This window comes from Cryptomeria japonica, chromosome 10, assembly GCF_030272615.1.
Source record: "Cryptomeria japonica chromosome 10, Sugi_1.0, whole genome shotgun sequence".
NCBI lineage: Eukaryota > Viridiplantae > Streptophyta > Pinopsida > Cupressales > Cupressaceae > Cryptomeria > Cryptomeria japonica.
The window spans coordinates 691203547-691275635 of NC_081414.1; positions in this window are offsets into that span (position 1 = coordinate 691203547).

A 72089-nucleotide genomic window follows, 5' to 3' on the forward strand; every position below is an offset into this window, starting at 1 on the left:
TGAAGATCCTAACAAATCTAAGGGAAATCCCTTAACCGGGTCACATCTAGCAATGTGTTTGTAATCTTTAATAGGATTTGCTTTTAACCGAGCATACTCTAGAAGAGTATATTTCTTAGTGGGTCTGAAATCCCACTGTGGTTTTTCCCTATTTGGGTTTCCACGTTAAATCTGGTTTTATGAGGTTTATGATGTTTATATGCTTTTGAGTTTGTATGTTTAGCAGTTTTGGTTATATTACTGAAGTATATGTTACCGAGGTTGAATCTGATGTTTTTATGGAAGATTAAGTTTGTATGATTCACCCCCCCCTCTCATCTTGTTGGCTATTGGATCTATACTTATCTTAAGTATCAAAACTATCAATTGGTATCAGAGCTTTGGACTCTGGAAGAAAAGTTTAAAGGCACTTGAGTTAAAGTTCCAAAGATGTATAAGAGGGATGCACCGAAGCTGAACAAGTCAAGTTTCTCTACATGGCAAAAAAGGATGAAGCTGCATCTATCAAGAGTTGGAGAATATGTTGTATACTATCTGGAGAATGATTTTGTTACACCGAGCACCTATCTATTGACAATGGAAGAGATAAAGGCAAAGCAAGAACATATCCAAGCAATGATTGAAATAACATCTGCATTAACCGACTCAGAGTTTAATGACCTAGAAGGCTGCAATGATGCAAAGGCAATGTGGAATAAGCTCATATCAGTATATGGAGGAGATGAACATGTTCAAAGAGAAAAAGTAGATAGTCTAAGAGGACAACTTGAATCCATGAGGTTGAGTGAAGGTGAGAACATAACTCAATATAGTACAAGACTAAAGGAGATTGTCAATCAAATCAAAGGAGCAGGTGGAACCATTGAAGAAAAGGATATAACAAGTAAGTTGTTAAGAACCCTTCTACCAGCTTATGCAATCTGAGTCTCTACAATCAATGAATTGAGGTCTGTACCTAATATGACAGTTTCTTTAGATGCTACTATTGGTAAACTACATGCATTTGAGTTAAGTAACTTTGATAACAGTGGATCTTTGGTAAATAAAGTTGAATCTGTATTTAATTCTTTTCATCTTGACGAATTTAATGATTACAATGAAAAAACGTATAAGTACTTTGAAGGAGATCACAGTGGAGCAAGTGAAAGATTTTGTAAGAACATGGAAGAAGTACACAAACTGTATGAGGAAATCAAAAAGCAAGAAGAGTTTGAAGCACTATTAGCCAAAAGGTTACTGAGAGGCAAAGGTAAGTATAAAGGAAAACTACCTTTGAAATATTTCAATTGTGATAAGATAGGACATATGGCTTCTAACTATCCTGACAAAGATTCTACTAAAAAGAGAGATTACCGAGATGACAGACAGAAAGACAATCATTGCAGAGGACACCGAGACTTTAGAAGAAGAGATAGAAAGACATGCTTAATAGCTGATGAGGAATCCAATGATGATAAATCAAATGAAACTGATATAGAGGAAGTAGTTTATGTGCCTATCAAAGATGGATCAGATGAAGAAAAGTATGAAGAAAAATCCCTAATATCTCACATAAATACTAATGATTCTTGGATCATAGATAGTGGATGCTCACATCATATGACAGGAGATAAACACAAGTTTGTTATATTACAAGTTTATGATGGAGGCTATGTAAGATTTGGTAATGATGCACCATGTCTGATGAAAGGTAAAGGATCTATGACACTTCCTGAGAATGCAAGATGCAATGATGTTTATTGGGTTGAAGGTTTGAAATACAATTTGTTGAGTGTAGCACAGCTAAACAATATAGGTTATCGAATAGAATTTCAGAAAGGAATTATCAAAGTTCATGACAAGAATGGAAAGTTAGCTGCTACTGGGACACAAACAAAAGGTAACACATTTCACCTTGACTCAACTCGGAACAAGTTTTTGTATGCAAAGATAGATGATACCTGGTTATGGAATAAAAGGTTTTGTCATGTAAATTTTGATAATCTGATCAAAATAAGCAAGAAGCACCGAGTAAGAGGTTTACCGAGTCTTGAAAAACCTGAGAATGCAATGTGCCAAGGATGCCAGATGGGTAAGATGACAAGATCAAGGTTTACAAGTAAGTGTTACACTTCTAAGGGAATTTTAGATCTTGTGCACACTGATCTTTGTGGTCCTATGAAAGTTCAAAGTTATTATGGTGATAAATATTTCATATTATTTGTGGATGACTATTCAAGGATGATGTCAGTAATGTTTTTAAAAGATATATCAGAAGCTTTTCAAATGTTTAAATGGTACAAGGCAAGAGTTGAAAAATAAAATAGGAAGACAACTGAAATGTCTTAGATCAGATAGAGGAGGAGAGTTCACATCTGATGAATTCAACTTATTCTACAATGATCATGGTATTAAAAGACAAGTCTCTGCACTGAGAACTCCACAATAGAATGGAATAGCTGAGAGAAGAAACAGATCTATTGTGGATTGTGCTAGAACACTGATGATTGAAAAGAAAGTGCCACAAACATTTTGGAGAGAAGCAATAAGCACAACAGTTTACACCCTGAACTGAGTACAATTGAAGAAAGGTACTTTGAAGACACCATATGAAATCTGGTATAATAAGAAACGTAATGTAAGTTATTTTAAAATCTTTGGAAGTAGATGCTATGTTCACAAAGATGATAGAAATGGCAAGTTTGATCAGAAGAGTGAAGAAGGAACATTTCTAGGTTATTCTTCTAGAAGGAAAGCATTTAAATGTCTGATCAAATCATCTAACAAAATAGTAGAAAGTGCAAATGTGAAAATTGATGAATTTGCAGAAAGAAATGATGAAGGAAATTCCAAGGAACCAGAAGACTATGATAAATTTGTCTATGTTCAACTGACAAGTCTTATCGAGAAGACTGTTGAAGAAAATGAAGAGAATATCCAGTTATCGAGTGATGAAGAAGATCATACAGAGCCTACCGAGCCTATATTAGCCAAGTATGTTAGAAGACATCATGCACCAAGTCAAATTATAGGAGATAAGGATGATCTAGTGATGACAAGGAACAAACTGAGACACAACACATGTCTAATATCTGAATTTGAACGGAGAATAGTGAAAGAGGCATTTAACAGTGAAGATTGGATAAATTCTATGATAGAAGAGATTGATCAAATCAAGAAGAATGACACATGGACACTAATCCCAAGACCGAAGGAAAAAAATGTAATCGGTACAAAGTGGATTTTCAAAAACAAGCTAAATGAAAAAGGAGAGGTCATTCGAAATAAAGCAAGACTAGTCTACAAAGGTTATGCTTAAGAAGAAGGAATTGATTATGGTGAAACTTTTGCACCTGTTGCTAGACTTGAAGGAGTAAGAACATTTTTGGCATATGTTGCTTTCAAAAACTTCAAGGTATATCAAATGCATGTCAAATCTGCATTTCTGAATGGAATATTAGAAGAAGAAGTTTTTATTGAACAACCTGAAGGATTTGTTGAAGACAATAATAAAGATCAGGTATGTAAATTGAACAAAGGTTTATATAGTTTGAAACAAGCACCTAGAGCATGGTATGAAAGATTGCACTCTTATTTGATTAAGATTGGTTTTATAAGGACAAGTGAGAACAACAATATGTACATGAAGAATGATGAAAATGAAATACTGATCTCAACCATATTTGTTGATGATATTATATTTTTTGGAAATGACTCTCTATGCAAGAACTTTAGAAATGAAATGAGAAAAGAATTGGAGATGTCATTAATCGGTGAGATAAAGTACTTTATAGGTTTACATATACTGCAAATAAAAAATGAGATTTTCATTACTGGATCCAAGTACATAAAGGAAATCTTGAAGAAATTTGGAATGGAGGATTCAAAACCAGTAAGTACTCCTATGACTACCAACTGTAAATTATCAAAGAATGATGAATCTGCATCTGTTGATGAGACACTTTACCGATCCATGATTGGAAAGCTACAATATTTTGTTCACAGCAGACTAGACATAGCACATGCAGTAGGTATAGTTGCAAGATTCTCTATAGATACTAAGGAAACACACATGACAGCAATCAAAAGAATTTTTAGATACTTGAAAGGCACTGAATATTATGGCTTAGTATATTAGAAAGGAAAAGATTTTGATTTAACAGTTTATACTGATGCTGATTGGGCAGGCAACATTGATGATAGAAAAAGCACAAGTGGAGGAGCTTTCTTTTTAGGAGAAAGACTAGTGAGTTGTCTTAGCAAGAAACAAGGATGTGTTTCACAATCAATAGCAGAAGTTGAATACGTTGCTGCAACATTGAATTGTACCAACATTGCATGGATCAAACAACTGTTGGAACGTATAAATGAGAAAGTTACCGAGCCAGTAACTATATTTTGTGACAATACTAGTGCCATTAACATTTCAAAGAATCTTGTTATGCACTCTAAGACAAAGCACATCTCTATCAAATATCATTATCTTAGAGAAGAAGCTGAAGAGAAGAAAGTGGTGTTGGAGTATGTTTGCACAAAGAAACAAATAGCAGATATCTTCACCAAACCACTACCAAGGGACACTTTTGAATATCTCAGAAGTAAGTTAGGGGTCCTACCCCTATCTTCTACTCACTGACCGAGTTCGATGAAAGCATCAATCCGATGACTCTATCGAACATCTTTTAGGAGTTGATGCTAATTTACACACTTTAGGAGGTTTTTCTAAAGGTGTGCAGGAAACAATACAGGATACTATATAGGGAATAGGAAATTAAGACAAAATGCTCTAACTGAGACTCAGTTTATACACAACAACAGGAAATCAGTTCATACAGGAAGAAATTATGTTTTAGTTCTTTACTTTTTGGCATTGTTGTCAAAGGGGAAGAAGACTAATATAAGGGAGAGAAGACTGATTGAAAAGATTGAAGAAATAGGAGAAGTCAAATGTATGGGGGAGAGCATTTCAGTATTTTAGAATCACAACAATCCAAATCTTTTAAGGTCAAATCAATTGGTTTTGCCATCAATGCCAAAGGGGGAGATTGTTAGCATTTGGCATTATAATAGACAATGGAAGATTGTTGGCATCTCAACAAGGATATTGAGAAGGTTGTTGATGATTATGGATATAACTGACTAAGGATGTTTACTATCTTAATATTATTATTTTGTCATTAATGTCAAGAAATTGATTTTCTAATTCAGTATGATGTTGCCATATCTTCAGAAGTATGATTTGAAGAGTATAAAGATGTCGGTAAAAGACACAGAAAGATTATGATGAATAAAAGGATGAATAAGGTATTCAATGGGCAACTATTACCAAGTCAGACAATGATGAGATCATGATGTTTAAATTGTTTTGACATCATACATATGTTGTAAATTGTACGGTCAATACTATACTATGTTACCAAGCAAAGAACCTAGTCGATAAACCCTAAGGAACCTATTCAGTAAACCCTAAGGTTATCGCTATCGGTTAATGAAGGCGGAATGTCTACCGAGTGAATTTTAGTATTTACCGAGTTGTAACCAAGTTGTAATAGAATGCATTAAATGTTTACATGCATTATTTAATGAAGGAATCTGATGAGCTGGAACTGATTAAATGATTGGTATGCCATAAATATAGTTTGTTAAGAATCTATGGCAATGGTAGATCGACAGAAAGATCTATAGCTCAGATTGAACCGTAATACCCTAGCACAAGTTCCAAGAAATATATGCAAGTTCCAAGGTGAGGTAAAACATTTTTCAGATCGAAAGATGCATTGAACCTAGTCAAGCATTAAGATTTGATGGCTATGATTGATCATGGGAAATGTGATCAAGGAGATTAAGCGGTTAGCTAATTATTTATAAATAGGGAACTGTTGATAACCAATGTATGTGGGCAAATGTATGCAAAGGGATGCTACATAGTGATTACCGAGCACAGAAGCTTGAAGATCTGTTTGAATAACAGAGTATAGAAGCCCAGCAAATGGACAAGATTAGTTCTATGTCTAGATTGTATTGAGCAAATAAGAATCTGCTTTAGCATTTTAGATGTGAAGTTGCAGATAGATTTTTATTACCGTTATTTTGTGAAAGTGACAAAAAATCTCTTAACTAAGTGGACTTAACAGTCTTATTTGTAAAACCCTCTAGCAAGGCGACATTCTAATTGAGTGTTTGAAATCCTTTAACAAGGTCACTTCTAACAAGGTGAAGATCCTAACAGATCTAAGGGAAATCCCTTAACCGGGTCACATCTAGCAATGTGTTTGTAATCTTTAATAGGATTTTCTTTTAACCGAGCATACTCTAGAAGAGTATATTTCTTAGTGGGTCTGAAATCCCATAGTGGTTTTTCCCTATTTGGGTTTCCATGTTAAATCTAGTGTTATGAGGTTTATGATGTTTATATGCTTTTGAGTTTGTATGTTTAGCAGTTTTGGTTATATTACTGAAGTATATGTTACCGAGGTTGAATCTGATGTTTTTATTGAAGATCAAGTTTGTATGATTCACCCCCCCCCATCTCATCTTGTTGGATATTGGATCTGTACTGATATTAAGTATCAGAACTATCAACAGTGTTAGTTATGATGCTTTGTTAATGGCTCGAATAAATGTTTATCCTGATAACAAATAGCATTACATATGCTATCGGGTTAATACCCCGATAGCATATTAATGTCGATTCATAAATGAATCGACTTTAATATGCTATCGGGTTACTAGCCCGATAGCATTTAGATCAACTCTTAACTATGTTAAGCAAGGCGTCGATCTAATCCATATTTATCCAATGTCAATATCATAATTATGATCAATGTTACAATCTGATAAACATATTCAGTTCGAAAAGCATAAATCAGATAATCTAATAGCATAGATGACTAAACCAAAACAAAAATAGAGGAGATTAAAGGATTAGGAAAGTCTTATCTTGCAGAAGCTACTAATGCATTAACACTAGAGATCTGGATATTCGACCAAATTACATGTACTAGACCCGCTGGAGTACCCATTGATTTAGTTCTAGAGCAGCTTAGGGTGTTCGCATATCCTCTCACCCATGAGTGGCGGTTTGGAGATTTTTTGCATTGGAGAGTGATATTTGATAGATTAACAACAGATGTTATCAGATGGAGACCCTATCTCAAGATGCACATCTAGACGGGCATACATAGGTAGTTTTTTTGCATGCAAAGGAACCGTCTAATAGGGGGATGGTACAACCACATTATAGTCCCATTCTACTTTGACCGAGTCTGGTGATAGTTTGGGTTTGAGCAATGTGTCCTTATAGATGTGCCTATCTATATTTGACACTCAGTGTGACTCCTAGGTCAAGAGCCATTCTGAGGCCTTCTAGCGATGAGATTGATATCATATATTCAAATGGCTTAGATCAAGATATTGTGACCAACTATAGAGATGATGTGGGTGCACACCGATGGTACATCACATGGTGGGGTAGGACATACCCTGGAACCATCTTTCTGGTAGACTTCCCTAGAGGGAACCCTAGACCATGGAGACAAGCGGGTGATGAGGAAGATCCTGATACATCCAAGGATCTTGGTGAGGAGGACACAGATGATCAGGATGATGATGTAGGAGAGTAGGATTTTGGTGGTGATGAAGATGATCGTGATATAGGAGAGGGAGATCAGGATGGTGATGATGAGGAGGATGGAGAGGACAAGGATGAGGATGAGGATGAGGAAGATGAGGAGGATGAGGAAGAGGAGAAGGATGAGGAGGATGAGTCAAATGTAGTCAAATGCAGTTCCTCATCACTCTAAGGATGACACCATAGCCCTAGATCCACCGAGCATTCTATTATGAGTGGAGAAGGACCCTATAAGGGGTCCTGATCCTAGTCCCCACCATTTCATGCCCACTGTGCAGAGACTTTATGAGTTTGGAGAGCCTAGTGGGTCCCAGACACATGAGGTCCCTTTCCACGACCCTTATTGGTGAGAGGAAGATCTAGGTAAAGTATTTTTATGATTATTTAATTTATGCATCTTAATTAATAGATTTCATGATATAGAATGTTACTGATGAAAAACCTCTTTCTATCTCTATAGTTGGAATCGAGGAGTGGAACTCCCTTATCTAGAACACAGTGACAGGTCTCATCACAACCACACATATTCCTAGCTCCTCACATATAGTGCATAGACCATAGGGGAGTGTCGGGCAGCATGAGGACCTATTCACCCCCATTCAGGTCAAGATGGAGGTCTGGAGTGAGAGAAAGAGAAAGAGAGAGAGAGAGAGAGAGAGAGAGAGAGAGAGTAATTTGTTAGAGAGGCTACAATAGATAGAGTGAGATCTAGCAATGGCTTAGGAAGAGGCAGCCACATATCACGGGATCATGTTGGAGAGGGATCATAGGAGCTCCTCGTAGAGTCACTCGTGCTCCACATCATGATACACACCCATGGGTCCACCCCCATAGCCAGATCAGGAGGCTCCATCTAGTCACCATCCTCTAGCTACTAGTCCTAGTGATAGGAGATGATTGTATTGTTATATTTTTTATGTACTCGGATATACATGTTATGACATATATGCTTATGTTTTATCTCAAACATGTTATTTTAATTATTGAAACAATGTATGCATTTCCTTGATTAAAAGTAACATATTTGGTAATGAACATGTATGTCTAATTTAATTTCCATGTGATTGATTTCTCAATCCTTCGTGATCAAATTGATACATGTGTGATTTAATTAAATATCTAAGTATTTCATTAAATGATACCTTGATGATGTAGAAGAAAAATGTGTTAAGCTTAAGAATTATATGACTAATGTGATCTAATTAAACCCAATTAAACACAACATGATATAATCCTACTCAACACATGTCAAATTGTATAACATGCTAGCACATATTAAAAAAATGTAAATCTATTACAATTTACATAAATGAATCCTTGACTAACTATCAAGTGAAGAAACATGCTTGTCAAGAATGAAGTAATGTAGACTAAACAATATAATATCATTTAATACCACATACTTTAATGAATATATGATAACATATTATCCAATTTGAAGAAATAAAAGACACAAGGAGAGAGAGAATAAACTATAAAGAGAGAGAAAAAGACAGAGAGAAGAATACTAGGTATAGTATCTATGAATATGCATAGCATTTATGGGTTCCTTGAGAGGTGTACCCTCCACATATGCTATCTTGTAAGCACCTAATCCATAGACTTCGATGAAAATATATGGCCCAAGCCAATTAGGGCTAAATTTTCCTTTTTCCTCAGGTAAGGCATTCACGTTACACTGATTTTCATAGAGGACTAAATCACCTACTAAGAAGGAATGTTGAATGACCTTATCATTATAGCTTCATTGTAAAGTTTTATGATATGCTTGAATATTCTCAAGAGAATTTATACATCTTTCATCAAGTATCTCAAGTTGTTGGACCCTCTATTCTCTATAAGAACCATCAACCACTATACCTTTAAGAGAAACCCTTAAAGATGGAATTTCTAATTCCTAAGGAATAATAGCATCAACACCACAAACAAGATTATAAGGAGTACAACAAATAGCAATGTGCACACTCGTCTAGCAAGCCCAAAGAGCATAGATCAATTGAATATTCCAATCCTTACCATGCTTGTTCATGGTCTTACAAAGGATTTGTTTGATTATTCTATTTGAAGACTCGACTTAACCATTTGATTGAGGATAGTATGGTGTAGAAAATTTATGTTGAATATGATATTTCTTGAGAAACTTCTTCACATCTTTGTTTTTAAATAATGTTCCATTATCCAAAAACAAAGTGGAAGGTATTTCGAATCAAAAAATAATGTATCTAAAATGAATTGATAGATTACTTCAGCGGTAGTGGACCAAAGAGGAACTGCTTCTACCCACTTCGTAAAGTAATTAGTGAAAAAGGGGAAAAAGTGAGACTAAGCAAATAAGGCCTAATCCCACTATCATGTACACATTGTAGAATATGAAAGAGCCTAGAGAGGTAACGCACTTTGGCTACTTCTTATGAGAAAGAGAGAGCCAAGGATTGCCTCTTAGAGTTTCTATTCCTTTGCTGCAAATGAGAGGAAGAAGTGATGCAAAGGGCAAATTTGAATGATTTAACCTAGAGTACAAGTATGCATAAACAATCCTAATCTAGAAATGCAGAACTGAGAATAATTGATATACTGCTAAAAAGTACAAATTAAGAGACAAATTCATAGGTGCACCCGTGCCAGAATTCTAAGCCAAAATGTTCGAGATCAGAGTTCTACGCCCCTGTCCTCATTCTGCAAACTAGAAGTTGTACCTAACAGATTGGGATCTATGGATTTTGAAATGCTGGTCTGCCAAATTTTGTTGAAAATAGGGAGGACCAGGCACCACGCTCCTATCCTAAGCATGACCAAGGTACCACACCCCTATCCTAGGGGTTTTTATTGAGATCTGAGCCCTAGAACTATCTCTGTGCGCTTTGTTGGTCTTGAAACTTGCAACGACACTCGGATCCCGAATCTACACCTATAGCTGAAAATAGGGTTTTGGGTGGCTATATGGGGCTTTGCCTTAGTCAAACCTCTATTTTGTGATTTCCAGCTCAACAAATAGCTGATTTGTATAGTAAAATAGTGTGTGCAAGAACCTTGTTTTTGTGCAAGATCTTAGGATGAGAGTAAACAATCTAGAGCAACCCCAAAGAATAAACCCTAAATTCTTGTAATTGACAAAGTAAATGCTCTAAATCAATGATCCAAAGTGATCTAAAGCATAAATGTAAATCAAATTAATGTAATGAAGCTCATACAAATATATGAAAACATTATGAAATCATACCCAACCCTAGGGGAGGGGTGCAAGCCAATCTTCAGTCGGTGATCTCTTGTCACTTTCCTACATATTCAAAAACCCTAATTGATGAAAGAATGATTGATGAATGCTTGATAGGTGTTGTTGAATGTTGTTGAAGACTCCAAAGATCTGCTCTTTCACTAAATAGAAGACTCCTTGTAATCACTCCAAAAGCTTTTTCCTAGATTCGATCCCTATTTTTTTACCTTCAAATGAAGAAAGACGGATCTTATGTATGAAACCCTAGATATTATTTCTCCTTTAGGCTAACCTAGGATTTGAATTTCCTACCAATATTTTGGGGTTAAGCATTATAATATCATAGAATTGTGCTCCCAAAATTTCGAGAAAAATGTCAGGGACTGTGTTGCACTTGCACACAGTCTGACCAACTTTTTACCAAATTTGCAGGGCTATTAGATATGATGATATTAGAGTGGATCCCAAAGTTACAACTGATTCTAAGATGTTTTGATATGTAAAATCGAGCCTTAAAGATCAAATTAGGACATAATTAGGGTTTATGATTTAATGATTAAATATATATTTAAATTTAATTAAACTGATTAATTAAATACTTAAAAGAGATTAAAAATGTAAGATTCAAAACACACTTAGGTAGGTGCTAAACCTAGCATGGAATTGTACTCCATTAGCAAGCGTGTATAATTAAAAAGGCTACACTTGGGCTTCTAGGCTTGAATATTCAATGAGGGTTTGAACCAATATTATAAAGATAATGTAAACATCATGGCTACTCGCCATAGCTTGTGGAATCAGGATTAACTCCAAAGTGTTGGCTCTCATCAATTCCATAGTTCCCAAAGTTGATGATCGCTTGGCTTTCACAATTAGGATTGATAAGCATTGATGGCCAAAGTCAAAATCAATGAATCTATACACAAAACCCTCTTAACCTAATTTGGAGGACCCTACACAAGACTTATGATTGGTCCTTTAAACTTACAACATCAAAATTTACTAGCCTAGTAGCACAAAAAACTTAGTAAAGCATAGCTGGAGGCCAAGATACCAAGGGTTTATCAGGCACCCTCTAACAACAAAAGGATTTTCCCAGACTCTCTTAACCTTTAACAGTATCACCAGGCCACAACAAACCAAGCCTGGACCTAACCAAAAATAATAGATGGCAAAATTGGGCCCTTGAAAACTATTAGCATCAGTTTGTACTTGGCAAGAACAAGAAACATAGGGTTTTTCCAGGCTCCCTCAACCATGATAGTGGGTTTTACAAGGCTCCCACAACCTGAAGTAAGGTTTTTTCAGGCTCCCTCAACCATGAGCGAGGGTTTTACAAGGCTTCCACAACCTGAGAAAGTGGGTTTTATAAGGCTTCCACAACCAAAAAGAGGGTTTTAATAGGGTCCTTAAACCCACAAAATAGTTTGGGAAACTAAGAAAAGAAAGGGAACTTAGATCCGACTGTGAAGAGAACCATGAGAGTATTGACAGGAAACCTTGACCAGCAACACAAACAAAAATAGCTGAAATGTTCCCTCACCCCTTTTATCCATCTCAATAGGACAAGGAGGAAAGAACACCGACATCCCAAAGAGTCCAATTGCAGCTAGCAGAAGCCAACTCACTCCCTCACACCAAATCTCCACCTCAATAAAAGAAAGGGTCACCTCAATAAGACAAAGAGGAGAGTATATCGAACACCTAAACAAACCTCTCACAACCCAACACACAATGAACCTCTCCACCTCAAAAGGAGGAGAACCCACCTTAGACAAAGACTCAAGGAAACAAGGAGGAGGAGCAAAAAATCCCTAACCAAGAATGAGACAAGGAAAAAACCAAGGATCTATACACACCCTAAGCCTAAGGTTTCCACCAAAACAACCACACTAAAAAGAAGTCGAGCCAAGCCCTGATCCAAGCACCCAAAGATAGAGACGAGGAGAACAAGGGAGAACATGAAGAAAGGGGGAGAGAGGAAAAACTCACAAAATCCCAAAGCCACTCCGTCCAACACGAACTCAACTTCGTCCACCCCTCCAAACCCAACCCAGGCCACGCCCATGTCATAAACCATGCAGTGAAAGGAATCCAGAACCAGACCATTGACTAAACAGATTACCGCACAAAGCACAGTCACCCACAAGTGCCTCCCAGCACACCACAGAAGCAAAAAGAATCTACCTGAAGGGAGAATCACCAACATTCACTACAATTCCTAGAGGAGCACAAAACAAAACTTTTAGGGCATGTCCCCATGTTGCTTCTTATCTTATTTTGGGTAGCAACAACTACTCAACTTTTTAAGGAGCAATTTATGGAGCAAGTTTCCCCATAGATAGTCAAAAGGCTGCTTATTTTTAGGCAATCTTCTTAAATTATTTTTTAAATAAAATTATTGATAATATTTTTTACAAATAAAATTCATATGCAAAATTTTAGGCAAGTAAATAGTAGAGCAAAAAAATATCACGAAGCCATGTGTCTTTTTTTCAATAAGCAGCCATTGCTTATTTCTAGCCCGCCCTTTTTTTCAAAGCTTATTTTTATCTTTTAAGCAGCCGCATGGGGACATGGGGTTAGCCCAGTGAAAAGAGGGAGAATGTGGTCAACCCCCAAAAGCACATAGGCACCAAAACATGAAACACCCAAAAAGCCAGCCCTCCAGCAATCCGAGCCTCGCCATCTTCATCATCTTCCCAATTGGCATCCTCATATTTTATTTTGCTTATATAAAATATAAAGTTAGAATTTTTAGAACTAATACACATTACATATTGTTATATTAATGTACAAGTTAAGAGTAAAAGAGAAAATAAATAAGGATAGTAGATATTAATTTAACGTTTATTATAAAAAATAATAAATAAATATAATAATAATAAAGTGTTAATTAATTTATTTAAAGGAAGAAAGTAAAAGTATGAATAATTGTTGTTAAGTAGTAACTTTTATTGATATAATAAACATAGACATGTGTGTGTTCAAGTTAAAGAGAGTTATTATGTTGGAAATTTCACTTAATTAAGTGTTAAATTAAAAAGTGTATTGCTCTTGATAGTTTTTTAAAATAAATAAAAATTAATTTTTTTGTGATAATTAAAGGTTATAATGTGACATTGCATCACCTTTATTTTGTAAAATAGAGATAAAGAAAAATAAATTGATATCTACTAAGTACTAATATAGTATGGGAGGTCTTAGGTTGAGTCTACTAGACTAGTTCTTTGGCTCTAGGGAAACTTCAGGGAAAAGCTACAAAATACCATTGTGGTTGTGACTCATTAAAAAAATGTAATTCCAAACCTTATATGATTAGCCTTAAGTGAATATTCTAAGGATTTAGATTTTAGTGTATATGACCATAAAAGCATTTTTTTTTTAATATTATGCTAAAAGAAAAAAATTATGTATAAATGCACTGGTAACTATAAATACAAGGAAAATAACATGAGGACTTACCCACTTGAGTAGATTATATTATGAAAAAGTCAACTGGTGATTATTAATATCTAATTTGAGGTGGTATATTGAAATGGATATAGACAAAATTTATAATATCATGTGAAATAAACTTGTTATGTTCTTAATACATCATTTTTCTTAGATTACTTATGAATATCTTAGAAGGCATTTATGCATATGATCCATAATCTTTATCCTTGGAAGGTATTTATACTTAAGTTGGAAACAATAATAAGGGATATAAGAAATAGATAAGAAAATAGTATTTGGACCCTAAAGTTAAGGAATATATGGAGTTATTAAATGTATTCATATTAGTTTAAGGAAAAAAATTATTGGAGTTTTCATGCCATGAAAATTAGGGCATGACACAAGAACACTTAGGGAAACATGCCTATTTTAGGCCTAGAAACTCTTGAAAGTTGTCAGTTTAAATGTTTATGGAGGATGACGCATATTTTTTTCTTTAAACCTACAAGATTAGTAATCACATACCTTGTATAACAGAATAAAGAACATAACATAGAATAATAATATACTACATACACTAGGAAAACACTTCTCTAAAATTTTTATTTTGAACATGAAACATCTTCAAATACCAATTCCTACAATTCTTTCTATCTATTTTTATTCATCAATTAACTCCTAAATTACCTCCTAGCCAGAAAAGTTAAGTCGTAAATTAACGCGTATAAAGCTTGCTAAGCATGAGTAATTTTAAATAGAATAATCAACTCCAAAATGAGCTCCTACAGTCCAAACCAAAAAATCAACTCCTACTTTTATGGCTTTAGTTGGCACTAAATCTCCTAATTCTTAATTCTTAGGACTCCATTGGCATTAGAGGTGGCCATTTGCACTTGAGGGAGAACAATTTGGGCAATTTTCAAAATTCATTTCTATGCTGTTTATCTTGGTGTGAAATTTTGGGAGTTGGAACCATCCATGGTTTTCTAGACTTTAAGGGTTAACCTTCTTCACGTAGTTTAGAGGAGGAGGTGGTAGTTTTGCAAGTGGGAGGATCGAGGAGCAAGTTTATTTTCAGAAATCAGATTTTTAGACTTGAAGAATTTCATGATAGTTCAAGTGCTTGAAAGTTGCTGATTTTCATCATATGTTGTTGAATTTTGTATTTAGCCACTAAGACTGAAATCTATTGTAACTTCTTAAACAACTCTCTAATTCCATTTTAAGGGAAAAAAATTGAAAGAAAGAATCATGTCTTGCATGTTTTCTATAATTTTATTGTTGTTTTTGTGAGTTGTATGAGTTGGTTTATATTAAGTGAGCACATTTGCATCAAAAATATTGTAAGAAACATTAAGGAAGGTAATGGGTCTCAAGTTCTTATTTGAGTTTTGTTACGGTTTTGTCATGTTACATGCCATTTCATGCAACAATTGTGATTACATTCAAGAAGCAAAGCAACCATCATCAACAAATTGCAGATCTACAAGGTATACATTTCCATTATTTACATTTAAGCATTTGCAATTACTTTCTTTCAAGGTTGATTCCTCAACCGATGTTTGACTAAGGAAAAGCTGTATTTGCATCTTTGTAGGTATCTTTCAAAGTTTTCAATACTTCATTTATCACTTGATCACGTGTATCATCAAGAACATTCCCTAGAATACTAAAATTTTGTTGTTCTACTTTACCCATTGATTCTTTAGATAGAGTAAACCCTTGTTTATATTGAAATTCACTATTTAAAACTGTTGTAGGATGATCTTTTTCAATGGTATGTTTTCTTTGTTCTTCCAACACAATAACATTTCTACTAGTCTCACCAATATACAAATTTTTATTTACATTTTTCAAAGGAGCTGATAAGTACTTTACAACCTCCAAAGCAACTTGACTTGCAATATCATAATTTTGTCTAATAACTCATTTGATGTCATTTGAATTTCCACCCATTATTAGATTGAGTATCTCATTTTTTCTAAAGCTTGCATTGAGAGTAAGTTGAATGTTTCATCTAGCATCTTCAAACAAAGGACTACAAACTTTATCAATAGCAACAATCCAAATATCATTTTCTTTTTTAATAGCCTTGCTTCCTTTCTTTGTTAATTCCTCGTATAAACTAATAAGGATTGAATCTTGAATATCACATAAATTTTTATTACAGATAATCAAATATCTTACCACTATGTACTCTCAATTACTTCTCTATCTACAGGTTGAGCTTCATCATAGACATCTATAGCATAATTTATAGACTCATTTTCATACATAGAATTAACAAGACTATCCATATTAAAAGACATGGTTCTACCTTTTGTTCCTTCTACTTTTCATCTTTCTTTTGACTTGACTTCTTTTGATCACTTTTCTTCAGTTCAATGACAAATTGGATTCTAGTCTTCTTGGCAGGATGACAACATCCTTTTCTTCAATGACAGATTGGATTCTAGTCTTTGCATTGATGACCAATTTCTCCTTTTTTCCTCTTCACCGCTGTTAAAATTAACTTCCTCAACTTCCTGAACATTGAGTTTTTTTTTAGCTTTATATTTCTTCCTTTGTGTCTTTCTCTCACTCAATGCGAATAAAGAAAGAGTTATGAAAGAATTCTATATCACCTGGGGTGATGCAAAAGATGATCTAGTCGATCTCTACCCATAGACATCTACAACTCTAGGCAACCCTATGTCATGATTTTTTTTTTTCATTATTTTATCTTTTCCCTTCTTGGACCTCTCCTCTCTCATCCTAGCTTCTAGTTCTTCAATAGTACCAAAGAATAGTTCATTGGGATCCTTATCTAGATTAATAATCTTAGAAATTTTTTATTCAGGCAACCCTACAAAAACTTCGTAAGGAAACTCTAGAATCCAAATTGATCCTTGGTTCAACAACCATAATATAACAATTATCTCTATTGACTGAGAAGGTAAATACCTCTTTATATTTAAGAACCAAATCTGGAGGAAACCTATATATTTCCTATATATTTTCTTTAAAGTCAACAAACCATCCACCAATATAGGACTAATTATCGAAATGCTTTATGTATAACCCTATCTGCACTCTGATAGGTGTGGATTTTTCCATAACATAATTTTCCCTTCCAAGAAGCTCATTCAAGTACATGAATGCAAAACAAATAATCAAAGAACCAAACTTGAGCAAGTACTTACTCTTTCTTTTTTAGATCCAAATTCTCCATTAACTGTCCAAGCATGAATTTGCATAGATCAAATTATTCTCCACACACAATCATCCAAAAAACAGTGTGAATAGAAATCATAGTCACAATGCCTTAATTGTTCTAGAATTAAATTTTATACACAAGAACCTTGGATACATATTTGACTCCAGGGTCAACAATATCTTCAATTGCCATGGCTCTCCCATACCACTTAGCACATGTCATCTCAGTTACTATATCACTTTGCTGGAATGATGCCCATCTTGTAAAAGCCATTTAATTTCCTAACATCCTTCTTTATAATCTTGCAGGGTTTATATAGGTATGTTGTTTCCATGAATTCTACTTAAAATAACCCTTATCCATTTAGAATCACAAGAAAAATTAGGAAAAACCCTCTGAATGACTAACCCTAACTCGGTGATGTTCTTGTACTCACTTTTGAGAGAGATTCCATTGTTTTTTTTATATTTTCTCCTAGAAATCATTAAATCTTGCATGGCTAACCTCTCTAATTTCTACATGAATGTAAGATTGAACATCCTTTGTATATAAATAGTGAATTTACACACTTGAAAATGAACCTTCCTTATCCTTTACTATTGCAACAAATGGTTATGACTTAAACACCGATTGTGGCTTGAGATCGGCATCGACAACAACCAAAATTGACATCATATCTACAACTAGGATTTGCTTCTTTTAAAAAAAAAGTGTACACTAACACTTATTCACACTAAAGCTATCCAAACTATGAAGCTGCAAGTGATCAAATAAGCCCGAAAAACCAATATATTCATTTTGTTGATGTATTGTCAATCATAAATGCACAAAACCCAAAAAGTTAATAAATGACTTATGCCAACTACAAACCTAACAAATCATTCAAAAATCACTAGAAATTCCTTTTTGAGCACTACAATGCTAAAAACACTCTTCAACATCAAACAAAATAGGGGTTCATATGATATTTCTTCAAATCTCCCCCTCAGACCTTTTTGTCTGATTAGTTTCCAAAAGAGGGCTCAACATCTTGAATAGGTGTAGATCCATTTTCAACCTTTTCTTTAGTCTTGTCATCTGATTTCTTCACCCAAGTCATCTTAATTTTCTATCTTTCCTGATTGGTATCAATTTTATTTGTCAGACCATTAGATTTGTGTGCTTTTCTTTTGTAATGTGACCCTTCTTGTTACAATTATAGCATACCAAACCTCTCTAGGACTTTCCACCATCCATTTTATTATATTTGAACCTTTTGTTTGACCTACATTCACAAGATTTGTGTCCATATGTATTCAATCAAAGCATACTCAATTGAAGGAATGAGAATGATTCCAATTGATGTATTCATTCCTCATCATCCTACTTCAACATTCAGTGGCCCTATGCCCAACCTTATTTCAAGAGTAGCATCTTATGTTAATTGATTGATTTCTAATATGACTTCTACATTCACTAGCTCTATGTGCAAATATATTACTTGAAAAATAAATTTCCATTAAAACAATACCTTGATCCAGTCTAAGAGAATATTTTTTCATTCTTCTTGTTGTTTTTCGGACTAGAATGAAACAAGCATCCTCAACCTTCTCCTTTCCTTTGGTATTTTTGCCTTTCTCATAACCAAGTCCATCCTTGTTATTATTATTCTTTTGAGCACCAGGTATAGAATCAATCATTTTGCTTCCTCCTTTCAGCTTTAAACCTTTATCAATTTGTTCCTTCACCTCCTTCAATTCCTTCCTTAGTTTATTCATTTCCTTTTCAAGTCGCGAATATTCCTCCATTTTGTTGTTCATTTTTGTATCAATATCATCCATCACTTTTCTTCCTTCATCAAGAAGCTTTCCTAAATAGGCAATTTTGTCTTTATCCTTTTTGCATGTGAATCCGCTCTCATCCAGATTGATCAAAGTGGATCTCAAATCTCTTTCCATATCAACAACACTTTCAGTCTCTAAGTTATGATAGTTCTTAATATCCATATCAATGATTGAAAAAAAAGGTTTTCAAACCCTGAACCTACCTCAGTAGTTAAAAGTTGTTTCTTCAGGAACTAATGCTTTGATACCTATTGTTCAACACTACAGGATGTTGAGAGGGGGAGTGAATCAACATGAACTAAAATATTATAAATTTAAGATGCTTGAAATACACCATTAATTCATAGTATATGATGGAAAGTAAATAGAAGAAATAGTAAATGCATGTACATAAGAACAACAAATTTTTATGTGGAAAACCCAAACTGGGAAAAACCATGTTGATAATCTAACTCACAATATATATATCAAAAATTTACAATGATTATGGCCATCTGCCAAAGAGATTACTACTCTGAAATTTCTAACCAAGGTGCATAACCTTAGGAAGACTACAAAACAAGACTTGCTCAACTGAAGGTCACTTCTTCGTGGAAAGGTACACAATAATTGTCTAGATACAATATGAAATATAATCTGAATTGTAATGGAAAAAAACACCTAATAAATGCAAATAATAATTCATAGTTTAAGCACTCATCTGAATCATCTAATATATCTCTATATCTTTGATTACCTTCAGGTTCACACCACTCTCACACTATATGTCTTCTTATCACAACACCATTGTACATTCCTATTACACCAATTGTATGTATCATGAGGTTGGCTAAGAAAAGATGTAACGTGTGAATTACCACTAGACTAAAAAAAATCAATTCCACCAATCTGAAATGCAAAAAATGTGTAAACTAAAGACTTCACGAACTACAAGAGATCTATCCATTTTGTATGCTACCAAATATGTGCAAACACCTTTAAGGGACATGTATCTATAAACTAACCCTTAATCAAGACCAAAATATAATCACCATGTATTTTGAAAACACATCAAGCTAATCTTACTCAACATTCTGAATCACACTAGATATAATATGATCATCTAGATAATATCTAACCCATATATACATAAACTGTATACAATAAAACCAAGCTGAGTGATACTAGACTACTTCCAAACTTGAGAGTTGACATTAGTGACAAGGTGAGGGTATATTGCAACAAAGTATTTCATAAGTAATAGGGTTGCATCCTTCCAAAGATTGGGGAGGTCCTCTCTGTTATACCTTCTATTCAACCTCAAAACCCATTTTTTGAGCTTGAAAAATATCTTAAATTCATCCTTATGGGATTCTTTTGGTTTTTAAAAAAAAATTATTCCCTCTTGTGTTAAACCAATGATAGCAATGATCATGTTTGGTGAGATTTTGAAAGTAACTCCCCCAATTTTCACATCACCTTTTTCCCATGACTGAGAATTTTTTTTGAGAGCTCAGGATCAAAACCCTACATGTCTTCCACATAGCTTTCAAAGTTCCCCTTGACCACTTTCTATCATAACTTGACATTATTTTTAAAAGCATCACAACTATCTAGTTCAGTTTCTATGAGGTCACCTCCCATCATTATCATTGAGATATTAGAAGTAAAAACTAGGTGGGGAGAGCAAAAAATAGTAGTATGAAGAAAATAGCACTTCCAAGGGTTGGGGAAAGTGACACTATTGTTTGAAAGAGATGTCATCCACCAATACGGTAAAGGACTAGAAAAAAGGGTGGTGATGGTAATAAAAATTGCAATCCTTGGATTATACTCCATCATGAGTCTTTATGTCCTCAAAGATAGCAACGCAAACCATATTTTGGATATCATATATACCCGTCCATATTTTCAAATGATTAAAAAATAGGCCCAATGAGGTCAGGCTATTTGCAACTTTATTTCCTTCCCTCCTTATATGATAAACATGTATGTGGTTCATCCCACAAATAAGGTCCCAATATTTGGCAACAAGGCTTTCACACTTCTAGTCAGGTTTGGCTTCACTTTTTAGCATTAAGATAGTATTTTTTAAATTACCTTTTGTATCATCCTAAAATGTAGTCTCTTACAATTTAGACCATGTTTAGGGCTCTCACCTTACCGCATGTATCTCCACGCTTGACAAAGACCTATTTATGCCCCCACCATCCAATAATGGCCATATTATATCATTTTATCTTGTTGGTCCCTTAATCTTGGTCCAATTATGGGGTAGGACTAGGGTGTTGGTCCTGACTAGGACCATGGCGCTATGCCATGGTCCTCCCTAATTGGAGCCCATTTTTGAACCATTTTCCCTATCCAAATTTTGGGCCAGAATCCCCCCTATGTCATCCTATGTAAGAAAATTAATATAATTAACAAGGAGGAAGTGCATAGGGAGGTCTTCCCCTCTCATTTGGACACAAGCGGCATAAGTGGATAATTGGGATAATCATTTTAAATTCCCTTTAAGCATATAAAGTCTTCTTTTATCATTCTAGACATCATAAAATTGGGCCCTTTACCCTAAGTGTACCCCTTTTTATTCCTCCAATTAATTAATTCATCAAAAGCCCTAATTATGTCCTATTTTCAACTTTCAAGGCCCGATTTCACATATCTAAACATCGTTAATCATCAATACAATTTGGGGATAACCTTATATTAACAATACCTTGCATCAACCCAATCCATAAGAAAGAAATGAAAGGAGCCTCTTGTGAAGTACAAGTCCAGGTCATGTGAAGTCTTCTCAAGCATTCATCATTCTACATCAACCATTTTCATTCAATCATTGTGGAGAAACTTTACATCATTCATTTGCAAGCATATGTGTGTGTTAGGGTTTTGTTTGTTAGTCCCAACCGGTGCTGAGAAGGGAGGGGTGAATCAACACTTGATCAGTTGTTCATAATTAAAAATTTTAACTCTAATCTACATTTATTGAATATTCATCAATATACTTAATCACTGAAGTATAATATGCATGCATGAAAAGTTGACAGTGACAACAAGAATTATCTTGTGGAAACCCAATTGGGAGAAAACCAAGGTGTGAGTAGAAACTCACAAAATTTGTGCTCTTCTAGAGTACGCCTGGTGAGGAGCCATCCCTGTTAGGAGATTACAAAGACACTTGTTAGGTGCCACCTGGTTAAGGGATTTTGTTTAAGGCTGGTTAGTGCCTTTATCTTGGTAAAGGTAGCTTGATTAAAGGACTTAAGAACATCAATTAAGATGTCACCTAGTTAAGGGATTTTATAAAAGGGACCTATTAAGGTCCACTTGGTTAAGGGATTTAAGTTTCAATGGTTATAAATCAATAAATGGATGATCTGTTGACTTAGCTACTGATAGCTTGATTAGATTACAAAGAGAATCACACTCTATCCACACCAGTTGTGCCTGCTCTGTACAACACTAGTTTTCTTCTTCGACTTTGTACACTGTCGGTCCTTTGACCTTCAGCTCTGTACTATATCGGTCCTCTAACCTTTGACTTTGTACTCTCTCTAATCTCTGTCTCTCATCTCTACACTTAGCCAATCTACCTCAAACACCCTATGCTCTACTAAATCCTTTTAGCACTTCCTCTCACTCTACTATTCACTTTGGATCGCCTTCTGCAAGATCTCCTTTTTGCAAATTTTACGATCAAGTCTTTCTGAATGAACTCAAAAATACTTTATACATTTTTTGCCAACATCTTCAAGTGTTCCCTCTATCAAAGCAATCACATATTTCAAAACATTTCAAATTTAAAAATCTCCCACTCTTTCTCTGTGTACCTTGCAACAATTCCACCAACTATCCAACTAATTCTACCACCACATCCCCTAAAAATAGTAACTTCTGGGTCGACTTCAGTCATTAAGGTGAGAAGCAAAAAAGTTGTAGGTAATCATGGCTTGATTGCATGATAACTGAAGTTGACCTCGCCGACTTATGATTTGGCATAGACACAAGCTCACCAAACTCACCAACTCACCTTTTTCCACTGCAACTGAATAACCAATCACCGCTCTGAGATTTATGGTGATTAGCTATCTTCTTTTTGTCATACCGGTGTATCGGTAAGTCACAACACTTCTATAAGACTAGTTCATCCATTCATTGCTAGTTTGTGGTCCTACCATCAAGTCTCTTTCTATGTTTGCCAGTGAGGTTCCGATTGGTATACAACCTCAGACCTTCTTGCCTAGTTCACCTTTTGTGACTTCATCATCATCAAACTAGCCTCAACACTAATCTTCTTGAGTGATAGACCGGTTAGCTTAATCTGTCTTCCCTTGAGCTGATTGAACTTTGGCCATCTGTCTCTTATGTTGTTTTCATGTGTTTACAAGTGTTCACCTTTTCTTGTTGAAATACACCACTTCACTGGTCAGTGTTAGACATCAATGATAAATCTTAGTTCATATATCGGTTCTCAAGATTGACCAGTTTTGTCAATACCAACAATCTCCCCCTTTGGAATTGATGGCAACACTTTAGAATCTGTCTTATCAGTTTTATTTTAGTACCACTCATTACTTCTTCCCTAAGTAATGGATATCTCCCCTAACACTGATAAAACTTTGTTTCAGCAACTTGCAACTTCAGCTCAACCACTACTTACCAATGCTTAAAACATTATAATCATATCTCCCCCTTTGAAAACAATGCCAAAGATTCATTTCATACACTTACAAGACCACTTCCTCTAATTGGAGTAGTCCATATTTATCAATCTAGTCTTAGAAAAAAATTGAAATCATACCAAATTGATATAGAGCCCTTTTTGCTTACTTTACTGCAAGTAGGGCCATCACCCCCAACTTACCTCTGAGATATTCAAAGGTGTCATTTTGTAGTGGGTTGGTGAAGATATCAACCACCTACTCTTTTGTTGGGATATACTCCAACATTGCTTCCTTTTCCTGAACTTGTTCCCTTAGATAGTGATATTTGATAGCTATATGCTTCATTTTGGAATGCATCACTAGATTTTTGGATATGTCAATGGCACTGGTGTTGTCACAATTAATCACTACTAGCCCAATCACCTTTTCTTAGATACCTTCCAACAATTTCTTGATCCAAACTATCTATGTGTAGTTGATTGCAGCAGCTACATACTCAGCCTTGACTATAGATTGAGATATGCAATTTTGTTTCTTGCTTGTCCAAGATACAATCCTATCTCCAAGAAAGAATGCACCTCCACTAGTGCTCTTTCTATCATCAATGTTCCCTACCAACTAAAGACACTTAATTGAAGTCTCCCTTATGTGGATACCAGAGACCATACTCATCAATTTCCTTGAGGTATATAAATATTCTCTTGTCTTCCACCATGTGAGTCTCTTTTAGATTTGTTGAGAATCTAGAAACCAAGCCAACAACTTGTGCTATGTCTAGTCAACTATGGACTGCACACTGTAACTTACCGATCATGGACCGATAAAGTGTCTCATTAACTTCTTTAGCTTCATCATATTTAGAGAGCTTGCAACCTATACTATTGGAGTTCCAATAGGTTTTCAATCTTCCATTCCAAAAGTTTTCAAAATTTCCCTTATGTACTTAGTCTAACTGATGAAAATGCCATTCTTTAGCTATGAGACTTGCAGGCCAATAATAAATTTTATCTCACCAATCATGGACATCTCAAATTCTTGCTTCATTTGTTTTACAAAGCTTCTGATCATCTCATCATCTCCTCCAAAAATGATGTCATCTACAAAGATCTCAGCAATTAGATGTTTTCTTTCAGCGCCACTCTTCAGATATAGGTTATTGTTATCACTAGTTCTTTTAAAACCTATGCTTAGCAGATATGAGTCCAGCCTCTCATACCAAGCTCTTGGTGCTTGTTTCAGCCCATATAGAGCCTTCTGCAAACTCCATACCATATTTCTTTCATATTTAGATGCAAACCCTTATGGTTTCTCTATGTATAATTCTTCCTCTAACACACCATTTAAGAATGCCGATTTGACATCCATTTGATAAACTTTAAAAAATTTGTAAGCAGCATAGGATAGAAAAATTTTGACCCCTTCCAGCTTGGCCATTGGTGAAAAGGTTTCTCCATAGTCCAAACATTCTTCTTGAGCATAGCCCTTATAGACTAATCTTTCTTTTTTTCTTATCACATTACCAGTTTCATCCATTTTATTTCTGAACACCCACTTAGTGCCTATCACATTTTGTTTTCTGGCCTAGGCACTAGAGTCGATGTATCATTTTTCTCAATTTACTCCAGTTCTTCTTCCATGGATTTGACCCAATCATCATCTTTTAGAGCCTCCTTTGATTTTTTGGGCTCAAATATGGAGAGCATACAAGAATTCTCTCTTGTTCTTCTTCTGGTTAGAACTCTTGCATCTTTGTCATCAATGATATTTTCTACAAAGTGATTGTTTCTAACATACTTAGCCAATACCGGTTCACTTCTTGGAGCTTCTTCTACCGATTGTGTAGGTTCTACTTCATAGGCTTTTACATTTGCCACTTCAATGGGATCATTTTTAGTAGGTTCCACCAGTAAATTGTACTTGAACCCTTTATATTTCTTCGGTTCACTATTACTATCCTGTTCAATTTTCTTAGAGTACTCATCTACTCCGACATTTGCACTTTCTACAATCTTACCGGTCCTTTTGTTCAAACATTGGTATGCCTTACTCTTTGTGGAGTAACCTAAGAGGGTCCCTTCATCACTCTTGGGATAAAATTTTCCAGTATACTCATCCCTCTTGATATAGCATCTGCTTCCAAATACTTTGAAATAACAAACATTAGGTGAATATCCACACCATAATTCATAGGGAGTTTTATTTGTCCCTTTCTTTACCTAAATCTGGTTCAAGGTGTATATAGTAGTGCTTATTTATTCTCTCTATAAAATATGTGGAATGTCCTTCTGTATCATCAGAGTCCTTGCACAATCAATAAGAGTTTTGTTTCTTCTTTCAACAACCCCATTCTGCTGAGGTGTTCTAGGTGCAGACATTTGTCTCATAATTCCCTATTCCTCGCAGTAATTCATGAACTCTTAAGAGGTGAACTCTCCTCCTCTATCTGATCTCAAACACTTCAGATTCTTACTCATTCCTATTTCTACTTGAGCCTTAAATACTTTAAACATGTGAAAGGCTTCATATTTTTCCTTCAAGAAGACAACCCATATCATTCTTGAGAAGTCATCCACAAACAACATAAAATACTGATCTCCATAGAAACTCTTGGTTTCGATGGGACTGCACAGGTTTGTATGAGCTAAGTCCAGCACATTTTTAGATGAAAAATATTTGTTGCTGAAACTTGACCCATTCAACTTTCCTAGTTGACACTCTTTGCAAATAGCATTTTCAGGTTTTACTATTTTAGGCATACCTCCGACAGACTTTGTCTTACTTACTTTTGTTATGCTATCAAAGTTAAAATGACAAAGTCTTTTGTGCCACAACCAAGTGTCTTCTACCTTATACATTAGACAACCACCTATGGTAGTGGCTAGGTGAAACAGATTGCCTCTTGATTGTTTACCGGTAGCAATCAGACTTCCTGATTTATCATTTATTTAACATATTCTTTCATTGTATTCTAATTGGTAACCCTTGTTGTTAAGTTGTGCAACACTTAACAAACTATATTTTATCCCTTCTACCCAATAGACATCATCACAATTTGTTTTATCATTCAAGGCTATAGATCCCTTACCTTTTACTACACAAGGAGCATCATTTCTGAATCTCACAGTTCCTCCATTGTAATCCTCCATTCTGAGGAATTTGTTTTTGTCACCGGTCATGTGGTGAGTGAAACCACTATCAATCACCCATTCTCCACACTAATTGATACTAGAAATCAGTGCCATATCTCCTTCCTTTATTCTATCCTCCTTGACTACCACTAATGTAATTCCATCTCCATCAGATCCTTTTGATTCTTCATCAGTGACTCCTTCTTCTACAAGATAAGATTTCTTCTTGCTCGTGTCCTTGTAGCTTCTAAAATTATACTTCTTATCTCTATCATTGTCAGGACATCTTGAAGCAATATGACCTATCTTATTACAAGAGAAGAACTTTAGGGGTAATTTACCTTTATACTTTCCTTTTCCTCTTGGCAATTTTCTTGCCAATAGAGCTTCAATTTCATCTTGCTCATGTTCCTTAGATAACAGGTTGTCACTTTCATGTGAATGACCGGTTCTTGTAGTAGAACTACTTTCGGTTTCTTTCCTTCTCCTTGTTAGTGCATGCATCATGGAGGCTTTGAAAGAAGCATCAATCTTTGGTATGCTATTGTCATAATTGCTCAGTTCAAAAGCAGTCAACTTACCAATCAGTGAGTCAAGAGATACATTAACTATTCCCAAGGATCTAAGTTCCTAGATAGCAGAGACCCTTATGGCATATTGTGGTAGCAAGGTTCTCAGGATTTTTCTAACCTCATCATCCTCCTCAAGCTTCCCTCCAACACTTTTAATGGAGTTTACTACATCCTTTAATCTCTTGCTATATTGCTCTATGTTTTCTCCTTCCTGCATCCTCATCTCATCATATTTTCCTCTCAGGCTATCTACTTTAGATTTTTAAACATGAGGATCTCCCCCATAGACTATCTTCAGCTTATTCCATATATGAAAAGTTGTTTTCAAATCTTGAACCTCAACAAATTCATTATTAGAAAGAGTACTAACAATCAAATCCATAGTAGTAGTATTATCTTGGCTTTCCTTGATCTGATCTGGAGTGAGAGTCCCTAAAGGTTGAATATACTCTGTGATTACATGATTCCAGTAATGTTCTCCTAGGGATCTTAGATAAAGTTTCATTCTTCTGCACCATAATGTGTAATTCTCCTTAGAGAACTTAGAACCCTCCTTTCACATCATCTTGGATCTTTCCTTAAGCTGATTAAGATTCTTCTTATTCTAAGGACTTGATTCTTTGATACCAATTGTTAGTCCCAACCAATGCTGAGAGAGGAGGGGTGAATCAACATTTGATCAATTTTTCACAATTAAAATTTGTAACTCTAATATGTATTTATTTAATATTAATCAATATACTTAATCACTGAAGTAGAATATACATGCATGAAAAGTTGATAGTGACAACAAGATTTATCTCGTGAAAACCCAAATGGGAGAAAACCATGGTGTGAGTAGGAACTCACAAAATTTGTACTCTTTTGGAGTACACCCGATGAGGAGCCATCCTTGTTCGGATATTACAAAGACACTTGTTAGGTGCCACCCAGTTAAGGAATTTTGTTTAAGGTCAATTAGTGCCTTTACCTTATTAAAGGTAGCCTGATTAAAGGACTTAAGAACATCAATTAAGATGTCACCTGATTAAGGGATTTTACAAAAGGGACCTATTAAAGTCCAACCGGTTAAGGGATTTAAGTTGCAATGGTTAGAAAGCAATAAATGGATGATCTATTGACTTAGCTACTGATAGCTTGATTAGATCATAAAAAGAATCACACTCTACCCACACCAGTTGTGCCTACTCTGCACAACACTGATTTTCTTCTTCGGCTCTGCAATCTACTGATCCTTTGACCTTCGACTCTGTACTTTTCCAGTCCTTTGACCTTTGGCTCTATACTCTATCAGTTCTCTATTGCTCAGCTCTACACTCAGCCGGTCTACCTCAAACACCCTCTACTCTTCTAAATCCTTTTAGCACTTTCTCTCACTCTTCTCTTCTCTTTGGATTGCCTTCTGCAATATCTTCTTTTTGTAAATTTTACGATCAAGTCTTTCTCAATGAACTCAAAAATACTTTATAAATTTTATGCCGACACCTTTAGGTGTTCCCTCAATCAAAGCAATCACATATTTTGAAAGATTTCAAATTCAAAAATCTCCCACTCTTTCTCTGCACGCCCTGCAACAATTCTGCCATTGTCCAACTAATTCTACCACCACATCTCCTAAAAATACTAACTTCTGGGTTGAGTTCAGTCATTAAGTTGAGAACCAGAAAATTCACAGATAATCATGGCTTGATTGCATGATAACTGAAGTTGATCTCATGAACTTGTGATTTGGCATAGACACAAACTCACCAACTCACCTTTTTCCACCACTCTGAGATTTATGGTGATCACCTATCATATTTTTGTCATACCAATGTACCGGTAAGTCAATGCGCTCCTTAATACTAGTTCATCCTTTAATTGCCGGTTTTTGGTGCTATCATCAAGTCTCTTTCTATGTTTGCTAATGAGGTTTTGGTTTGTATACAACCTCCACCCTTCTTGCCTAATTCACCTTTTGTGACTTCATCATCACCAGACTAGCCTCAACACCGATCTTCTTGAGTGACAAAGGGGTTAGCTTAATCTGTCTTCCCTTGAGCTGATTGAACTTTGGCCGTTTGTCTCTTATGTTGTTTTCATATTTTTACAAGTGTTCACCTTCGCTTGCTAAAATACACCACTCTACCAGTACCACTTCACCAAAGTGTTAGACATTAATGACAAATATTAGTGCATATACCGGTTCTCGGGATTGACCAATTTTGTCAATGCCAACATTGTTATGGTCATAGCATTTCATAAAACATATGTGAGTACATTCAAGAAGCAAAGCATCATCGTTAGTCATTGTAGATCTGAGGTATACCTTTCCATTATTTATTTCAAGTAGTTGTAATATTTTATTCAAGGTTGATTCCAAACTAGGGTTTGACCTAGGAAAACCCTATTCCCAACCCCTTTTCTCTTCTTTCTATGTGTAGGAAACATGTATGTAGTTGTACTATTAAGATTAAGCTTTATTCATAGAGATGAATCATCCCCCTTTGGCATGCAAAAATTTTAGAGGATTGATATGATGCGCCATGGTCCCAACACTTTTTGGGAAATTTCAAGGAGCAAGTCCGATTAAGCTTACATTACTTGGATCCAAGTGGGTGCAAAAATCCCACATTCATAGCTCACTGTTTTCATGCTTTTACCTCCATGTTTTTAGTATTTTACCTAATTTCAAAACTTCAACTTATCAAAGAGGACGACACATTTAATCGAAGCATTCAGTCTTCATTTGATTTATGACTAGATCTAGTGAATTCCTCATCCTCTTTTAAATGTAAAGTCGCTAAGTGAAAAATATAGCGGCTTCCATTCCTTGGGTGAAAACCCTAGTTCCACATTACATTTAGGTGAACCTGACTCCTTACACCTTCAATTCTGATTTTTGTTCTTAGATCTGAGTGTTTATGCAGGTTAAAATTCAAATTTTCATTTACAAGTTTGATTTCCATGAAAATTTCAAAGGTTTAGAGGTTAAATTCATTAAAACCCTAATTTTCAAATTCAAAATTGAACTTGTATTTTTATTAATTTAAAATAATTATTTTAGATCTGAGTGCTTTTCATATTTCACAATTCAAAATTTTAAAATTAAGTGGTTTATTTTAATTTAAAATTAAGCTTGTGATTGGTTTAAATTATGAATTAATTATTTAAGATTGGTGGTAATTCAAATTCAAATTTTAAATCCTAGATCTCATTGCAAATTAACTTTCAAAACTAAGTAGTTCACTAAAAGGACCCTAATTTTTAAATTAATCTTGTGCATTTCCCAATTTTGCATTAATTTTCAAAATTTCAATCTTAGTGTTAGACACAATGCACCACTGAGAGGGGGGTGAATCAGTGGTTCTCAAAGTTTTCCCTTTGACTATCCTACGTGAGCATATCGGTTAATAGATTTGACTCAATGCAGACTTATCGGTTAGTGGGGAGACTAATCATAAATGCATTCACACATAAAGGGCCATCACATAACACCAGCATATACAAGGAAAACCCAAGATGGGAAAAACATTGATGTGAAATGTTGTTGGAGACTACTGCTCCAATCCAGAATCACAATGAATCTCTAAATACAATATTTAGGGAACCAACCTGTTGAACAATATATTTGAAATTAAAAATCTTCCCAAAGGCATGAAAGCTAAAAGATCATCGGCCAAAAATATCATGTCGAGCATCTCAAAATGAGTTTCACCGAAAGAATAGTTTCATCGAAATAAAACATAAAGTGTAAAACACTAAGTTAAGATGTCTTCGGCAAAATATCTCTTTCGGTAAATGAAGGAAGCCACTCATCGATATTCCAGTTTCATCAAAAAGTGAAGGGCCAACAAAAGGTGAAGTCGAGGAAATAAAATTACTGAGGAAACTTAAAAAACATTCATCGAAAAACAAATCTTATCGATAACAATATGTCGATAAAACAGAGGGATTTCATCGATAAAAGAAGGACATCGAAGAAAAAAGGATTTCCGAGGGCTCGAGTAAACTTTCACCGAAGTATAAAACTCATCGAAATATGATTTGGATGAGATTCATGAATAACTCATCGAAAAAGATTTCATTGAGGAGAGGATGATTTCGAGGAGACTAGAAGATGGTTTTTCGACAAGGGCCATTCACTGATGAGGTGATATCGAGGAAAATGAACTTTTGATGAAAGATTAAAGCATTCAAACGAAGACAAGGGTTTCATCGAAAACTCGATTCACAATCATTTTAGCTGAACAGTACTTCCCGCGAAGGAATTAAAAGCTCAAGTTGAGGATGTCACATCTGCAATTAAGTTTAAACATTTGAGTAGCCATTGTAAACATAGAGACATTAACTATTGTACAAGTTTCCCACACAATTACAGCTGAATTGATCGAATTTTCATTAGAACCAGATTGTTGCCGAAATACAGAAAGTTACAAGGAGCTAGCTAAGATTCGTAAACAACAGTCAGAATAGCTCGACAATTCTCCAAGTAAGTGTGATACCTCACATTGATTGAAATTATGGAACCCTCTTCTTCTTCTAAAAAGAGTAGGAAAGGAAAGGAATTGAACCCTGAAGAGAAACCCAAACGACAGAAAAAGGAGGGTAGAACTTTAGCTCAGGATCTGCTAGACTACTGCCTGACATCCAGTGTGAGGTCCAAAAAAATCAAAAGTGAAGAGGAAGGGTTGGAAGATAGATTTGAACATCTAGGAGACATATGGACTAAAATCAGAGGACATGAGTTGTTCTTATTTGGTTACAAGAGAAGGGATGCTCCTGAGCCCATGAGTAACCTGTGGAAGAAGAATTTAGGGAAATTGGCAGTTCCGAATGTATTTGTGGATGTCGAATTAATGAAAGCCCTAGTAGATTGCTATGATCCAAAAACCAAAACTATATGTGACTACTGAGGGAATCCTATGGTGGTAATTAACAAACAGACCATTGATATGGTGTTTGATCTAGACTGGGATGTAGAAGAGAAAATTGACATACAAAAACTATCGCAAGAGTTCTTCAATTTAGAGGACATCTATAGGACATGGAGACTACCCATTCACCAGCCAAAAGTGGGAAAGTCCTTAGTTCCTTTTAGTAAAGATGACAAGGTGCCTTTTGATGTCAACCAATTCCATCCATATTTCAAGTATACATACTATGTTGTAGCCCAAGTATTAGGCTTAGAGGCTCATCCTCTCATGGATATTGGGGTTATGGTTCTATGTGTTGATCTACAATCAAAAGACCCTAGGCCATTTGACTACGCCACTAATGTTGCAGGAGCCCTAAATCATGGGTTGGAAAAGTTAAAAGGAGACCTTCTAAATGTTCATTTCTCATTGTATTCCTTATTAATGCACATTATTCTTTATTGTGGACAAGAATTCAATTTTTGGTCAGACGATTTTAGCATCAGAGCTTATGATAAAAATGGTTTGAAGAAACCAGTCCAGTTGTGGGTTTTTGCATGGGATCAAAGATTTATAAACAACCAGTATTGGCACTTTAAGGAATATTTTGTAAAACCACTCAGTGCAGCCTTTGGACAACATAGAAATTATGCTTTGTCTCCTGAAATCAAAAGATTCCTCAGGCCAAAAGACTTCTCTCCAGAGTCTCAGATTGATCACAACTTTGGTGATTGGTATTGCCACCATAATTATATATAAATAAAGGTTTTCGGGTATGAAGGAAAGCCATGCATGCTTCCAATTACAGTGCCAAACAGGGTGGCTAGTCTAGAGATCGTAAGACAACTATCTACTGTCAGTGCCAAACATCTCATAGATTTTGGTAAACAATCTATTGTGCCAGGGTTACTAGTGTTTTCTGATTTCATTGTTAAAAGTTCTAAAAGTTATCATTTACTACAAAATAAATTAGATTATTATGGCATGACTCTGGGTGATCCTAGAGAGAACTTTGATCCTGAGGGATATATAAAAGCTGCAAGGGCATCACAGAAGCTAAAAATTGGAATACATGTGGCTCAAATGCCAGACGATTTAATCAGGAATCTTGAAAGGGAAGAGGCCAAGGTTTTGAGAGAAAGAAGCGAGATGACTTGGGAAGCTTTCAAGTGGAAAAGAGCAAGGGGGATGGTGGATGGAGACCTACTTGGAAACCTCCAAGATCCTTTGGAGATAGCCAAAAAACTACTTCAGCATGAGGTAGAGATTATGCATAGAGTACCCCCACAGTTCCCCCATTTTGTCAACACTGGAAAGGATAGTAAGCCATTGGCTCACATGTCACCAAAATCAACTCCTAGTAGCATCCCTGCTAACTCCCCTAGAGAAGATTATCCACCTGGTTTTGAAGCAGAGGTAGATGTGGAAACTGGTGAATTTAATATTAGGGATATAGTTGATATAAGGATAACAGAGCATGAAGACTTTGTTGCGGATGACGGATTCGCTTCCTCAGGAGAATTCCTTTCATTCTTATACCAGTATAAGGTGGCTCATGTGACATGAAGTATGGCAGGGAGATCAGAAGAAGAGCGGATGAGAAGGTTGCAAGATGAGATAGATGCTCTCATGAAAGATATGACCCCTGAGAAGGGGAGGAAAATATTAAAGGAGGCTGGTGTTATCATCTTTTTAAGTTGGGATATAAATTCAGCACTTCTGTTTGATGGATTCTTGAAGAAGCAAGACCTAAATCAACATGTATTGCCTCAAGAGATAGATAAATTGTTCATAGGCTCAGGATATGATCCTGATCAAAAAGCTCTCTTACAATGGGCACTGTATCCGAGAGGAAAAAGACCAGTTATTGTGGATGTTGAAGAAACCTTTGGACACCTTATGATCCATCAGGTAGGAAAGACTGACCCTAGGGTCACTGCAAAATTAAACTTCGATGTAGCCAAATTAAATTTGGATCAGACAGAGTTTTTGGTCAAGGAAAACATTACCTACAAGGGTTTATATGAAAGAACTAAAGGGGAGAATCAGAGGCTACAAGCAAGGATATTGCAATTTGAGACAGGAACTCCTTTAAATGAATATGTTGCATATCCCATAGGACGAAGCTTGGATGATGTCTCTGATGTTCTATATTGGAAATATCAAGTAGGAAAGGCTACCAAACAAGTGAGTAATATTCAACAGAAGATGGATAAATTGGTTAATGATATCATCGAACATAGGTTCAACACCATGCTCATACACGTTGAACATTATTGGAGGGTATACACTGGAACCATAAAAGCATTAAGAGAGCATGAAAGGTTAATGGCACGATTGCATGAAGTGATAAGCAATGTTGATATGATGACCCTAGAGGAGAAAATAGAAGGGACTTTGTATATGGAGAATCATGTTAAATACGAAGATGCGCTAAAAAGAGATCTTCAAGAATTGGATGATGGGAGCCCTATTGGAATGCCCTCGATTTATAAAGAGGGAGAATTAATATCTATGGAGGAATGGCGGAATGAACTTATAAGCATCAAGGATCGGGCTCTGTCAAGATTGGATCGAAGCAAAGACATGGCCCCTACCATCAACCAGATGATATTCGAATACCTTTCACAGGGAGAAGAATTAAAGAAACAGAGCATCAAGATCAAGACTTTTAAAGAAGATGATTACATTCATCATTTAGGGATTCTTAATCTCTTTTTACTTAAGTTTGTTAGGAATGTTGAAATTGACAATTAGTGTTTCGAAAGGACACGTCTTTTCATAGATAGATTTTGCTCTCATATATATATGAGAAAGGTTTCTTGTAATATAATCAATATAACATCATAGGAAGAAGACAGTGATATGTGACAGCTTGTAAGTTTCCTATTATACAAATTTTGACAGATACATAATATAATTAGTCGTCTTTTCTTTGCATATGTGCTATGGATTATTTCATTCGTTGTTGGCAATTGCTTGTGATATTATCTAAAGGAGATAAGGTTATTCATATTCTTTGAGTGAAATTTATGTTGTATGTTATAAGGTAGAAATAAAAGTTCTGCTTGTGAATTATAATTGTTCTTTGCAGTGCTTACTTGGGTGGTCCCTTAAAGGTAGGGTTAAATCCATTCAAGTAGCTTATGATATAGGCATTCAATTGATCCCATAAGAAATAGTAACTAACAGATCCATAAAAGGGGTGGGTTTAAAAACTGTCTCACAAGTTCACACAATAAGTCCTAAGGAAATATAAAGACTCTGTAGCCCAGAAAGCAAAGAAGGCACTGGCCATTTATAAATTACAACTTATCACCATATTCATCATATTTTATTTTAAAACAATAGGAGTAATTGAGTAGGAAGCATAGAGTAAGTTGGCAATAGTGTATACATATAAAATTCTAAGCACAAAGATCAAATAGCTTCTACAACAACAATCTTGAACTCATCTGCTATATCTCTGTCCTAGAAACTTATGCCATCCTAAGATAGGAGGAATCCAGATTGAGACACTGAATCTGCTATAAAAAGCATTAGTTGAAGGAACAACTAGTGAGTAGGTATACCCGCCTAGGTCCTATAGAGCCTAAAGTGAGAGAGTTAGTAACCAAATAAGTTCACTCTATAAGTTGGCCAAGTCAATTGGAGGGTTTGATCATAGGAGTTGGCATTTCCTTAGAACCTATCCAATCTGTTGATTTGAGACCCAACAGATTGGCGACTCTGCTGGGGAAGAATTATTAAAACTCTTCTATGGAAGAACCCATATTAAAAAAAAAAAAAAAAAAAAAAAAAGAAACTTTCCTCTCAAGGAGAGAGGTGGCGGCTCTGAATCAAGGGAGAGGAATATCTATGGATGGAAGGAGATCAGTCACAAAAGGACAACCTTTATCCCGGTTAGATTTCTCTCAACTAAAGAGTAAAGATAAAAAAGAATCCATGAATGAATTCATGAGAGGAAGGTACCATTAGTATAAATATGAAAACAACCAACATTCACCTTTAAAAGAACAAGATAAAGCGTCTACTTCAAGCCCAGTGAATGAGGATTTGGTTGCAGCATATAGAGCCCAAAAGGGCCAATATCAAATTCCCCCTAGTTTTGAATATCACGAAGCACGATCTAGACAGAACACATCAACTTCATCGGGATCAAGTATGGCAAATCCTGCAGATAGATTTGCAAATTTAACTAAAAAGATGATGGAGGCAGCTGCTGAAATGAGAGATTCTGGAAGGACTCAGGAATGTTTGGAGTTATGTGCTAAATTAGGCATAAATGTTGGTGAGGATGACTTTAATCAAGATGTAAACAATTACAGAAAAAAATATGCTCAGACAAATCAGGGAGTGAGTAAAACAAAGAGTGATGATTTTAAAGCTTATGAGAACCCCTTGTTCAGTAACAAAAGGAATGATCATGTGCAATCGAGTGCACCACCAGTCTTGCAAAATTTACATAATAACTTTGCTGCTCATAACCAGTTTCCGCCTCAAGGTCAATTTTATAACCAATGTCCACCCCTTGATCAATTTCAATATCAATACCAAAATCAATACCCTTTTCCTTATCAAAATCAAATGCCCTTATATGATAACATGAACCAAAACTTTAGGAATCCTCATGGGGGACATGGGCTAATGAATATGGAATGAATGAGGCAGTTTGATTTCTCAGGAATGATGGTATACCCATATCCTATCCCGAATGAAATCAGGACTGCAATACCAAGATTCACTGGAAGTAATGCAATTACAGGGGAAGCTCATTGTAAGGCCTTTGATGCAGTAATAGAGGATTTTGGTTTACCACATTAAGATGTTAAGATCAGGTTATTTATGCAGTCATTAACAGAAGATGCAAGAGATTGGTTTAGGGCATTGCCTGATGCATCCATTAGAAGTCTTGCAGAATTCAAAAGCTTATTCCTTGAACAGTATGGAGACCATAACAGCCCTGAATTTGCTTTGCATGAGATCATTAGCATCAAGAAGGAGCAAAATGAATCAATTGTAGATTTTAACAAAAGATTTAACAGGGTTCTAAACAAAATTCCCAATAGGATGAAGCCAGTACCTGAGGTAAGAATTTTATATTACATCAATGCTTATGATAGTAAAACAAACTATGAGTTGAGAACTAGAAATCCTAGAGACCTCCGGGATGTTATGAAAGCTGCCATTGTTATAGAAAATAACAGGAAGGCCGCTGGTAAAGTGGGAAAGAGGGAAGATGCAAGGTTGTACAATCCTAAAGCACCCAAAGCTAACAAGGATGAGGATAAGCTTGACAAAGTTTTGAATGCTCTAAAAGATCTATCTGTGAGGGTAAACAAAATAGAGAAGCAACAATATTATCGTCCTGAAAGGCCCAGGTTGCATGACATGCCCTATAACACTACATGGAAAGATGGAAAACCAGTAGACAGGAACCACAAAGATAACCAAATCCCAAATCCCTTGAAAAGAATAGTAAACTACGCTCAAGATGATGACATGTGGTGTTATGCTTGCAATATGCCACATGCTCCTTCTTTGTGTGTTGTAGCAAGAGGATTGCAGGAGGAAGAGAATGGCTATGAGGAGCATATGGGCGACCTGACTGTTAACATGATATCCTTTGTAGAAGAAGGAGGATCAAATTCCATGAACATTGATCAGTGCTCTATGTTACCCATAATCACCAACATAGGTGAAGGTATTAAGCTCAGAATCCCCACTAAAGAAGAAAAAAGAAGAATTACAGCTTCTACTGTTGCACAAGCAAAAAGGACTTACGATTTGAGGAATAGAATGGTGAATCGAGAGCAAGGTAAACCTGCTAGTTTTTTTATAAAAGAAACTGATGAGACACCCAAGCAAACAAGTAAAGCAGCTAAGACTAAGGAAGTTGTACCAAAGAATAATAAAAGGGGTCTTGATGTTCAAAAGGAAGAAATAGCAAAATTTCCTTTAGCACAACACTCTACTTCATTTGATATTTCAAGTGCATTAACACAATTAAAAGTTTCTGTTCCATTGATGGAAATAATGAAGTTTCCTGAATACAGAGAGAAGACTCTGGAGATGATTTCAGGTATCCAAAAAGAAAAAGTAAATGAACAGAAACAAGAGGTTCCAAAAGGTGACAATAATGAACAAATGGCCCTAGTTATATATTTAGGGTCCACCATAACCAAAAACCCAACACCAGTAGACCCATTTTATCTCACTTTGGTGGTAAACAATAAGAAAGTGAAGAATTGTATGATTGACTCAGGAGCAGCCATAAATGTTATGCCTGTTGGAGTGATGAAAGAGCTTGGATTGGAAGTTGATACTACCTTTGGGAAGTGTTATGCCATGGACAACAGGTTGTTCCTAGTGGTTGGTATCATGAAGGATGTAGAATTCAAATTGGTAGCTTGTCCAGAAGCATCATACAAAACAGATATTACAGTGGTGGATGTCCCTCCAAACTATGGGATGTTGCTATCTAGGCAATGGTCGAACATGATTGGTGGGTATGTGTAGTTAGATTTATCATATGATATGATTCCAATCAATGGACAGGAGGTAAAAATTGATAGGGAACCTCGGTCTACATATATCATAGAAGATATGGAAGAATCAACAAATCAAATATGCTTTTTGCAAACTGATATGGACAATTTCCAAGTGCAGTTGACAAAACCTAAGGTTGATGAGTGGATCCCCATTGAATCATGTCTAGCTGGAAAGGATGATCAAGTGTGGAAAATGTTCTTTGATGGGTCTTGTAGCAAGGAAGGGAGTGGGGCTGGAATCCTATTTATTTCACCCACAGGAGAAACCTACAAATATTCTTTCAAATTGTTATTTGAGTGCACAAATAACATTGCAGAGTATGAAGCCTTACTCACTAGTCTTAATATAGCAGTTAAACATGGAATTAGATTACTCAACGTATTTGGTGACTTAGAGTTAATAGTCTCACAAGTGAAGGAGAAGTATACTTCAAAGCACTTAAGATTGAAACAGTATAGAAATGCTGTCTAAGATACTATAGAACTTTTTGATGCTTTTCAAATAAACTGGATAGACAGATCAAAGAACATTATGGCAGACTTTTTGGCCAGTATTGCATTGAAGGATAATGATATAACATTAACTGGGATATCTAAAGTAGAGATGAAAGTAAGACCATTTGTTCCTGACAACTTATATAATTGGCAAGTGTTTCAAGATGATGCAGACCTGCTGCAATTCTTACAGTGTGTTGATCACTATCAGATTCAGGCTATAAATTTCAATGACTTTGTGGAAGAGACTGAAGGTAAAGAAACTTTATTTGGTCATGAAATCATACAACAGAAGTCAAACAAATTACCAAGAGGCCTAGTAGCATTAGAAAGGGCTTTCAATACTCAGGATGTGATTGAGACTAAAGGATCAACTGTTAAAGAAAGTGATGTGGAACAAGTCAATTTAGGAAATGAAGAAACTCCCAGAAATGTTTTTATTGGGAAAAGGTTAACTTCTGCCATGAGGTAACAACTGACAACATTGCTAAAGAGGTATAAACACATGTTCATGTGGTCTTATGAAGATCTCAAAGCTTATAGGGAAGATCTTTTTCAGCATGAGATACCACTTAAGCTAGAAGCTAAACCATTCAGACAAAAGCAGAGACCTATTAATCCAACATTGTTACCAAAAATGAGGGAAGAGATCATAAAAATGAAAGATGCAGGAATTATTGAACCCTGCAGATATTCCACATGGGTCTCTAACTTGGTGCTTGTCAAAAAGAAGAATGGGGATATTAGATTGTGTGTGGACTTTAGAAACTTAAACATATCATCTCTAAAGGACAATTATCCATTGCCAAATATGGATAACATGTTGTAGAAGGTGACAGGGTGTGAGTTATTGTCTATGATGGATGGGTTTTTAGGTTATAATCAGGTGAAAGTTAAAGAAACTGAAAAATATAAGACAGCCTTTACAACTCCATGGGGCACTTATGTCTATGCACGAATGCCATTCGGATTGACTAATGCTGGTGCTACATTTCAGAGGGCAATGGATGTGGCTTTTGCAAAATTGATTGATATAATCATGGTAGTATACCAAGATGACTTAACTGCATACTCAAAGAAAGCTAATGATCATTGTGAGCACCTTGAAAAGATATTCAAGAAAGCCTTAGAGTATGGGATTTCCTTGAATCCTAAAAAATGCCACTTTGGTGTAGAAGAAGGAAAGTTACTTGGACACATAGTATCCAAGGAAGGGGTAAGAATTGACCCTGAAAGGGTGGCAGCTATCAATGAGATTCCCATTCCCTGAACCATCAAGGCCATCCAATCATTCTTGGGACAAATAAATTTTGTAAGAAGGTTTATTCTAAATTTTGTAGACATAATAAAACCTATAATAAGGATGTTGAAGAAAGGAGCCCAAATAGATTGGACTAAGGAAGCAATCGACTCCTTTATAGCAATCTAAAGAGCAATTTCAGAAGCACCAATACTGATCTCTCCAGATTTTAGCAAGCCTTTTATAATATTCTCATTCGCCTCCTATCACACAATAGTTGCAGTGTTGCTACAGAAGAATCAAGAAGGGTATGAGAAGCCCATTGCATATTTTAGCAAGTCTTTGAGCCCCTCAGAAATAAAATATGAGTTGAATGAAAAGCAAGCTTATGCCTTGGTCAAATCAGTAAAATAGTTTAGACCATACTTAGTAGGGGCTGAAGTTATAGCATATGTTCCCAATGCAGCAGTGAAAGATATCTTCAGACAAACTGAGGTCACGGGCAGGAGATGTAAATGGATCAACCAAATACAAGAGTTCAACATTGAACTCAAAATTTCACAAGTTATCAAAGGTCAAGGATTGGCCAAACTCATGACAGGAATTGAGATTGAGGAGTCTCACGTAAATCAAGTAGGGTTGGAAGAAGCCAATTTCAGCATTGAGAATACAACATGGTATACTGATATCATGTATTACCTTAAGCACTTGAAATGTCTAGATGGTATGACTGATAATTAGAGAAGAACTTTAAAGCTGAAATCTGCAAAATATGTGATTGTCAATGGGGACTTGTATTGGAAAAACAGAGATGGGATATTATTATTATGTCTAGATGACTACCAAGCAAAGAAAGTTCTTCAAGAAATGCATGATGGGGTTTATGGTGGTCATTTTTCGGCTAGGACTACTACACACAAGATATTGAGAGCTGGATACTTTTGGCCATGTGTTTTCAATGACTCTTACAGATATGTCAAAAAGTGTGAAGCTTGTCAAAAATTTTCAGGCAAAATGAAATATCAAGGGTCACTCCCATTAAGACCAATGCTAGCTGAAGAACCATTTCAGCAATGGGAAATAGATTTCATAGGAGAGATATCAGAAAGATCTAGCGGAGGACACAGGTGGATATTGGTTGCTATAGACTATTTTACCAAGTGGGTAGAGGCAATACCCACTAGACAGGCTACTAGTAAAGTGGTAATAAAATTCATAATGGAGAACATTATCACTAGATTCAGTGTTCCTGCAAGGATCATCTCAGGCAATGGTATGTCCTTTAGGTCTGAGGAATTCAACACTTTTTGTGAAGAACATGGCATCAAAATATCTCATTCTTCTCCTTACCACCCTCAAGGAAATGGGCAAGCCGAATCAAGCAACAAAAACATCCTAAAGATCATTAAAAAGATGTTAGGACACAACAAGAAGGCATGGGATTCAAAGTTGAGTTTTGCATTATGGCAGATAGAATAACAGTGAAGAAATCTACAAGAAAGTCTCCATTTGAGTTGGTTTATGGCAAAAGAGCCAAATTGCCTTTGGACAATCTCTTGCCTGTACATAGATTCATGACTCAAGAAGGGATAGATGTTGAAGATCCCTCACAAGAGAGGATGATGCAGTTAGTAGAGCTTGATGAAGTCAGAGCAGAAGCTCAGAAGTAGAATATCAAAATCCAAAATTAGATGAAGAGGTTGTATGACAAGAGGACAGCAGATAGGAAATTTTATGTGGGTGATTGGGTTTTAATGTGGAATGCAAGGAGTCAAGACAAAGGCAAAGCATGGCAAATTTGAGGCCTTATGGATCGGACCATATGTGATTATGTATAAAAAAGGAGAAGATTATTACCTTCTCCAAAGTGCAACAGGGGAAGTCCAAGAATTGCCAGTACAAGGACAATTCTTGAAAAACTTCTTTTCTTGATATATTCTGTTATATGTACAGTAGATTTGGATCCACTTCCATTGTAAATACCATAACTTGTCAAAATGTATCCTCGCTAACGAGAGATTCTAAATTCTTGAAGACATACACAATATGCCTCCATCCTCAGTCAAAGCCACTGTTGAACAATATATTTGAACTTAAAAATCTTCCCAAAGGCGTGAAAGCTAAAAGATCATCAGCCAAAAATATCATGTCGAGCATCTCAAAATGAGTTTCACCGAAAGAATAGTTTCATAGAAAGAATAGTTTCATCGAAATAAAACATAAAGTGTAAAACACTAAGTTAAGATGTCTTCGGCAAAATATCTCTTTCGGTAAATGAAGGAAGCCACTCATCGATATTCCAGTTTCATCGAAAAGTGAAGGGCCAACAAAAGGTGAAGTCGAGGAAATAAAATTGCTGAGGAAACTTAAAAAACATTCACCGAAAATCAAATCTTATTGATAACAATATGTCGATAAAAATAGAGGGATTTCATCGATAAAAGAAGGACATCGAAGAAAAAAGGATTTCAGAGGGCTCGAGTGAACTTTCACCGAAGTATAAAACTCATCGAAATATGATTTCGATGAGATTCACAAATAACTCATCGAAAAAGATTTCATCGAGGAGAGGATGATTTCGAGGAGACTAGAAGATGGTTTTTCGACAAGGGCCATTCACCAATGAGGTGATATCGAGGAAAATGAACTTTCGATGAAAGATTAAAGCATTCAAATGAAGACAAGGGTTTCATCAAAAACTTGATTCACAATCATTTCAGCTGAACAGTACTTCTCGTGAAGGAATTAAAAGCTCAAGTTGAGGATGTCACATCTGCAATTAAGTTTAAACATTTGAGTAGCCGTTGTAAACACAGACACATTAACTATTGTAGAAGTTGCCCACACAATTACAACTGAATTGATCTAATTTTCATAAGAACTAAATTATTGCCGAAAGATGGAAAGTTACAAGGAGGTAGCTGAGATTCGTAAACAACAGTCAGAAGAGCTCGACAGTTCTCCAAGTAAGTGTGATATCTCACATTGATTGAAATTACGGAACCCTCTTCTTCTTCTAAAAAGAGTATGAAAGGAAAAGAATTGAACCCTAAAGAGAAATCCAAATGACAGAAAAAGGAGGGTAGAACTTTAGCTCAGGATCTGCTAAACCAGTGCACGACATCTAGTGTGAGGTCCAAAAAAATCAAAAGTGAAGAGGAAGGGTTGGAAGATAGATTTCAACATCTAGGAGATATATGGACTGAAATCAGAGGACATGAGTTGTTCTTATTTGGTTACAAGAGAAGGGATGCTCCTGAGCCCATGAGTAACTTGTGGAAGAAGAATTTAGGGAAATTGGCAGTTCTGAATGTATTTGTGGATGCCAAATTAATGAAAGCCCTAGTAGATTGTTATGATCCAAAAACCAAAACCATATGTGACTATCGAGGGAATTCTATGGTGGTAATTAACAAACAGACCATTGATATGGTGTTTGATCTAGACTGGGATGTAGAAGAGAAAATTGACATACAAAAACTATCGCAAGAGTTCTTCAATTTAGAGGACATCTATAGGACATGGAGACTACCCATTCACCAGCCAAAAGTGGGAAAGTCCTTAGTTCCTTTTAGTAAAGATGACAAGGTGGCCTTTGATGTTAAGCAATTCCATCCATATTTCAAGTATACATACAATGTTGTAGCCCAAGTATTAGACTTAGAGGCTCATCCTCTCATGGATATTGGGGTTATGGTTCTATGTGTTGATCTACAATCAAAAGACCCAAGGCCATTTGACTATGCCACTTATGTTGCAGAAGCCCTAAATCATGGCTTGGAAAAGTTAAAAGGAGACCTTCTAAATGTTCATTTCTCATTGTATTCCTTATTAATGCACATTATTCTTTATTGTGGACAAGAATTCAATTTCTGGTCAAACGATTTTAGCATCAGAGCTTATGATAAAAATGGTTTGAAGAAACCAGTCCAGTTGTGGATTTCTGCATGGGATCAAAGATTTATAAACAACCAGTATTGGCACTTTCAGGAATATTTTGTAAAACCTCTCAGTGCAGCCTTCGGACAACAAAGAAATTATGCTTTGTCTCCTGAAATCAAAAGATTCCTCAGGCCAAAAGACTTCTCTCCAGAGTCTCAGATTGATCACAACTGGGATGATTGATATTGCCACCCTAATCATACAGAAATCAAGGTTTTTGGGTATGAAGGAAAGCCATACATGCTTCTAATTATAGTGCCAAATAGGGTGGCTAGTCTAGAGATCGTAAGACAACTGTCTGCTATCATTGCCAAACATCTCACAGATTTTGGTAAACAATCTATTGTGTCAGGGTTACTGGTATTTTCTGATTTCATTGTTAAAAGTTCTAAAAGTTATCATTTACTTCAAAATAAATTAGATTATTATGGCATGACTCTGGGTGATCCTAGAGAGAAATTTGATCCTGAGGGATATATAAAAGCTGCAAGGGCATCACAGAAGCTAAAAGGTGGAATACATGTGGCTCAAATGCTAGACGATTTAATCAGGAATCTTGAAAGGGAAGAGGCCAAGGTTTTGAGAGAAAGAAGCGAGATGACTTGGGAAGCTTTCAAGTGGAAAAGAGCAAGGGGGATGGTGGATGGAGACCTACTTGGAAACCTCCAAGATCCTTTGGAGATAGCCAAAAAACTACTTCAACATGAGGTAGAGATTATGCATAGAGTACCCCCACAATTCCTCCATTTTGTCAACACTGGAAAGGATAGTAATCCATTGGCTCAGATGTCACCAAAATCAACTACTAGTAGCATCCCTGCTGACTCCCCTAGAGAAGATTATCCACCTGGTTTTGAAGCAGAGGTAGATGTGGAAACTAGTGACTTTAATATTAGGGATATAGTTGATATAAGGATGACAGAGAATGAAGACTTTGTTACGGATGACGGATTCGCTTCCTCAGGAGAATTCCTTTCATTCTTATACCAGTATAAGGTGGCTCATGTGAGATGAAGTATGGTTGGGAGATCAGAAGAAGAGCAGATGAGAAGGCTGCAAGATGAGATAGATGCTCTCATGAAAGATATGACCCCTGAGAAGGGGAGGAAAATATTAAAGGAGGCTGGTGTTATCATCTTTTCAAGTTGGGATATAAATTCAACACTTCTGTTTGATGGATTCTTGAAGAAGCAAGACCTAAATCAACATGTATTGCCTCAAGAGATAGATAAATTGTTCATAGGCTCAGGATATGATCCTGATCAAAAAGTTCTCTTACAATGGGCACTGTATCCGAGAGGAAAAAGACCAATTATTGTGGATGTTGAAGAAACCTTTGGACACCTTATGATCCATCAGGTAGGAAAGACTGACCCTAGGGTCACTGCAAAATTAAACTTGGATGTAGCCAAATTAAATTTGGATCAGACAGAGTTTTTGGTCAAGGAAAACATTACCTACAAGGGTTTATATGAAAGAACTAAAGAGGAGAATCAAGGGCTACAAGCAAGGATATTGCAATTTGAGACAGGAACTCCTTTAAATTAATATGCTGCATATCCCACAGGACGAAGCTTGGGTGATGTCTCTAATGTTTTTAATATTGGAAATATCAAGCAGAAAAGGCTACCAAATAGGTGAGTAATATTCAACAGAAGATGGATAAATTGGTTAATGATATCATCGAACATAGGTTCAACACCATGCTCATACATGTTGAACATTATTGGAGGGTATACACTGGAACCATAAAAGCATTAAGAGAGCATGAAAGGTTAAAAACACGATTGCATGAAGTGATAAGCAATGTTGATATGATGACGCTAGAGGAGAAAACAGAAGGGACTTTGTATATGGAGATTCATGTTAAATACGAAGATGCACTAAAAAGAGATCTTCAAGAATTGGATGATGGGAGCCCTATTGGAATGCCCTCAATTTATAAAGAGGGAGAATTAATATCTATGGAGGAATGGCAGAATGAACTTATAAGCGTCAAGGATCGGGCTCTGTCAAGATTGGATCGAAGAAAAGACATGGCCCCTACCGTCAACTAGATGATATTAGAATACCTTTCACAGGGAGAAGAATTAAAGAAACAGAGCATCAAGATCAAGACTTTTAAAGAAGATGATTACATTCATCATTTAGGGATGCTTAATCTCTTTTTACTTAAGTTTTGTTAGGAATGTTAAAATTGACAATTAGTGTTTCGAAAAGACACGTCTTTTCATAGATAGCATTTACTCTCATATATATATGAGAAAGGTTTCTTGTAATATAATCAATATAATATCATAGGAAGAAGACAGTGATATGTGATAGCTTGTAAGTTTCCTGTTATACAAATTTTGGCAGATACATAATATAATCAGTTGTCTTTTCTTTGCATATGTGTTGTGGATTATTTCATTCGTTGTTGGCAATTGCTTGTGATATTATCTAAAGGAGATAAGGTTATTCTTATTCTTTGAGTGAAATTTATGTTGTATGTTATAAGGTTGAAATAAAAGTTCTGCTTGTGAATTATAATTGTTCTTTGCAGTGATTACTTGGGTGGTCCCTTAAAGGTAGGGTTAAATCCACTCAAGCAGCTTATGATATAGGTTTTCAATTGATCTCATAAGAAATAGTAACTGACAGATCCATAAAAGGGGTGGGTTTAAAAACTATCTCACAAGTTCACACAATAAGTCCTAAGGAAATATAAAGACTCTGTAGCCCAGATAGCAAAGAAGGCACTGGCCATTTATAAATTACAACTTATCACCATATTCATCATATTTTATTTTAAAACAGTAGGAGTAATTGAGTAGGAAGCATAGAGTAAGTTGGCAATAGTGTATACATATAAAATTCTAAGCACAAAGATCAAATAGCTTCTACAACAACAATCTTGAACTCATCTGCTATATCTCTGTCCAAGAAACTTATGCCATCCTGAGATAGGAGGAATCCAGATTGAGACACTGAATCTTCTATAAAAAGCATTAGTTGAAGGAACAACTAGTGAGTAGGTGTACCCGCCTAGGTCCTACAGAGCCTAAAGTGAGAGAGTTAGTAACCAAATAAGTTCACTCTATAAGTTGGCCAAGTCAATTGGAGGGTTTGATCATAGGAGTTGGCATTTCCTTAGAACCTATCCAATCTGTTGATTTGAGACCCAACACAACCCAAGGAGCACGAACCCCTAATTTTAGGGCACCAACCCAAGGAGCACCAACCCCTAATTTTAGGGCACCAACCCAAGGAGATACGACCCCTGCACTGAGCTCCAACTTAGTGAATACAAAACATATTAATTTACAAGTTAGTAGCCTTGTTACAAATGTATTTTGTAACACTTCTTCAAATCTCTCTATTGGATGCCTTGTCCAGTTCATTGTCGTTTCTCATTTTTGGTTGCCTTTTCTCTCTGCTACTCTTCACTAGTACTACACTCTATCGATTTTATGCCTTGCTTCTCTATAGTTTCCTTCACTTCTTCTCTATTGGTATGGTTGCTATCAGCTCTGCACTTCTGCCAATTGAACACTTCAACCTCATTCTCTCTCACACTCAGTCTCTTCTATATCTCATTGATGAGCACTTGACCAATTTATCTTACATGCAACTACTTTTTCTCATCCAGCAGAAATATTCTCTCCTTTAGCAGCTCACTTCAATGATTTTGTCTTGCATATTTATAGCCTTGTTTTATTGCCAAAAGCCAATTCAAATTCAGGCAGTTAGGGTTTCTTCCACTGATCATAGGCCACATCGAATCCAATAAAATTTCATTCAATCTGATCTCCAATACAACTACCTGCACAACACTATCATTATTGTTGGTGTTGGAAATAAGCCACACCCAGACCAATGATGGAATGGTCCAAGAGGTGCCAGTAGCTTAGTGGTAGAGCACTCCAGCAGTGTATGGAAGGTCCTAGGTTTGATTCCTAGCTGGTCCATGTCTCAACATGGTATCAGAGCCAGGTCTAGGCTAGGAGCCCCAAGCACATGAGAGGTGTGGCTTAAGGGGGGATGTTGGTATTGGAAATAAGCCAAACCCAAACCGACGATGGACTAGTCCAAGAGGGGCCAGTAGCTCAGTGGTAGAGCACTCCAGCAGCTTATGGAAGGTCCTAGGTTTGAGTCCTAGCTGGTCCATGTCTCAAAAATTATCATGCCTTCAGAAACATGTTTGTTATATTTAGCAAACATAGTCAGTCAGTCAGCGAGACACAACACCAATCACCATTAATGGTTCATAGATTTCATCACCAACCTCATCCTGCACCTAGACACTCTTCATCGATCATCTCAGTTTGACCTTCCTTGAGACACACACCCTTGCAACATTTATGCAACACTTTCCATGATTTACCGGGTCTACAATTAATGTCAACCAACTCTATAACAACCTCATCGATACAAACTCCATCTACCACTACATGCTTGTCTGCCAACTTGACTCCAAGTCGAACCATTGTCGACATCCACCTTAGCACATTGTTTATGTCGGTTTAGACTTAGTCATCGACCACACACATAACAGGTACACACATACCGGTTCACTAACCCTACCGACACAAATCACCTTGTCAATTATCCTTCCTACCAATGTCTTATGGCTCCTGTTGGTATATCATGTTTCCCTAATCATCAAACATGTCAGACCTTAGCAATCATGAGGAGTAAATCATCATGTGTACCTTCATCAATGAAGGTCTTTCACTTCTTCTCATTCTATTCACTCTATTACATACCCATGATCACCTAGATGACTCCATGTCATCATCCTCTAGCACTCTGCACTTGTGGCAACACAACACATCATCTGCATAGTGGTAACTTCATGATTGCAATTGCATACCTCATCTTCTCCTGATTGGGTCTCTTCTCTGCCATTTTGCCAAGATGGAAAAATCATCAATTCAACTCCCCTTCTCTGTCCCGGTAGCACCCCTTGTCGTCACACATTGATCCAGTGTTCATCTCTGATTTCATGTACCTAAGGAATCTCTATGATTTACTGGTAGATTTGGTTTGAGCCATCAATCCCCTACCATCTGCATTGTCAACCTATCACTTAGCCATGTGATAGCTTCTTCATCTGGTGGGATTCTTGCTAGTTAATGTCATAATAGAAATCTAGTGGCTTGCTCATACTTCACCTTTGGTGTTGATGTGATTCAAATAACATTCCACCTCTTCATCATAATCAACAACCCATCATGCAATCTCTTCATTTCGGTTGTATGCAACACCATGGCAACAACCTTTTACTCATCAGTCACTTAACTGCACCACTAACATACTGGTACATAACAGTTTATCCTTCTGCATTTTGATGATCACCTGATTGTCATGCTATAATAGTTGACATCAATCTCTAATGCCAATAGCCTCTTGCTCAACAGTTGACATCAATGAAAGTTATACCGGTAACATCCTATACTGGTTGACATCAATGACAACACAATGCCAGCAATCTCCCCCTTTAGTATTGATGTCAACATATGTAGTATCTAGTATACTACAAGGTTCTCTCTCCCCCTTTGACAACAATGGCAAAGGGTCATGACATCTGGGACACTGCAGGAACTCTCTCCCTCTTTTTATTTTGTGCTGCATTTGTCATTTCTTCCCCTTGGACCTTTATGCACCTCATCATCTCAAAAAACAACATAAGAAATGGAGGGCTCACATACCAACTAACACACATTGAGTATACAAGTCGGATACCAATTTTTGTAGCACTCAAATATGAAGGATGTGTCAGTGAGAAATTCTTACCTATCAGTTAGGCTGCATCTCTCCCCTTTTGGCCAACACACAGGGTACCTAGTTCAGCTACCAATTGATGCTCTGCATTACTATCACAATAGGTTCTTTCTCCCCCTATTATGTACACCATCTCAATCAACATCACATGAGATGGAAGACTTAGACACTAACATACCTCAGTTGCACACACTAGTCTGATATCGATTATTGATACAAATTGTTGATAAGAATTTAATGTGATTGTACTATTAAAATCACATATTCTCTTCTATGTAGGTAGTGATGGTATGATGAAAGAATAAGTATTCGTTAAATTACTGAGAGGGAGGCGGTGAATCAATAAGAAGAAAAAATGATACAAACTTCCCAAACTTAAACTCAAACATACAAAGTAAACTTATAAATGAAAATACCACTGTTAAGATCAATACTCATAAGAATATTGGTTGACTATTACAACGACTTAATAGTAAACAACATTTAACTTGTAAACATCCAAATGCTTTATCATATGCCAATGCTTCATTTCTCAATGCTTCTAGTAATCATGCCTTATTAGAAATAGTTAAGTAGTTAATCAAATCAACCATAAGATCATAAACACAAAAACATTCACCACATGACACAAGTATTTATACGTGGAAAACCCAAATAGGTAAAAACCACGATGAGATGGGACTCACAAGATAATATCTGGACTCTTCTAAAGTTCACCCTATTAGGAGCCAAGCTTGTTAAAGCTTTTACAAAATTCCTGTTAAGAATTGATCCTGTTAGAAATCACCCAATTAAGGGATTGACTACAAATTCCTTGTTAGAAGCAAATACCCTTAAGGAGTAACCTCAGTAGAGGATTTGAAAATCCAATCTAATGGACCACCTTGCTAGATGATTTAATAAGTAACCAAGCTTGTTAGAGCTGGTCCAGTTAGGGGATTTCAATTCTGTTGTAATTGTTAGAAAACAACAGGAGTTTCTTGATCTATCTAAATAGCACTACACTTGCTTGATCAGATCCATTTAAGCTTCTATCTGCCTTTACTCAAACTGCAGACTCATTATCCGGTTCAACAACCACACACTCAATTGATTTCAGCCAACTCTTGCCAACACTAAACAAAACAACTTCCTTAACCTTAAATACAAATCAATTAGGTTGGTAACACAACAAAAATCTAGTCCTCTCACGAAGATTACAAACAAGTCGGTACAAGCATGACCGTTGGATTTCATAGCAATCTCTACACATCAATTAAGAAAACCTCAACCGCTCCTTGATTACTGCTTTATCAAGCTCAGTAACTCATCATGTGCTTTGCATTAGATGCAATATACTTTGCTCATTCCCTAGACAAACAAACAAACAAACAAACACGCCAAAACAATCGACCTTGTCTTCATACAATGACCTTTCATGTCACCATCATTACCACTCAACATCAGATCATAAACCAGCATAACCAATTCAACAACCTTAATTGGTTAGGGTTTACCTATTACATAACATAGAAAGGGTTTAACCTTTTACTCTGATTATCGGTTCAACTCACAAACTTACATACCGGTGTACAATATCCTTCACAAAGCTCTTCCTACTGGTTACAAGACAATATCGACAATATCAACAATATCACTAATAGTTCAATTGACATCAATGAAAACATAACATATCATTAATGGAATCTTCATGCAAATGCCAACAGGTAGTTCTACTAGGTAGCTAGATTTATTTTGCTATTCCATTCTTCACCAGGGCAACAAATGGTGACTTTGATAGAAAAATTGAATACAAAAAACTCTTTAAAGCCACAACCACATCGGTGTTGTCAAACATGTATCGGATCTCCCACTATGTTCAACATGTCTGATATTAATCAAAAAATATGGCTTTGAACTCAACCTGAAACACAGATCTTTGGTCATCATCTTTCTGGTAGGTCCTAAATCGATACCCTAAAATAGTACTTTGTACCGGTGAAAGTGAGCATCTATAAATGCTGATAGTCTTTCACCTCCATGACATTCATCCTACCTATGGCATCCTCAATCATGACCACAATACCAACCACAGGTCACTACAACTTTGTGTCACATATCCAACTGATTGACTCACAAAGATTACTGCATATATGGTCAACTATCGAACCACCTCCTATCATTCAGGACCTTTACAATATCACCTAAGACAAAATTCTCACAATTCATGCTACCAGAGTTACTGCAAAGATCCCTCAACTCATTGACTTACATAACCTGCAATACTGAACCAAGGTGGTAATATACTAGACATACCGATATCATATCTCTATTGGGACACTTAATTCACTAACCTACAACTCTTGGTGCCAAATACCTCTGCTACCATTCATTTCATTTGTAGCAGTGATCCACCTTTCTTGTGTAGATGTGTAGCCAAGACAACAACTACACATACTACTAACTCACCTTCTTCCTCTTTCCGGCAACAACCTGTCCTCTAATTTGTTCTCTTCAATCATGAGGGGTAAATAATCTGATCAATAAGTATCTCCCTGTGAGGTCCTACATCTCCTCTAAGCCATAAGAGATATCACTTGTGCATTGAATGCATAATGCCGATCCATGCTCTGATCTTCCTACTTCTTTCTCCATGTCTGCTTGATTTCTTTCCTTTGCACTTCTGCAGTCATGGGATCAATGTTGACGTTCTTCTGCTCATTGGTTCTCTCTCTGCAGATAGTGCTATAGTAGCATACAACATCCATGTCAATCTCATTATTGGGGAACCTTCTAACATACCAATTTGTTTTTCTTTTTTTTTTCATGCCATTATACCTGATTGTCAGTCTCCATGGATTCCTTGTATGTGTAGGAACACTTTTCTTCTCATTCCATGCATATTTTTGTCTCCCATGTGACCTATAACCGCCTCTAATTTTATTAGGATAGTTCCATGGGTTGCCATAGTACTGCAAATTCTTATTCCGGCATTCAAAACTTCTATGGCCAAATCCATTGCAGTTATAACATACTATATTTACATTTTTAGGAGTAGCACATGGATACTTGTTAGCATAACCAGAAGAGGGAACATGCATGTTTCTACTTTGTGAAACATTCTACTCATATGCATGATATCTATAGCCACCTAATTTACCATTCCTAGGAAGAAGACTTTGTCTATTCCTAGACCTCATTTTACATTCTTCTGCCCTATGGCCATATCCTTTGCATGCAAAACAATAACCAGAGAATGGAGTCTTATTACTTACAAGTTTATTTTTCCATGCACGAGGTGATCTTACCGGTTTGACATCTCCATTTCTGCTTCTCTGGGGGTGAATTATAGGATGTCCATTCTGAGCAGTTCTACCATCAGCTCCCTTCTTCTTCCATACTTGATTTGACTAATGGGATTCAACATTTCTTTGTCTTCTACTGGAGGGAGGTCTTCTAGATTGCCTTCTCATGTTCTTGATTTTGATGAAGCTATCTTCTCCTAGCTTCACTTTTCCTTTTACATCTGCATTGTTTCTCCATGCAGCACCATTCTTCAACCTCAGCTTTATGTCCTCACTAGTTGTAGTCAGATTAACCTTTTTTCTCGAAGCATATCTATCTGTAAAGGTTTGTCCCTTGCCATTTCCATCTGAGGAGACAAACTCAATATCCTTTTGGGGGATCTTCTTGCTTGTGGATCATTCATCGATATGACATCCTAATCCACCAACATCCTTAGAGTGTTTCTATTGTCTTAAGATTCTATCCAAGGCTTTAGTGCCACCATCATATTTCTTTCTCAGTTTAAGCTCGTCTTGGCAATTATCAAGCTCTAACGTGAGCTTTGCAACTTCATCCTTAAGCATATGACACTTCTTTTCTTTAGTCTCCACCTCTTGCTCTAACACTTTGCACCTACACCTGTTGGTATCCAGATCCGATCTGGATTCCACATTCACATTCTTACCATCAACCACTTGTGCTTTCAGATTAGCAAGGGTTAACTCTGATTCTTGAAGGCTATTAACCAACCAGTTTTGTTCCACAATAGCAACATTCTTGAACATCTTGTATTCTTTCCTCAAAATCTCCATTTCAATTTCCTAGGAGTCCAGGACTGATTTCAAATCATCAATCAATCTTTTTTCCTCTTCTAGTTGAGTGGTCAATAAAATAACCTTTTGGTTTGATTCTTCAAGGAAGGTTATCAACTGGCTGCAATCCTCATAAATCAATCTTTTGTAGTTTTTAAATTCATTTCTAACATTTTGCAGCTCTTCTAGTGCACTTACTAGTTCACCTTCAGGATCAACTTCAACATCATCTTCTTCATCGTCATCACTTCCAAATAGATCTTGTCAGCTATATCTATCTACCTTGTCTCCTTCTCCTTCTTCATCTTCTTCATTATCACTGCCAAACACATCATACCGATGGGATCTATCTCCATTAACCCCTTTTGATGTGTGATTCTCAATATCTATCTCATGGGCCATGAAGAGATGAGTCTCCTCATCACCATTGCTACTGCAACAATCTGATCTGCATATGTCATTTGCACATGTGTTAGCTTCATTTTTCTTCTCACTCTCACAAAATGATCTAGCAGTGTTAGTCTCATTTCCATAGAACGTTTTCATTCTATTGCATAGACATTTTGTCGATCTGCACTTATCCACCTGTGGGGAGACATCACCGGTAAGCCCACTAAATATAACCTTCATGGCTTCTTCATTGTACTTTCATCTTCTTTCTTCTTTAGAGCCAGTGGGAGGACAGACATTCCTAGGGAGACCATTAACTACTGACATTCATACATCAAAACCTAGAGAGGATGAGTAGACTTCCATTCTACAACTCCAAATGGAATAGTTTGAACCATAAAAAACTAGAGTAGAGATTGATACTAAACAAACCATTGTGTCCTTAAGCCAGAATCTACCCAAGCTGGATAAATCTCTTCTGACTAGGAACCTATGCTCCAATACCAATTGTTAGACACAATGCACCACTAAGGAGGGGGTGAATCAGTGATTCTCAAAGTTTTCCCTTTGACTATCCTAGGTGAGTGTACCAGTTAATAGATTTCACTCAATGCAAACTTATCAATTAGTTGGGAGACTAATCACAAATGCATTCACACAATAAAGGGCCATCACATAACAACAACATATACTAGAAAAACCCAAGATGGGGAAAATCTCGATTATAAATATTGTTAGAGACTACTGCTCCAATCCAACTTCACAATGAATCTCTCAATACAATGTTTAGGGAACCAACCCAAGGAGCACCAACCCTCGATTTTAGGGCACCAATCCAAGGACCAACCCCTGATTTTAGTGCACCAACCCAAGAAGCTACAACCCCTACATTGAGCTCCAACTCATTGAATACAAAATATATTCATTTACAAGTTAATAGCCTTGTTACAAATGGATTTTGTAACACTTCTTCAAATCTCTCTACTGGATCTCTTGTCTAGTTCACTGTCAGCTCTCTCTTTGCTTTTCTTCACTAGTACTACACTCTGTCAGTTCTATACCTGCCTTCTCTGCAGTTTCCTTCACTTCTTTGCTGGTATGGTCATTGTCGGTTCTGCACTTCTTCCAGTTGAACACTTCAACCTTATTTTCCCTTACACTCAGTCTCTTCTATATCTCCTTGATGAGAACTTGATTGATTTATCCTACATGCGGCTACTCTTCCTCATCCAGTGACAATACTCTCTCCTTCAACAGCTCACTTCAATGATTTTGGCTTGCATATTTATAGCCTAGTTTCCTCACCAAAAGAGAATTCAAATTCAGGCGGTTAGGATTTCTTTCACTGATCACGAGGCACATTGAATCCAATCAGATTTCATTCGATCTGATCTCCAATACAACTACTTGCACAACACTTCCATTATTATGACTTCCAAATCACATTTTCTATGTTTAGCGAACACGGTCAGTCAGTCGGTAAGACATAAGATTAATCCCCATTAATGGTTCATAGATTTCATCACCAACCTCATCCTAAACCTGGACACTCTACATCGATCATCTCATTTCGACCTTCCTCGAGCCGCACATCCTTGCAATATTTCTGCAACACTTTCCATGATTTACGGGGTCTACAATTAATGTCGACCAACTCTGTAACAACCTTGTCAATGCACACTCCATCTACCATTGCATACATGTCTGCCACCTTGACTCCACATGGCACAATTGTCGGCATCCACCTTATTATATTGTTTATGTCAGTTCAGACTCAGTCACCAACCACACATAACCAATACACACATATCAGTTCACTAACCGTACCAACACAAATCACCTTGTTGGTTGTCCTTCCTTCCAATGTCTTCTGGTTCATGCCAGTATATCATGTTTGCCTTATCATCAAACATGTCGGACCTTAGAAGCCATCAGGTGTAACTCATCATGTGTACCTTCATCAATGAAGGTCTTTCACTTTTGCTCATTCTGTTCACTCTGGTGCATACCGATGATTGGGTCTCTTCTCTGCTGGTTTGCCAAGATGGCAAACTCATCAATTTAACTCTCCTTCTCTGCCTCGGTAGCACACCTTGTCCTTAAACACTAATCTAGTGTTCATCGCTAATTTCATGTACCTGAGGAATCTCTGTGATTTATCAATAGATTCAGTTTGAGCCATCAATATCCTACAATCTGCACTGTCAACCTATCACTTAGCCTTGTGATAGCTTCTTCATCTAGTGGGAGTCCTGCTAGTTAACATCATACTAGCAATTCGGTGGCCTGCTCATACTTCACCTCTGATGTTGATGTGATTCAAATTACATTCCACCTCTTCATCATAATCAACAACCCATCATGCAGTCTCTTCATTTCGGTTGTATACAACACCATGGTGGCAACCTTTTACTCACCGGTCACTTAACTACACCACTAGCATACTGGTACATACCAATTCATCCTTCTACATTCTGATGATCTCCTGATTGTCCTACTATACCGGTTGACATCAATCTCTAATGCCAACAACCTCTTTCTCACCAATTGACATCAATGAAGGTTATAGCGGTAACATCCTATACTGGTTGACATCAATGACAACACAATGCCAACACTTAGATCCAATTTTAATTTTAAATTTTAAATAAATCACCTTTACAAGATATTCCTTCTTTATCTACTAATCCTTTCATTCCTTTTAAACATTCTTACACTACAAAATTCAAATAAAATTATCATAATGTTCCCCCACCTTCATAATTAATGAATCCTTATAGGACTGACTTTAACATAATATCAAAACAAGGTTTTAGAGGATGAGGACATGGAAAATTTTAACAAGGAATTTGAGTCACTATAAACCCTCCTACACAAATTAGTACAGAAGACCTAGGACATGATCATAAATCTCCTATGGATGACCTTCTTAGGATTCAATACTTTAAAAACCATCTTTCAAGACAAAGGATGCATCAAGAGGCTAAAAGGGCTTCTTCTTCAAAGACTCCTTTCTATTCATTTCATCAAACTCATAACCATCATGTTGATGATTGTCCTGGTTTTCAAAATTCAATGAAAGAACTTATTGATAGTAGTAAGGTTAAAATCTTTGATGACAGTCCTTCTTCTTCTAATCATAACTCTTGTCCTCAATCTCAAAATCCTAAATCTACACCTATTGATGGCCAATAACAATTAGTAACTAGAATCTTTTGGAAATTGAAGTATGACAAGAATATTGTTTTTCGTTTTGTGAAGTGTAACACTAATGAAAAGTAAGGTAGTGGACATTGTCTTTTTCATCATGGTGGTTATCATTCTCTTGGAAAGTGTAAAGCATTTAAGGAATTTATTCAAGAACATTATGATCATGCTCGTATATTTCTTTCAATAGATCTTGCTCTCTTCCTATGTGAAAAGGTAGTGCCTTAGTACTTCTCTCGCCCTAATGTTGCTCCTCACCCTATGATACAAGTAGTTAACTTAATTGGGAGCTATTTTTCATTAGTGGTGGTGCTATTTTAATTTCAAACATCTTGGGGTAGAAACATGGTTTACTTTCACCTCAATTCTATATCTCAGCTTTAAGGTTTCACCATTTCCTTTATGGATTGCATTCTTCATAACTTGATGTATACCTATCATAAGAGGTGTAAGTCCTTGGCTACCACCTCTTCTTCACTAGGCAATGTATACCTATCATAAACTTACCCCCTCACATTGGGTCAAAAGTGTGTCATCCTTCATCAAGAATCTCTTTCATCTAGTAATAGGGGGAAGGTGTGCATTCTTGTTCTCCTTCCTTTCTTTGCGTAGAAGATGTTATGTTTGTTCAAAGAAACTCCTATTGGAGGTAGATGTCTTTTGAAAAAAGATCTCTTCTCCTCCAAGGATCCTCTTTACACTTGTGGCAAGATATCTCTTTTTCAACTATCTTATCCTTTCTTGAAGAGTATTCCCTCTCTAGCTTGGATTTATGACATTGTTGCCTAAAGGATGTCTCCTTAGCGTTGAAGGTTAGGTATCCTTGTTTCTATCTTCCTTAAGACATCAACATAGGACTATGTTGACATCTTAAGGGGCAAAACCCATAATTCTCCCTTTGTACCATAGTGTACCATATTTTTGTACATCATACCTTTTCATGTCTTAGATGGGGAGTTCATTCTCAAAACTAGAGAAAAACTCTTACACGAGATGGTTCACGCCCGAAAATAGATGAAACATTTGATATATGTCCTAGACGAGGATACATATCATTGAAACCAGAGCAAAACTCTTACACAAGATGTCCTCGAAACCAGACATGTATCTTTCATTCACCTCTTAGCATTTGTATTTACATTACATGTCTTAGATAGGTTGATGCACACTCAAAAATGAGGTTCATCATACCTAAAACCAAACATCACTTGCACACACATACAAGGATGAGTGAAACTAGTGGAATAAGGCTAGACTATTCCTACTCTCCTCCCCAACATGGATCACCTAGATGCAAACATCTATGAGTGAGGTATATATGTTCTCTCTCTCACCATTCTTCTCATAGATCACCTGGGTAAACACATCTAGAGTGTATTCATGCTCTCTCTCTCTCTCTCTCTCTCTCTCTCTCTCTCTCTCTCTCTCTCTCTCTCTCTCCCCTTCTCATGAGATCATAGCTTAGCTACTTGTAGTTCATGGAAGATGCTTTCTTTTCTCTTTTATGTTGTCACTTGTGTTCATGAGATGGAATTTTTCAAGATTGATACTAGTTGTTGAGGCATTTTGATATTGAGGTCTCTATGGCTAGTTGACTTGAGGTCTTGTTTTATATTCTTATCTTTTGTGTCTTGTGTGTCTTTTTGTCTTTTGCCTTTTTGTCTTTGTTTTTCTTTTTGCCTATTTTTTCTTTTCTTGTTTTTGTCCCCGTGCATGTGTTTGAGTGAGTTAAGATCCTAAGATTGTGGGCTTGGTTCCTGAAAATTAGTGATGTCTTATACTCCTTGTGATCTTTCTCCACATTCCTCTCTTCTTCATATCTCTTTCATCTACTTTATCATGAGTATTTCCGAAAGCTCATACTCCCACTAAAGTGGGGGCTAAATGTATTATCCTAAATTGTACTCCCTTACAATTTGAATCGTGTTTAGGATCTCACTTTAGCGCCTAGATCTCCACACTTGAAAGAGACCTATTTATTCTCCCACCATGCAATAATGGTAATTTTATATCATTTTATCTTGTTGGCCCCTTAACCTTGGCCCAATTATGGGTAGGACCAAGGCATGGTGTCTGAGTCCTCACTAGGACCATGGCACCACACAATGGTCCTCCCTAATTGGGGCCCATTTTGAATCCTTTTTCCTATACAAGTTTTGGGTAGGAATCCCCCTTATGTTGGCCTATGTCAAAAAATTAATATAATTAATGATGGGAAAGTGCATAAGGAGGTCTTCCCCTCTCATTTGGATACAAGAGGAATAAGCAGAAAATTGGGAGCATCATTTTAAATTTCATTTAAGTATATAAAGCCTTCTTTTATAATTCCACACATCATAAAATTGGGCCCTTTACCCTAAGTGTGCCCCTTTTTATTTCTCTAATTAATTCATTCATCAAAAGCCCTAATTATGTCCTATTTCAACCTCCAAGGCCAAATTTTGCATATCTAAACATCTTTAATCATCACACCCACTTGGGGATCACCTTATAATCACAATACCTTGCATCCCTAAAACTTTCGAAAAAAGTTGGATGGACTCATGTGAATAACATTGGTCCCTACTTTTTCTCCCCGAATTTCAAGATCATGACTTGGCAGTATTATAATGTTCAAACTTGACTTGGTGTGAAAATATATTGTTTCTAGGTTGGCCTTTAATCAAGAAAAATATTAGGGTTTTGTACATATAGTCTTTCATTTCCTCATTTGAAGAATCAACAATCCATCATTCAAAAAAACCTGATCCATAAGAAAGCAATGGAAGGAGCCTATTGTGAAGTAAAAGTGCAAGTCATGTGAAGTATTCTCAAGCATTCATCAAGTTTACATTAACCATTTTCATTAAATCATTGTGGAGCAACTTTACATCATTCATTTGCAATCATGTGTGTGTTAGGGTTTTTTTATGCTTAGGCCATTTCATACAATATATATGATTACATTCAAGAAGCAAAGTATCATCATCACTCATTGTAGATATGAAGTCTACCTTTCCATTATTTATTTCAAGTATTTGGAAAATTTAATTCAAGGTTGTTTCCAAACTAAGGTTTGAATTAGGAAAACACCTATTTCCAACCCCTTTTCTCTTCTCTGTGTGTGCAGAAAATAGGTATGGAGTTGTATGCTTCAGATTAAGCTTCATTCAAAAAGATGAATCATCCCCCTTTGGCATACAAAAGGTTTGGAGGATTGATATGATACACAATGGTCTCAACACTTTTTGATAAATTTTAGGAAGTAGGTCCATTCAACTTACATTACTCAGATCTAGGTGCATGTGAAAATCCAAAATCTGTAGCTCACCGTTTTTATGCTTTGACATACTTTTTTCAGCTTTTTACCTAAGTTCAACACTTCAACTTACAAAAAAGGAAAACACATGCAATCCAAATTCACTTAGCATTCAGTCTTCATCTAATTTATGTCTGGATCTAATGAATTCCTCATCCTCTTTTGAATGTATTCTCCCTAAGTGAAAAATCTAGTGGCTTCCATTACTTGGGTGGAAACCCAAGGAAATTTTTCCATGTTACACCTTCTATAATGATTCGATTATACCTTGTATCATTCACAATAACTAAGCCATAATAGAATTTCACCACTTCTACAACACTTGAAGTTTGCATTCCCAAACTGATCACATAGGCAAGGATCAGATTACCCCTATGGTCACGAATGACCCCACCCTCACCTACTCGACCTAGATTTCCTTTAGAAGAACCATCCAAATTCAATTTAAGCCAACTAGAGTTCGGGGGTCCATAATTATGTTTCTTTGTTTAATTTCTAATAAAAAATATTTTTAAAGAGTATTTATCATTTCTAATATTATATGTTATATCTCATTATTTTGATGTTTATGTAATATTAAAAATAAAGTAGAATTAAGGCCATAACTAATTAGAATATATTTAATTATTTTAAATAAGATTTAATTTTTAAAATTTTGATTAAAATTAAGTTGAAATACTTATAATTATAAGATAAAATTAAGATTACATAGATTATTGTAATTTTGTAATTATATAGTTTTCAAGTTAGAACATATTAATTATTATTTTCAGATTTAAAATAATTATACAATAGCTATAAATGTTTTCATCAATTATATTATAAATATAATGATAATTAATAATTATTTTAAATATTTATTAATTAAGATTAAGATTATAATTACTAATTTTATGGTTATAGTTAAAATAAAATATCATAACTTAATTTATAATTATTAATTATTTTATAACTTTAATCTTTATTATTATTAATTGGTATAATTATATTGATTAGAATCAATATAATTGTGATTTGGATTAAAATTAGGTTTATAGAAAGCGTTGAGTTTAGAATAAGGGTTAAGATTGGGTTTAGAATTAGGGTTCAAATTATTTCTAAAATTAAGGTTAGAGTTAGGTTTTGACATAGATTAAGGGACAAGGCTAGATTTAAGAAAATATTAGGATGTTAGATTTAGGGTTATAATTAGGTTACAAATTAGGGGTAGGGTGCAAATTAATGTTAAAGTTATGGTTGGGGTTATGGTTACAACTATAATTTTAATTGGACTAGACATAAGGTTAAAATTAAGGTTAGCTTAACCTTAGATTAAGGGTTATAGTTAGAATTAGGGTTATTGTTAAGGTTTTAATTAATTATAGAGATTATTGTAATTTTATAACTATAAATTTTTAAATTTCAAACGTATTAACTAATTTTTTAAAATTTAAAATATTTTCACAATAACTACAAATGTTTTAATCAATAAAACAAATATCATTTCTTTGGTATTGTTCTTCATCAATATCACTTTCAACTTTGAATGTAAATTTGTTCATTACAAAGCTACAGTTGTGGGAACTCTCCTCTAAATAGTTGGAATACACATGCCTTCCAAGAATATATTATCTCAAGTTATTATCGAACCGACCTCTAGATTGATATGTTATGAGTCATCTATCAACTAAACAAAAAAGTTATTATTTCAATACTAAAAAGGGAAGTACTCACAACTACATGGCACTTTAAAAAATGATTCTTGTAAAGAAAAAACTAAACCTCTACCCATAGGACCCAAGGAATAGTCCCTAGGAAATAAATGCAATACTTCAAGAATATAGCATAAAAGGTAGGGGCAAGCCGGAAACCTTGACTAATAAACATTTTCAACAAAAAGAATTAAGGGAAAATCTCTCCATTAACACTAACTTGCGTAGAAGCGTTCTACAAAAGTCTTTCAACATATTTGCAAAAGTATCTCTAGAACCCAAAGCTTTTAGAACCATTAAGATAAATGGCCATTCAAATGTATCTAATGCCTTTTCAAAATCAATGAGTGTCTTACATATATTCTAATTGCATTCTTTTTCTCAATATGCAACCCTTCAACAATTGAGGTGTTTTTCATTAACATACCTTCCTTCTACAAAAATAGTTTGAGAATGAAAAAAATAAGTAAGAGAACCTATTGGAGTCTAAAGGTGGACACCTTAGCAAAAATTGATGTAGATGAATCTAGGGGTGTAAGACCAATCTTACATGGACAAAATATTTTAATTTAATTTTTATGTAAATTTTTAAGAATAAATATTTTGGAGAATAAATTATGTATTAAGGGCCTAATATTTAATAAATATTTTGGGGCCATAGTTTAAAGCTTCAAATTGCAAGGGAGAGACACATGTCAAAAACATCTTCAAGGGATATCCTGGGAATCTTCCATTATGGCATCCAATATGAAAGTGGAAAGAAAATTAAATAATCACTCACATTGAGAGTTTCAATTTAATAAATAAATTTCAAATTTGGGAGTTGGAAACACTCATGGTTTTGGGAAATTTAAGGGTTTTTTTCTTTTCAGAGTTTTAGAGGAGTCTGTGGCAGTTTTTCAAAGGTAGAATTTGTAGGTGAGAGGATGGAGGAGCATCTTTACATGAAAAAATCATATTTGAAGACTTGAAGAATTTCATGGTAGTTCTTTCTTCCAGTTTGTTGATTTTCAACATATGTTGTTGATTTTTGTATATTGAAAATAATTGAAAGAAAGAATCATGTCTTGCATAGTTAAAGTAATTTAATTGTTTTTCTCATGAGTCACTTTTTGTAAATTTATATCTGTAAATGCAACTAGAAATAATTTTTTAGATGTATTGGGGAACTAAGATTCATGTGGTTGTGAACAAATCGCCAAATGGGGAAGTATACAATAGAATTTGTGAATGTGAGGCAATCTACATGTCTAAAATTTGAGCATTCTTTAAGAAAACTATGTTGTTGAGGCTTTGTAAGGCCTTGAGTATGAAATAGTGAAAGAGGAAAAGGAATTTCATTACTAGATGGATTTTAACAATTTTGAGACTTCAAATTAGGAAATTTTTTTTGAAAATTAGAGAGAGAATAACAATATATTATTTGAAATGATAAAGATGAAGCAATAGGTGAATAAAATAAGTCTAGAGATTGAAAGGAGGAAAATAAAGAAGAATAAAGGTGAAGGTGAAACAAACTGCTTTTGTCATGACGTATTGACTATAGAGGAGGGGGAAGATAATGAGTTTATAGAAAAGACATGTTTTGAATTGCATGGAGAATGAGAACAAAGAGGTTGCAGTGAATGGAATTCTTTGTGACGACTTGGAAATATTGATAGTAGATGAAGAAGAAAATAAATAATTTGCAGCTATGGGTGGTGTTGTCATGAAGATAGAGAAATATGAAGATGTAGAAAACATTGTGAAATTTCCTTCAGAGGGCATGAGGGTTAGGGAGAGCATGTAGTAGAGTATAAAGAGAATGGTTGTAAACATTTTAGCTAATACAACAAAGAATGCTATAAAGGTGCATGTTGAAGTTATGAGTGTAGAGGAGATTGGAGAGTGCATTTGGTTGGGCTGGCAAGACTCGAGTGGGTTAAAATGCACAAAGAAGAGAAGAGTATAGTTGAGTTGTGAGATGAGGAGGACTAAAGTGGAGCAAAATTTGGAGGAGGGGGGCATATTATAGTAGAGTAGATTCCAAATAGTGAAAGAAGAGTGAATATCAAAGTTGTTGGATAAGGATGCTCTTTTTAACTAGGTGCTTGAATAAGAAAAAGAAGAAAATTGAGATACCTATTATAGTGATGGGGTTGGTTGAAGGTTGTTTACAAATTGAAAGGAAATGGGTCTACCATTCAACTCTATTATGTGAGACCAAAGTCACAAATTTTACTACCCTAGGTGTCTGATGCAGGAGCATCTAGGGGTGTAAGAGGAATTTTGCGTCACCAAAAACATTTTAATTTTATTTTTATGCAAATTTTTAGGAATAAATGTTTTTAAAAATAAATTATGTTAAGGACCTACTATTTAATTAATATTTATTCCATAGTCTAAAGTTTCAAATTGCAAGGGACATGGACACATGTCAGAAGGATCTTCAAAGTATATCTTGAGAATCTTCTATATTGGCATCCAATATGGGAGTGAAAAGAAACTTTCCTTCCAAAATCACTTACATTGAGACTTGTCATTTAATACATTTCAAATTTGGCTGCCCAAGTTGTAACACCCCACCTCACATAAAGCTAATATAACCATAAGTTGTTACATGATTTTCTTTGTTAAATGGTTAAATAGATTTGGGATGATAAATGAGATGGTTGTATGACAATATTCTTAGTATTACTTATAAAACTTGATGGAAAATTGATGGAAAATAATGCCTTATTATTGTTATCTAACTATGCTTATGAACATGTTGGTTGTGCAGGAAAATAACAAGGACTATGGGAGAAACACAAAACAAATCAATTTCCTCTACAAGAAGTTATAAGTTTAACCAAATTGCTGATTTAGAAAAAAGTAAAGTTTTATTATTTGATATGGATGTGTATGTGAAGTTTATTATTATGGGGCTTTATTGGGAGTTTTTGAGTCAATTACCATGTTTAAATTAAAAAGCTAGACCCCTAGGGTCTATACCCTAGAGGTGGGAGCCTTTTGGGAATGAAATAAAGGCCCTAAGACTTTATTTCACTCTCCAAAAGTCCTCATTAAGATGAGTGATGAATTTGGAGGATAGATGAGTTGATGGTACTAACCCCACCCCCCGTACCTCATTTATGAGGGAAGACTTGGGGAATGGGTGTCCTAATTTTTTTACCCTCTAAAATGAGAAAAATACCTCATGGAAGAGAGGATGAGAAGGTGGCAGGTGTCATCTCCCCATCCAAGTATTGCAAGTTAATCTTCCTTATATTGAGTTTGCAAAGAGAGAATGAATTGTTACCCACTTCTCCATTTTGGAGAACTCTTGCATAATTTTGAGAAGGAAGGAGAGGTTTGAAGGAAACAAGGATCCCTTGCATGTAGAGATGGACACTAATGATGCATAGATTTGGAGAGATGAGTCTTCCCTACCTTATCTAGCCTTCTTGTTTATGGGTTGTAAAATTGAGATAGGTTTTCAAAGTTCATCTATAATTTGATAGGAGCTAAATCTAAAATAGGATGTTTAGTGAGTGGTATATTTATATTTATATGAGTTTTTCAATGGCCATGTGCAAATTCTAAAATTACATTACTTATGGTTGTTTTGTGATCTGTGAATTTGACATGGGTCTATAATAGTTTTTTTTCTTGGGGGTATGGTTAGAACCCATGAGGCTCCATGATGCCATTATAATAAGGTAGAGAGAAAGACTGGATTTTGTGGTTTTTTTCATTAGATTTCTTCATTCAATATCATATGATTAATTTGAATAAAGAAGTTTAAGGAGTATCATTGTTAATAAGAGAGAAAGACCTTTCACTAATCATTTCTATTGCATGCTTCTATGACGAGTGTATAGTTGTTCTTTCTTTGAGATAATAACTTATGAGCAATTTTATTATGCTTTGGTTGAAGACTTTATTGTGTAATAGAGAAATATTTATCTAGTATGATTCTTTTGAGATGGTTGTTTAACGAGAATTAACACACTGATTTGGTTGTCCTCTTATAGTGGGGAGAAGTATGCAAAAGTTATAATTTGTTCTAAAAGAAAATTGATTCCTTTCATTCTAAAAGTTATTGTTTTAGCTGCACAATAATAATTAAAGTATGTATTTATTGTTGCAAAGAAGTCGTGCTCTACTATTTCCCAAAGATTGTATGTGCATTGTTTCATATGTGTGCATAGAAAAGGGAAGAAAGTAGCATATAAAAGATTAATTATGGATTAAAACTATGTTTAGGCTACATGAAGAATAGTATTCTATTCTAGAAATTAGGTAGAATTAAGGAATTTAAAAAGAAGTGTTGTAGACAAAACTATTGAGCACATCTTACTTAAATTTGATTATTGGTCATTATTATCAGGTGTTAAGCCATTTTAATATATCTTAGTTGTGGGAGCATCTAGAACAAGTGCCACATAGTGGCGAGTACTTGTTGTTCTAATATTGTAATAGATGTAATAAATATAATAAGTTAAGTATATATAAAATAGAAATAGAAATTGTCAATGTAATTGTAACTTTGAATTATATGCATTCTAGGTTAAAATTATATGAATTGTAATTTGATTTGAATTTTGATTTTAAGCGATGATGTGTATTAGAAAGGGAAAGATACCTTGTAATAATATTCAATTATATTTCATTTATAATTGTTAGAGTTAATAAAATAACACATATTTGACACAATATTTCATCATTTGCTAATATTTAACTGTAGTAATTTTTTGTTCAAAATGGACACAAAATTAAATGAAAATTTATATAATGTAAATTTTACTATGTACATTTGTGAGCCTCTTTTTCTATCATATATACATGTGACACTAATATAGATAACCAATTGTAGAGGGAACCAGATCATATATATCAAGAGGCATTGAATATGGATACAAACAAAAAGAAAATATGACAAAGTAAACTGTCTAGAATAATTTAAGAAGAAAAAAAATGTTTACAAGAAACCTTGAACAACATTGTATTTGTGCATAAACCTAATTCAAGAATGTATTTATTAATTAATTAACATCAAAATATTTTAATGACCTAAAAATGAAAACATGCTAAATATTAATTTAATTTGAAAATCATGCATCTTAACTATTATGCAATAGATTACAATAGTACTAGATTGCCAAGTACTAATAATGCAAAATTCATGAGAAATTATAGATACAATAACTACTAATTAAATTTATTAGAAACTAACTTTTTAAGAAAATATTTCAAGATGTGTACTATCTCATTATTTTATAAACATTATTCTAGCTCTTATAAATGAAATATTATAGGATTTATATAACCCACCAAAACAAAAGGCTTCCCACTTGAGCGATATGTTACAGTATTCATTCTCAAAAATAATTAAGAAAAAAACATAAGAAAATAAATGAATCAATAATCTATCTAAATGGTTGGGCAATGCGAGTTGCCTTTAGAGCTGGGAAATCCTTGCAGAAAGATTAAATAAATAGTTTTGAAGATTGCTATAAAGTTTGATGTGGGAGGTTAAGATTATAAGTTTAGGAGTTAGCTCTATCATTAAATCATGCATTAGAAATTAATTCCTACGTGTCCCTTACTCTCTTGATACGGGTGAGTTAAAAAGCAAGTAATTTTTAATATTAATGTGACCATTATTTTAAAGATAGAAAGTAAGATAGAATTATTTCATTTACTCTTTTGTTAGCTAAAGAAATACATAAACTAATAGCTCTTTTGTTCGTTAAAGAAATACATAAACTATTAAGTTTCTATTTGAATTTCAATAAATTTTTTATTTTAATTTAAAATTGGAAAGATAAAGTATATGTTAGTTTATGTTTTTTTTTACTTATTTGCAATATAAAGTTAGAATTTTTAGAACTAATATACATTACGTATTATTATATTATTCTACAAATTAAGAGTAAGAAAATAAATAAGGATATAGGATTGTTCTTGATTGTTATTTAAAACAAAAAATATGAAAATTTTTGTGATAGTTAAAGATTATAATGCGGCATTGCTTCCCCTTTATTTTATAAAAAAAAGATATAAAAAAGAAAAAATAAGTACTATATTAAGGATTGTAGTAAGAAAATGTAATTCCAAGTCTTATATGATTATCCTCAAGTGAATATTGTAAGGATTTAGATTTTAGTATATATGACTTTAAAAGCATTTTTATTTTATTTTTTAAACATTATGCTTATATTCTTGTCAATTTTTTTTTTCGTATTTAAGATAGGGAACAAAAGGTCAATGTAATGAAAAACAAATAATATGTATAAATGCACTGCAAATTATTAATACAAAGAAAACAAGTGCCACATTTTGGTTAGTACTTGCCTTGTTTTTAGTATATTTTTAATAATAATTATGATTTAATTTGAATAATAATTATATTTTAAAAATTATTATAATCTGGTTGCCCTCATTGTGATATATTTTAGTTGACAAATTTTTATATTATAAATTTTTGTTTTATGGGGAATCCTTTGGAAGCAGCTTTAATTGATGGACTACTGCAATATCAAAAAATGAAAAACTCATTACAATAGTATTTGTGACAAGTACTAATAACATGAGAAAATATTTTTTCTCAAAACCTACAAGATCAGTAATGGCATACTTTGTATAACATAAAAAAGAACATAACATAAAACAATAATAGACTACATACACCATGAAAACACTTCTCTAAAATCTTTATTTTGAGCATGAAAGATTACATCTTCAAATGTGAATTCCTACAATTCTTGCTATCCCTTTTTATTTAAATTACCTCCTAAACAGAAAAGTTAACATCTATTAAGCTTGCTAGGCATCAATAGTTTTAAATAGAATAACCAACTCCAAAATGAGTTCCTACAAAGTTTGAATATTAACAAAAATCAAAACAAAAAAATCAACTCCTGCTTTTATGGAGTTAGTTGGCAACTAACTCCTAATTCTTAGGAGTCCATTTGCATGGTGACCATTTGCAATTGAGGGAGAACAATTTAGGCAATCTTCAAAATTCATTTAGGCTCCTTATATTGGTGTGAAATTTTGGGAGTTGGAACCATCCATGTTTTTGGACACTTTAAGGGTTAACCTTCTTTTTGTAGTTTAGAGGAGGAGGTAATAGTTTTGTATTTAGCCACTAAGGCTGAAATCTATTGTAACTTTTTAAACAACTCTCTAATTCCATTTTAAGAAAAAAGCAAGAATCATGTCTTGCTTGTTTCCTATAATATTATTGTTATTTTTGTGAGTTGGTTTATGTTAGGTGAGCACAATTGCATCAAAAATATTGTAAGAAACATTAAGGAGGGTAATGGGTCTCAAGTTCTTATAGGAAAGACTTAATTGATAGAAATCTTGAACTTGTCAACATTCTCATAAACCATTAGATGAAAACAAATCACTAAAGAAAGATCAGAAGGCCAATCTTATTTGAGACTCCTTTAATAACTTAATTCTAACATCAATTACAAATATTCTCTATCTAAAATGTTAAAACATCTGAAAAGAAAAAGACCTTTTATCCCACAATTTGAATCAAATCATTCTTACTCTAAACCCAATATTAACATCTCAGGAATTATCTTGAAGTCAAGTCTTCATCTCAATAAGACTCTCTCGACCCTCCCTATTCTTATTCAGCATCTACTTATCTATATCTTTCCCTTAAATTCTTAAATGCTTTTCAGCAGTCTCAATAGCAGATTACCAATCAATTGTTTTGGTATCAAACACAAACTAGGCAACTTAAGCTCTACGATTCCAAACATTACTAACCCAAGCTCTACGATTCCAAACATTACTAACCCATATAGACAAGACTGATCCTTAAGATGAGAAAAATTCATAATAAATAATCAGATACGATATATAGCAGAACTTGGACAACATAATTATCATTATTATGAAAACTCCAAAGAAGGCTGTATCCTTGTAGAACCAATGAATCCTCTACGAAAGCCTCTTAGAACCTTTCTAGATATTGCTCTAGGACTTCTCTCATCCCTTCCAGAGCAGGAAAAGCTGTCTGTGTTGCAGAAGATGGAGCATGTGGCACACATGCTGTTTTTGAGGAATTGGGTAAGAAATAACAAAATTCCTCAACTAAATCTTGATGGTCCTTGAACAATGAAGCCACCTGTGAAGCAAAGTTTTTTAAAAAATGTGAATTTGGATACTTAAAACAAATATAAACTTTTGAGGACTTCCTAGAGATAATGAAATAGGTATAATACACAAATATGATAGTAGAATGCCAAAAAAAACCCTACTGCACACTACCTCTTGATACACTTCACTGATTGTCTTGTTTCCCTTCCGATACATATTCAAAATTTCCAGAAAAGCTTTGTATACTTGTTCGTCATATTGAAACCGACTCTAGCAAAACACATCAATTATAATTTAGAACTGTTTGTATGGCAATAAAGGCTTCAAACTTTTAATCCATAACCATGAACTTGAATGGCCGTGAGATTTACCTTGATCTTACTGACATAATTAATGGCTTGGTCAAAGTCAACAGGTTGATTTATGGGTGGGAGTTCATCCTCAGGCGCAAGTAGAATTTGAAAACCTTTAGGAAGAAAGGTGTTAAAGCCCAAAATAAGATTGGGATGCCCTTTAAATAATTCTTTCACACGGGTAATAACACCAGTCATATCAATTCTGCAAGGCAAACAAACTCTTCTCAAAATGAAGTTCCACTTAAACAGTGCAAATAAACAAGGCACATCTACTCCATGAAAACATTTCTATACAATCAGTTACAAACCTTTGTGCCTTGAAATCTTTCAATACTTCAATAAATTCATCGTGTTTCTCTTTTCTGTCTTTGAACGTTACTGCCATTGCTTTCAGATAGGCCAATGCATCGTCTTTTGTTAACTCCCGTTTTCCTCCTAAATTTTCTGGCGGTCCAGAGCTGTTTCAACTCA